This window comes from Oryctolagus cuniculus, chromosome 10, assembly GCF_051225735.1.
Source record: "Oryctolagus cuniculus isolate XC-2025 breed Fujian yellow rabbit chromosome 10, ASM5122573v1, whole genome shotgun sequence".
In the NCBI taxonomy this organism is placed as follows: domain Eukaryota; kingdom Metazoa; phylum Chordata; class Mammalia; order Lagomorpha; family Leporidae; genus Oryctolagus; species Oryctolagus cuniculus.
Genome location: NC_142876.1, coordinates 46,723,135 through 46,792,539, shown reverse-complemented (window position 1 = coordinate 46,792,539; position 69,405 = coordinate 46,723,135). Strand labels below are relative to the sequence as shown.

General features: G+C 40.9%; 1 protein-coding gene across 2 annotated transcripts; it reads right to left on the bottom strand.

Annotated features, from left to right (window-relative positions):
* Positions 1 to 19,122: 19,122 nt before the first annotated feature.
* DSC2 (desmocollin 2) lies at positions 19,123 to 62,320 on the bottom strand. Of its 2 annotated transcripts, XM_051851318.3 has the most exons (17): positions 61,827 to 62,320; positions 52,251 to 52,335; positions 50,315 to 50,514; positions 49,259 to 49,378; positions 46,506 to 46,661; positions 45,943 to 46,087; positions 44,557 to 44,723; positions 38,815 to 38,949; positions 38,383 to 38,568; positions 36,723 to 36,979; positions 36,454 to 36,596; positions 28,601 to 28,825; positions 25,098 to 25,334; positions 24,554 to 24,681; positions 21,997 to 22,251; positions 21,425 to 21,470; positions 19,123 to 21,337 (listed from the first exon to the last, which is right to left on the bottom strand). In XM_051851318.3, the coding sequence occupies exons 1-16, from the start codon at positions 61,893 to 61,895 to the stop codon at positions 21,435 to 21,437; spliced, it is 2,544 nt and encodes an 847-aa protein (XP_051707278.1). In that variant the 5' UTR covers positions 61,896 to 62,320; the 3' UTR covers positions 19,123 to 21,337; positions 21,425 to 21,434. The 2 variants fall into 2 exon arrangements, with proteins under 2 accessions (XP_051707278.1, XP_008259395.2); XM_008261173.5 differs by lacking the exon at positions 21,425 to 21,470.
* Between the last annotated feature and the right edge of the window lie 7,085 nt (positions 62,321 to 69,405).

Below are 69,405 nucleotides of genomic sequence, written 5' to 3'. Positions count from 1 at the left end.
TTAAAGCCATGCAAAATAATTCCGATCTGACCCTTTTATACACTCCTAATCGAGTGATTAACCCCAGAGCTGTATTTAATGCTGATTTGGTGGCATTACATAAGTCTTCCAAGAATTTGTTCCTGAATATAAATTAATTGGTTTAATACTCACATGGTAATTGTACTAAGATAATATTTCTCAATTTTTTTTAATTTATTTGACAGGTAGAGTCATAGACAGTGAGAGAGAGAGTGAGAAAGGTCTTCCTTCTGTTGGTTCACCCCCAAATGGCCGCTACGGCCGGCGCTATGCCGGTCAGAAGTCAGGAGCCAGGTGCTTCCTCCTGGTCTCCAATGCGGATGCAGGGCCCAAGCACTTGGGCCATCCTCCACTGCCCTCCTGGGCCAAAGCAGAGAGCTGGAATGGAAGAGGAGCAACCGGGACTAGAACTTGGTGCCACAGGTGGAGGATTAACCAAGTGAGCCACGGCGCTGGCCCCAATATTTCTCAATTTGTAGTCAAAGGAAAATCTGGCCGGCGCCGCGGCTCAATAGGCTAATCCTCCACCTAGCGGCGCCGGCACACTGGGTTCTAGTCCCGGTCGGTGCGCCGGATTCTATCCCGGTTACCCCTCTTCCAGGCCAGCTCTCTGCTGTGGCCAGGGAGTGCAATGGAGGATGGCCCAAGTCCTTGGGCCCTGCACCCCATGGGAGACTAGGAGAAGTACCTGGCTCCTGCCTTCGGATTAGCGCCGTGCGCCGGCCGCGCCGGCCATTGGAGGGTGAACCAATGGCAAAGGAAGACCTTTCTCTCTGTCTCTCTCTCTCACTGTCCACTCTGCCTGTCAAGTCTAACACTTGGGGCTTTCCTGAAGCTCGGCCTCAGTATCAGTGTTCAGATACTCTCAGCTTCCCAGTCCTACCTCTGAGATACCCAAGGTACCCCTTTGTGGAAGGCTGTGTGGAAGAGCCCTATGTTCTAGGAGAAAACTCTCCAGACTCCAAACTCTCCAGACTCCAAACCTTTGCACATGATCTCAGGGAAGGGGTCTCAGAGCATCCTCTCGGCCCTTGACAGCCTTCAGAAACAAAGTGGAATCTGCTTTCCTGGATCATGGATGAGGACTGGAGAAGCTAACACCTATCTCCCAATCTCTCTGAGCATAGGGTTGAAGAATCACAGTTAAGAGCTGAGTGTTAGGGCCAGCACTGTGGCACAGTTGTTTAAAGCCCTGGCCTAAAGTGCCAGCATCTCATATGGGCACTGGTTCCAGTCCCTGTTGCTCCACTTCTGATCCATCTCCCTGCTAGTGTGCCTGGGAAAGCAGCAAAAGATGGCCCAAGTCCCTGGGCCCCTGCACCTGCGTAGGAGACCCGGAAGAAGCTCTTGGCTCCTGACTTCGGATCGGCTCAGCTCCAGCTATTGTGGCCATTTTGAGAGTGAATCAGCAGATGGAAGACTTCACTCTGTCTCTCCCTCTGTCTGTAACTCTGTCTTTCAAATAAATAATACAAATATTTTTTAAAAAGAAGATTCTTGGTATCTTGACCATCTTATTAAAAAAAAAGAATTGAGTGTTAAGAAGTCCTAGAGGAGGGGCAGGCACTGTGGTGCAGCAGGTTAAAGCCCCAGCCTGTAGTGCCAGCACCTCTTATGGACATCGGTTGGAGTCCTGGTTGCTCCACTTCAGATCCAACTCCCTGCTAATGCTCCTGGGAAAGCAGCAGAGGATGACCCAAGTCCAGGTCCTTGGGCCCCTGCGCCCCTATGGGAGACCCAGAAGCTCCTGGCTCCTGGCTTCGGATTGGTTCAGCTCCAGCAGTTGCAGCCATCTGGGGAGTGAAACTGTGGATGGAAGACCTCTCTCTGTCTTTACCTCTCTCTGTAACTCTGTCTTTCAAATAAATAAAACAAGTCTTTAAAAAAAATAATAAAAGAAATCCTAGAAGAGAGGATCTATCTCCTGTGAAGAATCCAAGATGCTTGACCTAAGAATAGAGTAATGGGGAATGGTCAAGGCACAGGCAGCAACAAAAGGCCATGAACAGCTCTGGAGAGATTTTTGAGAATGCAACAGGTGTTGTGATGCAGCAGGTTAAGCCCCTGGCTGCAATGCTGGCATCCCATATGGGAATGCCAATTTGTGTGCCAGCTACTCAGCTTCTGATCCAGCTCCCTGATAGTGGACCTAGGAAGGCAGCATAAGATGGCCCAAGTAACTGGGCCCCTGCCACCCATGTGGGAGATTGGGACGGAGCTCCTGGTTCCTGGCTTTCTCAGGGACCAGACCCAGATTTTTCAAAAGTGACAAAGTGGCATGGGAAGCATTTTAAAACCATGCTGAGAAATAGACTTTCATCTTGAAATAATGAAGTCTCGTTCATTCCGTCTGTAAAAAGAATTACTTTCACATAAGTGTCACTTTGAGTAAGTTTGCAGTCATAAGAAACCTGTTCATGCCTTGATATGTCTTTTTCTTGATATTTAGAGAATGAATGGATCTGAATTATTTTTCTTTATTCTAAATATTCTATGATTTCAAATTTATCTTCAGATTAACTAGAGTATGACCTTATTAAAATTATTCTCCAAGTAACTGAGACTACAAACTCTCTCTTCTGGTTGTTTTGGCTGTGCTGCATAGGAAAAGATATTGTTAAGCCTATGGACTGTATGACAATTGCTCTGAGCTTCCATTTATAGCTACTACAAAATAAATGTTGTTTTAATCCATTTCATAAAGACTATAAAGAAAGCATACTGGAGATATTTCAATTCACAAAATTCTAGCTGCAATGTAAACATTAAATAATCACTTAATGTAGTGTTTAGTAACTACTTTGGAATTTCCTATTTTGTTATAGCATGTACTTATCCAACATCAATGCATTAGTCCAAGTCCTAATGAAAAGCAATGCATGTTTAAATTTAGAGAAGATTATTTTTAAGTTTTTTGTTTGTTTTATTTAAAAAGGAGGAGAGAGAGAGAGAGAGAGAGAGAGAGAGAGAGATGGACCCATCTGCTAATTCATTCCCCAAACATCCACAATAGCATAACAGCCAGGGCTAAGCCAAGCTAAAGCCAGGATCCCAACTTAACAGCTAGACCAAACATCCATCCCTAGAGAAGAATGTTTAGAGATTGTTGTAATCACTACATAAATGTGACTTGGAGATAAATTACCTACTATTTTATATGTAAATTATAATTTAAATGGAGTTTGGTAAAAATTTATTGAAAATATGAACTAGATACTTCCTATAATAAAATGAATTTGAAATTATCATGAGATCTCACAAAACATCAATGTCCTTTTTTAATAACCTATCCCTCAAACTGCAAGTTTGATTAGAAGTCACTGCTTAAAGAAAACCAGACAAAAATTGCAAAACAATTTAATATTTCCCTTAATTTATATTCTTGGATTGAAGGATAAGAGTAAGAATAAAAAAGGTTCAAAAAGAGAAGTGGTTTTACATGAAAGAACAAAACGTAAGAAAGCCACGTGAATTATAACATTTTTAGCAGTAGAAGGCAAACAAGATAATTAAGAAGAGTTCTCTGCCCCCAGGAAGGATCCTGGTCACAGGAAGGGGAGTTGATCCTAGGAACTGGGAGCTGACCCCTGGCTCACTGAGCCAGGCCACCTTACACAACCGGGCTCCAACAGGTGCAGGCCTAACACACCTACTCATCTCAGTGGATTATAGGGATAGTGGCATGCCAAGTGTGGGTCTCCTCAAGCCCATAAAACTTTGCAAGGCAACTCTGTGGTGTCAGACTTGTAAGCAAAACATGAGCAATTTGAAAAGAAAACTGAGAGATTTATTTGAAGAGTGCTTTATGTGATTCAATATGAATTCTGCCTTGGAATGTTAGCTCAGATGCACTTTCGGAATATTACTATTTAGGATAAATAGCAACCCTGTGACTAGAGACCCTCCACTAACTTCCCAGAGCAGCACCGAGAACAGCCTTTACTTAATTATTCACTGCCAAGGACTGTTGGAGGCTTGGAGATAACAGAAAGTTTCAATCAAGCATGATCTATAAATATCACATTGCTGTCCAGTATGGGAGCCCACCCAGAGGCCCTGTCTGTGCTCTTTCCATTTCCCATCGGGAGCACTCACCTCCAAGCTCTAATTCCACGCTTACAGAAATGCTCCAGATTAAAAAAAAAAAAAAAAAAGAGTACCTCACGTCTAGACCAGATGACCCCAAGCCTCCAAAGAAAGACGTTTCCCCTTCCCGCTATTCTGAAGTAAGACCTTACTTCTCATCCTAGGATTAATTTTTCCTCACAATGATTGACAGCGGGATTATCCAGTACTTTTTGGGGAAAACTTATTCCTATCCACAGAGAGGTGGCCTTTCACTACAAGTACAGCAACAAGCATACAAACGTCTGACCTTTCTATAGATTTATCCAGTCTAAGCAACACCGTGATAATAGTCCAATGCACACAGGGTATGTATGGCTCAGAAAGGTGTCTCTTTACTAGTTAGTGAGTCATGAACTATTACAATGGTTTTACTCTTCTTCCACTAAAATCGTCAGACTCCTTTACAAATATCCTCTTCTGCAAACAGTCCTTGTAAGCAGGGAGGGGCAGTCTCCTTGTGATTTCTCACTGGCCAGGAGGGAATGGTAATTTCCACACAGAAAACAAAACCCCATTGTGTGACTGATAACTTCTTATAGTAACTGAATAAAATCAGTGTAACAGAGCCTTGATGCAGGGTGAATTTTGAGCCCAGCTCATCTTGGAATCAGTCCCTCATTCTCCACTTAGGTTTCCTTCAGAATGAAAATCTCTTTCCACTGGGAGGGGCTGGAGTTCCTCCTGGACATTCCCATGTCCCCAGGAACTCAATGTGCAGAGAGAGCATTGTTCACGATGAAGGTTGCAGGTGTGAGTGGGCTGCTTTCCAGATCTCTTGTGTCATTTATCTCAGCGTCATTCCCTGATTCACTGCTCCATCAGCCTTCTCTTTTCCCAGTTTAGGAAGCCCTTCACTCCATATCAGCCCGAGGAAGTAAGCATATCCAGTTCCAGTGCCTGCCAACTAGCTCTGGAGTAGAGAAGCAGCTCTTCCGTCAGCTTTCAACTGACAGCAAATTATTTAACTCAACATTTGTTCATTTCTTGTTTTCTTCATTAATAGTTGTACGTTGATTGTGTATTCCTCTTGATTTGTCTATTCAGCCTGCTCCGTTTCCCAAGCCCTTATGTCAGTAGATAAGGCGTGGCCTTCCACCAATTAACTGTTTACTGTTCACTGAACACACCCAAAGCCACACAATTGGTTCTGTTCCTGCATTGCTTTCAAGTGTTATATTTGCATTTATTTTTCACTATTCTAATAAGCAGTACTCCACCCTAACAGATAAGCACTAGTCTTAACTTGTAAGCATTTATGTATCAGATTCCCGTTGCTCTAAACAATGTTAATACAGAGGTCCTAGCTGAACATTAAAAAAAAAAAAAAAAAAAAAAAAAAGAGTGTTCATCCTCCTCTAAGGCATGTGGAAGGTACCAGAAAGGTTATTTTATAGCATGTTTAATAAAAATGTACTGCTTCTCCCACTTTCCAAGTTCCGTGGATGATAATAAGGAAAAGCCCTGGACTTAGCTATAATACTTCACTTTTCAAATGAGAAGACTCTCTGGCCAAATCCTGTACCCAAGTCCCCAAAGTAATAGTCAAGTCTGAAAATAAATGATTCCAAACTCAAAGACTGACATCAACCAGAAGAACGTCTTTGTTTCTTACTCAAAATGGTATAAAATTGTGATTAGATATAATCTAGACAATTTCTCAACCTTCTAACTTATCTGATTTAAACTGCTGTACTACTGCAAATTACCAAGCAAAAATTAGGGATCCCTGGTTCCTAGGACAGGTGAACTAAAAGAAATTATGAATGGACAATCACCGTGGATATGATTATGAAACCATTTCTCCTTTATTGTGCCCTGCCTTTTCAAAATATCCCCAAGATAATTGACATCAGTGTTAATCAGTCTCAGCTTCTTCTTCCTCATTTGGTACATGGAAAGTCAAGCTTTCTCTAACCAACAGATATTGGAAAGTCATGTGAACAAGCAAACTGATACAAGTATGATATGAAATGAAGAAAATCTTATTTTTGCATATTTCATTATTATAATGTATGAGTTACTCTTTTTTAATGTTTAAGATTTAGTTTATTTATTTGAAAGACAGAGAGAGACAGAGAATTGCCATCTTTTGGTTCACTATCCAAATGTCCCCAGAGAGCCAAGACTGAGCCAAACCAAAGTTAAGAGTCGGGAACTCTATTTGGGTCTCCCATTTGGATGGAAAGGAGCCAAGTGTGTTAGCCATCACTTGTTGCCTCCCAGGATGTAAATTGTAAGGAAGCTAGAGTCAGGAGTGGAGCTGGGACTTGAATCCAGACATTCCAATATGGTAATTGGGCATCCCACGCAGTACCATAGCTGCTAGGCCAACTGCCAGCCCCTAAATTATTCCTGGAAAATAAGGAGATCTGAATCTTGATCTTCTAGGCTCTCTCAGGGACACTTTTCCCAATCCATCTATTTGCAGAATAAAGAAGCATTGTATTATGGCCATTGACCCAGAATATGATAGATTTTTCACCAAGATCGTTAAAGGGCCTCTGGTTTATTCCTTCCTTGGCTCTTAATTTTGAACAATTCAGGGGCAAGTTTCTTTAACTCAATAGAGTCTTTGTATTTGACTATTGTTGAGGCAAAGTAAAAGTGGCTCATTTTGGCAAGCACATAATATTAGTAAAATGAAGAGACTTGCTCCAAAAATGATAAGGATCCAAGTCTGCCAGATTTGGGTACTCTAACCTCATCTGCTTGGAGACTTTAATGAAGTTTTAAGATTTTAACTTGTTCAACATGATTGCCTCGGGCTAGGTCCAGGTATTTTTCAAATATCTTTTCATATCATAAAAGCAGACAATTTTGGAAAATAGTTTTCTTCTCTATTTGATCCAATCGCATGATCTATACACCTGAATAGGTCCAAATTTACTTCAGTCAGTTGGTCAAAAAATGGTACTCTTGGCCTTTATATTTTCTCTTTGAATCATAATTTATATACAGTAAAGTTCATACTCTATAAGTGTATAGTTTGATGACTTTTGACAAATATAAATGGCTGAGCTAAATCATTCAAAGCAAGATGTGGAAAATTTCTTTCAATTCAGTTAGTATCTACCCCTACCCTGGGGAGCCATTGTTTGCTGCTTCCTGATACTAAACAGTAGTTTTGGCTTCCCTAGAATTTCACATAAATGGAATCACACACTGAATTCATTATCTATTGCTGTATCACTTTTTACCTATTGCACATCATTTTTGCATTACTCCAAAATTTAATTACTTAAAGACTTCTTGTCTTGCAGTAACTGTGGTTTCCAAGCATGGCTTAGCTAACTGTTTCTGCATCGAAGGCTCTTATAAAGGCTGCAGTCAAAATATTTACCAGGTGATATCATTGTCTCAAAGCTCAGCTCTCGGAGAATTTATTTTTAAGCTCACTCATGTGCTGTTGGCAGGCCTGATGGCCTTGGTGACTGTTGGCTGGAGACATCAGTTTCTAATCACAGGGACTTCTCTTGGGCAGAAAACAACAGGGATTGCTGACATGCCCTCAGAACAAGCAAGTAAGATAGACTCCAAAACAGAAGCCACCATGTTTTTGTAACTCAGTATCAGCAGGTGAGTCCCCATCACCCTGCTGAATTCTATTGGCTAGAAGCAAGAGACCAAGAAGTAGGATTACATACGGGTGTGAATACTTGAAGGCAGAGATCACTGGACACCATCTTAAAGGCAAACTATCACATGGTATAGATACCTTTGTGTCTAGTTTCTACCATTCAGTGTATTATACGTTCGTTCAACATGGTTGAATGTATATCATGACCTCTTTCCTGTTGAGTAGCATTATATTGCATGAATTTATTGAAATACACTTAGCTATTCTCTTGTGTTATCAGCTTTTAGCCATAATGAATAAAGCTGCTATGAACATTCAGGTTCAAGTCATTTTATGGGCATAGGTTTTCATTTCTTTTTTTTGTATATCCCTAGTAGCAGAATTGTCCAGTCAGAAGACAGATGTTGTACTTTATTAGAAATTGCCAGGCCAGTTCCTTACCAGCAATATGTGTAAATTTCAACTGTTCAACATCATTGCCAATACATTTTTGTCAGTCTTAATAGATTTGGTCATTATGAAAAGTGTATTTTAAATTATTTATCTCAGGGCCGGCATTGTTGCATAGTGGATTAAGCCACCACTTGCAGCAATGGCATCCTGTATGGGTGCCAGTTCAAGTCCCAGCTTCTGAGCTTTAGATCCAGCTCCTCGCTAATGCACCTGGGAAAGCAGTGGAAGATGGTCCAAGTGCTTGGGCCCCTGCACCCACATGGGAGACCTAGATGAAGCTCCTGGCTCCTTGCTTTGGCCTGGCCTTGCCCTTATCACTGTGGCTATTTGGGGAGTAAAACAGCAGAGAGAGTGAACCTCACTGTCTCTCTCTCCCTTCTCTCTTTTTCTCTGTAATTCTGCCTTTCAAATAAATAAATCTTAAAAAAAAAGTATGTATCTCATTGTATTTGAATTTGCTTTTCTCTGGTAACTATTGATGGCTAGCCATTTTTCCACATGCTTATTTGACATTTTTAAGTATAATTTGGGTTATATTTATTTCATTATTGTTTTGTAACAATACTTACTAAATATTAGCACATATTTATTTTATATGTATGCATACTAAACAAAATACAGTTCTTTGACCAACATTATGTGCACCACTGGGTACTTGAAAGTCCCTTGCTTACTCTGAAACACAATGATCAGGAGAAAAAAAACTCATGAAATAATGAGACCAATTTTGGAAGAACTTGGACCTTTGGGGCTGTGTAGGTTCTTCATTAACTCTTTTTGCAAAATGGCTTTATTTTCATTTAGAAGTAATGTCTCCATTCCCCATTTTTAGCCCTCCTTGCAACATTTATGTAATCTCTTTAATCTATGTTTAACAAGAAAGGTTTAGGTCTACTTTTGTGTATCTCATCAAGTCCTTTCATGGTGGGAATGGCAAAATATACTGCAGTTTCTACCCATTTTGTTGATTTGACTGTTGTTGTGTGTGCTCTTAATTTACTTTCAAAGTCTCTCCTTTAAGTTACCCACTATACTGCAGTGTCGCTTCCCAAACTCATAGACTTAAAAGAGTTTAGGTTTTCTTTTCATCTTATCTTTTTGTAAGTAACCATTGAAGGATATTGAATGGGTAAGGTGAAATGAACTGAAATATACCTTTTTTAAAGACTTATTTTATTCATTTGAAAGACAGAATTACAGAGAGAGATAGAGACAGAGAGAGAGGTTTTCCATCTGCTGGTTCACTCCCTAAATGGTTGCAATGGCTGGAGTTGAGCCGATTCAAGGTCAGGAGCCAGGAGCTTCTTCTGGGTCTCCCACATGGGTGCAGGTGACCAAGGACTTGGGCCATTTTCTTCTGCTTTCCCAGGTGCATTAGCAGGGAGCTGAATTGGAAGTGGAGCAGCTGAGACTCAAACTGGTGCCTATATGGGATGCCGGTGCTTCAGGTCAGGGCTTTAACCTGATGTGCCACAGTGCCAGCCCCATGATACATTCATTTTTTTTTTCATTTTTTAAATTTATTTTTATTTATGAGAAAGACAGTAACAAAGAGAGAGAAGGAAGGAAGGAAGAAAGGAAGAAAAGAGAGAGAGAGAGAGAATGAAAGATCTGTATCTATTAGTTCACCTCTCAAATGCCTGCTACCATGTAGATGGCAGTTACCCAAGTATTTGAGCCATCACTTGTTACCTTGTCAGTGTGTGCATTAGAAGGAAGCTGGATCAGAAGCACAGCAGAAACTTAAATCCAGGCATTCTCACTGCTGCACCACACCAATTTATACATTTTTCAAATCACTTGTGGTTGCAAACAGCAGATGATAAAGGGATATCAGTGATAGTGTTCATAACGTAACGAAGTCAGAACCTCACAGGACTGATGTACAGATTGGCGATGACATGTGAGAAAGAGAGGACTCGAGAACACTCAGCCTGGCATCCAGTGTCTGTGGGTCAGAAGTCTGCAGGTCACACCAGGTTGCCATCGAGGTATTGGCTGGGCCGAATGTTCATCTAGAGACGCAACTGGGAAAGCATTCACTTTCAAGTTCACTCAGATTCTGGGAAGGATGCCTTTTGGCCGTGCAACTGGTGGTCTGCTTTTTGCTAGCTGTTGGCAGAAGGCTGCCTCCAAGTCCTATAGGACTCTAGGGGCTTCTAGAGGTCATTTCAGTTCTTTGTACAAGGGCTTCGTTACTAGGGCCATTACTTCAAGCTAGAGAGAACTTATTTATCCATTCTGCTAAAAATCCCATTACCTTTGCCATATTTAATTACGAGCAAGTCAAGGATCCCAGATCCCACTATATTCCAGGGGAGGAAATTATACCAAAAGCAGAAGTCATTAAAGCTTTGCCCAAACAAACAGGAAACCAGGATAAATATCCACTGACTCCTGTTCTCCTTTGGGTGAGGGTGGGTCCAAGGGAACAGGAGCTCCTCTGACCTTCTGGGCTATATTTACATACAGACTGAGAGACACACCAGCAGGTGCTCAGACAGATACTGGCAACACCCAAAGAGCTGGCAATCACAGCTCTGCTAAGACTGGAGAAAGAAGGTTGTGGCATGGGGCACAAAGGGCTTCTGCTACAGCATCATTTGAGTCTCTCTTATGTAGGATTAAAACAAAGATAAACAGGACTAGAGAAACAGATGAAGAGCAACTTAAAGTTAACAAGTTTTATTCCAGTGAGAGGAAAAAAAATGGTGATTAAGAATTCAGACTGCAAAGCCATAACATCTAACCCAAATACTGATTCTGCCAACCCTAGTGCTGCCACCCTGAGTTAGTTATATACCATCTCTGTGCCTCAGTTTTGCTCACTCATAAAATGGAATATTAATCAACCCTACCTTGTGGGGATGAGAAGAATTAACATATGTGAAGTTTTACAAGAGGATATGTCACAAGAAAACTACTTTATGCAGGATGGCTATTGTTTTTATTAAGCATTTGTTTATTATTTGAAATGATCAGGCAAAATAGATAATTGATAATATAAGATACAGAGCTCTGATTTCATCCTGGATGGTTCTGGTTTGTTAATGTCACCTCAAGGGATTTTTTTTTTATTAACAATATCCCCTTTTCACTCAAAAAAGGTGTTCTGCTTTGGAAGACAAATTATATAATCGCCCTATGTGAGGCATAGGGTTAAAGGTGATGGATAACCTGGGAACCTTAGACTTTGGTGGTGCGAGGCCTGGTGTGAGCAATCCTGAAGATCTCTCAGAGAGTTGGAGAACAACCTGTTCTAATTGCAGCCTTGTTCGTGAGATCAGCTGCATAGTCAGCTGGAAAGTGCTGATTGAGGTGTGTTCTCCCTGGTCCTTCTGTAAATCCTGCCCAAAAAGCATTGAAGCTGTAAGAAAAATACCTATAGGCTCTGTTCTATCTGTGATTCAGTGACCTTCTTCTTATACATTTCCTTTCTAGATACTGGCAATTAGAATATTGACTTGTTTCATCTGCCATATAAAAAGTTTCACATCACATGTTATAATTTTTAGCCTTTTTTTCTCTATCTTTGCTGGTTGCTGTTAACAGAATAAAAATGAGAATATGCATTTTTTTTTTAAAAAATGATTCATTGATTTGAAAGGAATAGCTTACAGAGAGAGAGAAGGGGAGAGAGAGAGAGAGCTCTTCCATCCACTGGTTCACTCCCCAAATGGCTGAAGCAGCCAGGGCTGGGCCAGGACAAAACCAGGAGCCTGGAACTTCTTCTAGGTCTCCCACATGGGTGCAGAAGCTCGAGTACTTGGGCCATCTCCTGCTGCTTTCCAAGCACATTAGAAGGTAGCTGGATCAGAAGTGGAATATCTGGGACTCTGATAGGCACCTATATGGGATGCCAGCTTTGCTGTGGATTACTTTACCTGCTATGCCACAACATCGGCCCCTAGATGCACATTTAACACCAATTAAATGCTTATGTGCATCTACTTCTGATATAAAAGAATTACTAAAATAATATAAAGCTGAACAAAAATTAAGTATCAGTAAAGCAACTGGAGGAATTCATTGGCACCATGGAATCCTGAATTTAACTTTATTTCCTGGATTTTTTGGCAAAATACCACTCTTTAAGTTTTAGAGTTATAGCTCTCCTAGTTTGATAGAAGGAAATATGAACATTCAACTATCCTTTTAAACTTTATGTTTAGTATGCAAAGAGGACCATGTATGTGGAATCTTTGCATTCTTCACTTCTTTCGTAGAAACACTGTTTTTTGCCTAAGAACTCTGTATGTTCACCCTCTGCACCTATCAATTCTGACTTTCTAAGCTTCTCCTTTCCCATGAGTTTAGTTGTTGGTTCTAACTGGTCCCTTTTCCATGGGAATACATTTATTTTCTATTTTTAAAATTTCTACTTATTTATTTGAGAGACAGATAGACGGAAAGAGACTTAGATAGACAAACCAGACAGAGTTCCTGTCTGCTAGTTCACTCCCCCAAGCCCCAAAACTGAGAGCCAGGAGCTTAATCTAGGTTTCCCAGGTGTGTGGCAGGGAGCCAATCACTTGAGCCCTCACTGCTGCCTACCAGAATCTGCATTAGCAGGCAGCTGGGATTAGAAGCTGGAGCTGGGTGTCAAACCCAAGTACTCCAAAATGGGGTGTGGGATCTTAAACACGAAGCTAAATGCCTGCCCCTAGCAATAGTTTTTAAGCTTTTAAGTCTTCACTCTTCCCGCATGTTTGTCCCTGTTTCTTTTGTCTCTCTGAAGCTGCTGGCCAAGGTTGACATCCAATGAGCATTAGTAGTCATTGTAACCTACACAGAGCCTTCCTACAACAGTATAGTATTGCTGAACAGCTGCCACCTCCTGGACAGTTACCTGTTTCGTCTTGTCCTGCTCTGCTTTCGGAATATATGCAACATAATTTGCATGCATCTTACTGGTTAGCAGCATATGTGGAAAATTACACTTTATTGAATATTTAGTACGTGGTGCAGGCCTGTGTTCCTGCCTTAAATTATGCCTCCAGTTCACAAGCATGTGGTGAATAGGAATCATGGAAAATGGTTTACATTCTAAAGTATTTAATTGACTGAGATTGTGGCATTTTTAATCAATGTACTTCAACTATTTGGTACCTATTTAGCATCTAGCAGAGTATCTTGTATGAGAGCTAATTTAAAATACGTAGGTTGAATAAAACTCTCTGAAAACTTAGTAAACAGCCGGTGCCGCGGCTCACTAGGCTAATCCTCCACCTTGTGGCGCCAGCACACCGGGTTCTAGTCCCGGTTGGGGCGCCAGATTCTGTCCCGGTTGCCTCTCTTCCAGGTCAGCTCTCTGCTGTGGCCAGGGAGTGCAGTGGAGGATGGCCCAAGTGCTTGGGCCCTGCACCCCATGGGAGACCAGGAGAAGCACCTGGCTCCTGCCTTCGGATCAGCGCGGTGCGCCAGCCGCAGAGCGCTGGCCGTGGCAGCCATTGGAGGGTGAACCAACGGCAAAGGAAGACCTTTCTGTCTCTCTCTCTCACTGTCCACTCTGCCTGTCAAAAAAAAAAAAAAAAGAAAACTTAGTAAACTTAATTGAATTCCCTTGTTCTTACCAATATAGCCTCTGTGAGTCTGATTCCATGCAGGATTTTAGTTTAATAAGCACCACAGGTGATTCTCATGCAGATCGCCTGTGAATCATGCTTTAAAAAAACTAATGCAAACCAATATTTCAGCAATTTCACCCTAACCAAAAGCAATGAATATTCTACTCTGTTTTCTCTCTTAAATCCTAACAAAATAAGTGAAAAGGAGGCATCTAGCAGAAATTCTGCAAGTCAAACCTTTTTACTATGTCCAGGTGTTCTGGATAGGGGAATAAGGGAATACTCACAGAGGCAATAAATGATGACACAAAACAGTCCTTGACCTACCCCATGCACCAGCTACTACTCCATGCTGCAGGGCATCCATGAAAATTTCTTCTTTAGTCTGAACATTAGGTTACACCAAATGACTTTAAAAGTAATGAATATGGCTAAAAGCCATGTCACAGTAAAATTCCTCCATAAAATAATATTTATGCTGTTTGAACATTTCAGTGGCTCCCTTGATTTTGCTGCAGTGGGAGGCTTAGAGACAGATGAGGAGAGATCTTCCTGAAAAGTAAGATTAGATCTCACTTTTAGGATTTCAGTCCTCTACCCAGAAGTACAAAACTAGAGGAGAGGAAATAACAAAGTATACAAATGATCCTCCCAACACACATACAAATGCAAAATTTTAAAAAAGCACACACATGTAGCTGACTTACTCTTTACTAAACTTTCCCATCATTAGCTGGACAGTTCGTCCCTTACACATTAAGGTGCCTGGCTCTGCATGTTATCTTCTCAGCAACACTATCAGCTCATGGTACCATTTAGTTTTTGCCTCCCAGGCTCACTGTTGAACATTTTATTTCCTTTCCTGTAATGTTTAGCTGAAGGTTTACTTCTCTCCCCTTGCACACAGAAATACTGTTGTTTCCTCTGTAGAATATTCACCTTGTCTAGTTCAGGAGGAGTACATGTATCTGTGCCACCCGCCTCGCCTTCTGGATTCGCAATACACTTGCTGATGGAGCAGACACTGTGGCATAGATACTGGCATCCCATACCAGAGTGCCTGACTTGAGTCCCAGCTACTCTGCTTCTGATCCAGCCTCTGATAATGCACCTGGGAAGGTAGCAGATGACAGCCAAAATACTTGGTCTCTCCCACCCATGTTAGAGACCCAGATGAAGTTCCTGACTCCTGGTTTCTGCTTGGCCAACCCCTGCATGTTGCAGCCATTTGGGAAGAGAACTGCAGATGTAAGATTTCTTTCTTTCTCAGTCTCTCTCTCCCCATGTCTGACTCTGACTTTCAAATTAATAAAGCTTAAAAACATACTTCATGAGTTGAGGCCTGACAGACACTTTATAAATAATTAATTTGGATTTAGCAAATACGTAAGAGTTACTTGTTGAATTCTAAGACGTAAGTGCTTCTAAGTTGGTTTTCTTCAGGGAGTTAGAGAGGAGCCCTGGGTAAAGGAGAAAAAAGCAGTACAGTGAACACAGTGACAATAATGATGGTCACAGATGATTTTCAGGGGCCAGTATTGTGGCACAGTGGATTATACTGCTGCTTTCAACTCCAGTATCCCATATTGGAGTGCAGTTCAAGTCCTGCCTATTTCACTTCCTAAATAGCTGCCTGATAATGCACCTGGGAAGACAGTCCAAGTGCTTGGGTCCCTGCTACCTATATATGAGACACAGATGGCGTTCCAGCTCCTGGATTCAACCTGGTCCAGCTCTGCCTGTTCCAGCCATTTGTGGAATGAACCGGGAAATGGAAATTCTTTCTGTCTTGTGATCACTGTGTTTTAGAAAGAGAAAAAGAAAGGAGCAAAGAAAGAAAGGAAAAAGAAGGAAGGAAGGAAGGAAGGAATAAATTATCTTTAAAAAATGATTCTCATATTGGCCAATGAGTTTAAAATTGAGAAAAAATTATTCCTCATCATATCCTGCAGTCTAATCTTGGTCAGGTAGGAACCTAGTACATATGTGAATTCATTCATCCAACATATGGAGTGTCTACCGTTCTACATCATTGTATATAGGGAAAGAAGTAGACTCTTAAGAATTATATTTTACCATGATACAGGGGCCAAAGCAGGTTTATGCAATTATTGGTGATGGGAAGAGCTAAGCACAAACGAAGATATTCAGACATTACCTCTACTGTCTCCTACCTGCACCACCCCAAGGAAGCAGTAGGATGATAAACTTTGCTTTTTTAAAATGCAAATATTTGCTATTCTTTTCATTCATGTTTCTACAGTGAAAAAATAATTAAATGTGTACTCTACATCAATCTACAATGGAGAATTTATGCCAAAGAGAAGGGATATAGTGTGCTATGAATCAAAATACGTAACTTGTGTAATATTTCCTTTTTCTATCTCTGCATGACCTGCCTAACACAATGTGAATTCATCCAAATGTATTGACTGCTAGATTTCTACAGTCATGCACATGTAATCCTCACTGATCTTCATACAAGGAGAAAAGAAACACACACTCACCTACACATGCATGTATACAAACATGTAAGTTCAAATTTTATAGCAATGTGCTTTCGACATACAGATGTCTTCTGGTTAGAGGAGATATCTTAACTAAATCTGTAGGAAAAGTTATGTTTTTAGAAAATGGGAAATGGGCAATGAGTGAGCCAGGGCATTGCAAAAGGAGGGCATCCACCATGGATGAAGCAGATAAAAAATCTGCAGGTACAGGGAGATCAGTATTAGAATGTGATTGTGTGTCCTTTAAAACCATAGAAAGTCCTTAGGTAGGAGAATGCCATAATCTTATCTGTTCTTTTATAGCAATTTGAAGGGCGGAAGTGGGAAGAAATTGGAGGCACAAACACCACTGGAGCTGAGTGTTGCTGAGAGTTTGAATTGGGATACTGGTGTGAAGGGAATGGGGAATAGCAGAGGTAGGGTACACCTGATTCCCATGAATTGGGGGGGGGGGGGGTAGAAGCACAAGTTCACTCAGCAGAGTTCTTTTGCATGATCTGGAATTTTTTTTTTTTTTTTTTTGCCTGTATTGAACACTTACCATGTGCCAGGAATCGTGTGACGTGTTTTATAAGCATTAACGCATTAATTACTCACATCCGCCATGTCTTGACCTGCAGTGGAATATGTAGGAGGGAAGACAAGATGATTCATCATGTACTTGCTCATTATATGCCCAGTGCCCAGCCTTTGTACTCTGTTAAGAAGGTAATACAAGACTGCCCTGGGAAGGCATTAAATGTAGTATGAATGAATTATTTTGTGACTGAGGTTTTGTTTAAACTTTTCAGGAAGTTTGGTGCATATCAGCAACAAACAGGATATACTATGCAAAGAAGAGAGAAGAATCAAGTATTCTCAGTTTCAAGCCTAAGTAATTAACAAGGAGAGAACCACCTACACAGGAAACTCAATAGGATGTGAGTAGACGTGGTAGCACAGTAAGTTTAACTTTTACACAGTAAGTTTAAAGTGTTAGATGGTTAAAAGAGTTCTCACAGAAGAGCTGAATAAGAGCTCTTGGTCAATGTATACCTCATGCAACCTTTCTGGGCTTCCATTATTTAAAGGGTTCTAAGCACTTAGGAAGAACAGCATATTATTCTCAGGATGTTACCACATGGAGTGACCAGAGCAATGTCGGCCTCAAGATTTTACACTGGAGCCCAGGGAAAGAGATTAAGACAGAGACAAAAGGAGAAGTCTAGTCAAACTCAAAACGATTACAATCAAGATTGATGGAGCTGGCCCTCTTCCAGGTAAAATTAATATGACCATGTGTCAAAAAGTTCATAGAAAATTGAATTAAAAGATACATTTATTTCAGTGCAAAAATATCTTGGAATACAAGCATAATATATTCATAAAACATATTTCCATGAATTTTTTAATGTCCACTTCTATGTCTGATTAGGAGTTTTAACTGGCTTTTTAGAGAAGTCTCGATATTCACACTGATTGATGGGCCTTGAATGAGTAAGCTTCCTGAATACCAACAATGACAGACCTGGAAACTATTAGGACATTCCCCAAAGGGTGTGGCAGGAAAAAGACTGGTCAAGTTTCTGGGAGAGATGGACAGAAACATCATGGAAAGATGTCAGCTGCAGAGTGAAACCAAATCCATGAGGATTCCCAACCGAGACAGTCTCCTCCCCGAACAATACTAACAGTCAAGATACAGTGAGTGCTACTTCTGTACTGACACTTCTCATGAATTAATTGTTTTAAAGATTTATTTATTTATTTGAAAGGCAGAGTTACAGAGAGGAAGAGGCAGAGAGAGAGAGAGAGAGAGAGAGAGAGAGAAAATCTTCCATCCACTGGTTCACACCCCAATTGGCAGCAAAGGCTGGAGCTGGGCCGATCTGAAGCCAGGAGACAGGAGCCAGGAGCTTCTGTGCTCCCATGTGGGTGCAGGGACCCAAGGACTTGGGCCATCTTCTATTGTTTTTCCAGGCCATAGCAGAGCTGGAAATGGAGCAGCTGGGACTCGAACTGGCGCCGATATGGGACGCTGGCACTGCAGACATTTGCTTTACCTGCTACACCACAGCGCTGGCCCCATGAATTAACTCTGTAAAAATGATTTATTTATTTGAAAGGCAGAGTGACAAAGAAAGGGAGAGACAGAGAGAAAAAGAACTTCAATGCCACAATAGCAGGGTTTCGGCCAGGCTAAAATGAGGAGTCAGGAACTTCATCTAGGTTTCCTATGTGGATGGAAAGTAACCCAAGTACTTGTCCCATCATCTGCTGCTCTCCAGGCACATTAACAGGAAGCAGGGTCAGCAATGGAGAAGCTGGTATGCTGGCCACTCTGATATGAGATGCAGGCATCCCAAGCAATGGTGGAACCTGCTGTCACCCCGAATCAACTCTTTCAATTTCAAGAACAGTTCAGTCAAGCAGAGTCCTCCCCTCTCCTCAATACAAAAAAGGAAATTAGGCAGAGAAAGCTTAAGTGACTTCTCAAATCCCACAGCTAGTAAGGGGAGAGCTGAGATATGTACCAGGACATCTTACTCTGGAATCTTTGCCCTTAAAGTTACTATGGCAAATACCAAAAAGCCATAGAGTCCTAGGCAAGGGATCGCTAGTGTCTGCAGGACAGCTGGGTGAACGGTTGCAGAAAGGCTTGAGGGAGTCATCTTACACATACGTAAGTAGAGATTCTGCTTTCCATCCGATCTGAACCTATTACTTTCACGGTATTTCAAACTAGGCAGTCACTCAGCTAAGAGGTAGTACAGCAATCTTCACACTGTCCATTCTGAACAACTGGCTCTATAAGAACCAGTCAGCAGGTGATCTTTGGGAAGAGACATACTGTCAACTGACAAATGTTCCAAGGCCAAAGAAAAAATTATTTTCAGTATCTGATTTTCTTAATTTATTTTTTTAACATGAAAGAGGCTGCAGATGTAACTTATTTAAAATTAGCTGTTATTATTAGGAATGCCTTTAAGGGGGACCACTCTGCATGACTCTCATGTTACAAACCAGTTTTTAATCAAACATCTTACAACCAGCCTCAGAAAGGAGTTCCAATATCAGCCCCCATTTGAAGATGACAAAAACAGACATGGAAAAAGTACACAGTTTAACCAATATGCCATAGCATCGCAGTTGTTAGAACATTTACATAAATGCAGCGGTAACAACACACCAAAGATAGTTGCAAATCAAATTCCAAATTCTTAAAAAAAAAATGTCCCAGGATTCCAGAAAAGGATTTGCTTCTCTAAATAAGAAAAACACAATCCCTTAAACTTACACCAGAGCCATTATTAACAAATTCACACTAATTTTAAAAAACTACTTAACTTACTTTGTCATAGTAAAATATAAGAATCTTCATAATTTATTAAAACTTTGGGAAATTATATTTTAGACTCAGCAGTAATGTAGTATTGAAAAGATAAGCAGGTTATCAAATAATTATCCAATGTTAACTCTGAAAATTAATTGTTATAAGCCAACCTTCTAAATTAAAGACAGCCACATTATTAACAATCAGAAATACTAGAACAACTTTTAAACGGTCCATATCATTAGTTTACAGAGAAATTCACTCACTGATATAAGCCATGATAGCTCACCTAAAATTTGGTTGGCTGCTAATTTAGTTTTTAAAAACTTAAATATTTGGCCCATTTTTATATTTGTTAAAAACAATTTTAAAATATTTTTCAAAGTAACTTTACAAACACATAGATATGAGTAGGCATCTCATCTATGAAGTTATAAAACATGTACCCTATATAGCTTTCAACTGTATTTCAAAGCTTATTTCAAAACCATCACTATTTTGCATTTGTGAACTATATCCTTGCATGAAATATACAAACTGTAAATGTGCTATCGTTACTACATACCAGTTCTAATTAAGCCATTGTTTTGGTAATATACAATGCTGCATCTAATAAAGTATGACATCATTCTATAATTTCGCTACAAAATTAAAGATTCTTTGTTGAGGAACAAAAGAGCAATCACCAAGATATTCACAACAATAAAGTTAACAGTACATTGCTTTTTTTTTTTTAAAGGATGTGCTAAAAATAACCTCCCAAAAAAGAATAATTCACTTCAAAAGAGAAAATAATAAAGTAGACAGCCCTTAAAAATACTTGAGTTTCCCAACTTAAGTATAAAATTTAAAGACATAGAAAAGAGAAATAAAGAGAATAGGAAGAGAAAGATGGAGAGAGACCATCTGGCATTTTAAAGACAAAAATTTTGCAAGAATAAAAATACATTCTGAAAGCATTTTTGAGACTTAAATTTCACTGACCAAGTAGGTAATCGAGTAAGTGTAGATTCAGTGTAGGATTTTACATAGACTAAAACCTAAAACTAAACTACACCACAAAGGAATTGCAATAACAGTCGATGACTAGGTAGAAATCCCTCTTTGCATCATGAAGAGAGGTTATTACAAGATAAAGGAATGGCAATAATGCAAACTTTAGAATATATAAGAAAATAGTTTCCAAACACAATTAGCTAACAATCTTCTATTGAGTTATACTTCAAGTAGTCTATAACATAGACATGAGTCAATTGCACTTCATTGCACTCTAAATTTGCTATTGTCATTATACCCAAATGTAAACAATAATGCAGACTTCACTAATTTTTCTAGTTGTAGCACTCCTTGATGAAAACAATTAAAGGCCTGGTAAAAACTGAAAGATGAATATACTTCTTTATAAAGTCTCTGTAAATGCACTTGGCCAAAGAGATTCTATCAGAATAAAAGGAGAAAAGTCCCAAAGATAACATCTTCTACTTTTGAAAAAGTCCTTGTTTGTAACTAAAATAAAAACAACAACAATGTAATATTGTTACTTGGCTTTTGTAGACTTTCTAGAACACATTCATCTCTTTATGCATGTTTCTGCTAGTGTCCTAAATTTGGGCTCCAAATGATCCAAAAACTCAAGCCCATCTTCTTCTTGTCGTTCACTGCAACAACCAATAGAACCCGCTGTGGACCCTCTTCCCTCGTAGGTATACGTGAGGACATAGTCTTCACCACGCTTCTGAGCATCCTCCTGATTACACAGATGTACTTTCTGCCAAGGGAAGAAACACCACAGAGTTTATTATTATTATTTTAAACACCATAACTTACTAACATAGAAATAATGGCTTTGATTTACCTTTCATTGTTTAATTTTTAATCAGAGTGTGTCCTCTAATGGATTCCTATATATAAAAAATGCACATGATTGGTCTGTATCATAAATCACACTATAAATTCAGTCTATCGCATGTTCAAAAATTCATACTTGTGTATAATTCACAATCATACAAGTGTTCACTTTAAGTGATCATTACTTTCCAGAAATGCATCCACTGAACTGAACCCTGCATTAACATGGGTTCTGATCTTTCCAGGTAGGATCAGACTGTGTACACGGCTGGGGTCTGCCCCACACTTTCGGTTTCTCACTCACGAGTTTTCAGATGAGAAATATTATCACAAAGTCATGAAGGAATGATTTAAATGTCATCACACCTTATTTCAGTATGAGTACTAAGGAAATATATGGAAAAGTAAATAACCACTTAAATATGAACATAACTAAATCAAAATAAAGGAGAAATAACTTTTCAATCACTATGTTAAAAACTACTTGAAAATAAAGGATTAAATATATCCTACATTGTAATCACTCATAAAGTTTAAAGCAAATAAAAAGAGATTGGTGGGACACTGGGGGCAACTCACTTCACTGAGTCGGGGCTGAGTGAAGCTGTGCCACTCCGAGTAGGTGTATCTGCAGTTGTCCATCTCCACGTGTCCTCCCCTGGAGGAATCCAGGGTGTGGTGATGCCCGGCCCCCCGGTAGGAGTCCAAGGTCTGCTGTCCTTTCACCATCTCAATGGTCTCCTGCCCTCCACTTCTGACTCCTGATCCCACGGCGCCACTAACTCCCTGAGCAGAAGTGCCCACGGCATGGGTTGTGAAGCCATTTGTGGAATACTGAAATGAAAAGAGTTTGGATGAGGAAACAGGGAACAAAACATTATGAAAAAGAACAGCATCATTCTGATGATGCCAAGATTGTGTGTGTGTGTGTGTGTGTGTGCGCGTTAGAAGGTAAACTTTCAGAAGCTGGAAAACAAATCTGTCTTGTCAATGCTGAGTATCTAACCACCACAACCCCAGTATTTAATATAGCATCTGACACAAAAAAATACAAAATGCAGAAGTCAAGTGATTGGTATCTGGAGAGAAGTTAGAAAGCTTGATAAACTGTACTTCTTTAAAAGCTTCTTAAAATCCAGTGCAACTTCAGTTGTTACATCCTTCTAGCATCTCACACTTCAAAATTAGCACTTACTGTCTCACATATATTTATCCTGCTCAGTTAAAACTCATTAACCATTATTGTCTGGAGCAGAAACAGAAATCATGAATGGCTAGTTCAGTTCTCCTTCAACTCAAATAAAAAGAATAGAAACAAAGTTGCCATGAAAATCTTAGCTAGAATAACAAATCCTTGCAAGCTGAATAAATGGAAGTTACACAAGGAAAATAGGAAGAGACTGAAACTGATTTGATAGGTTGTGTTTTTGGAAACAATAGCACAGTTCAAGTTTTGTTTTGCCAAACTCTTCCTAGGCACAGTCATGCCATGGTTTACTAAACTTGTCCTGCCCTAAACATCCATGACACTTTATAGGGAACTGACCTGCTCCTCTGCCACATACTGGGCTAGAAAACAAAGGCAGAGCAACGCAGCCACTGCTGGAGTTGCTTTTCTAGATAGTCAGCCTCAGGCTTTCTCTAACCCACATCACAGCCAGAAAGAGCCCATTAAAGTTTTTCCCACAATGATCAAAGCTGGTGGTGATTTTATTGCTGTTACTGGAAAAAATTTTTAACGATTATGCTGGTGATCTGTGACTAATTAAATGCAACATTTTACAGCACAAACAGCAGTTTAAATATATGTGAAAGAACAGGCTTAAAGTCAAAATCATGAAACAGCTGAAGTAGAACATAATAAGGACACACTAAACAATTTTCACTATTAAGTAGCTCTCAGTGCTACTTAATACCCTATATCACAAAGGGAATCAAAGTAATTTTATCACTTGCCTGAGACTGATGACATTTTATGGTAAATTACCTGATATCAGAAATAACTTTGCAAAGAAAAGGTAATTTTCAAAGAAATAAAGAAATATACAATAAAGGCTAATACATCCTCTGTTATTTTATTTAATTTTTTAAAGATTTTATTTATTTATTTGAGATGCAGAGTTACAGACAGAAAGAGGGAAAGACAGAGAGGAAAGTCTTCCATCTGCTGGTTCAAAGCCTTAATGGCTGCAACGGCCCAAAGCTAGGCCTATCTGCAGGCAGGGACCAAGAGCTTCTTCCAGGTCTACCACATGGGTGCAGGGGTCTAAGCACTTGGGCCACTTTCCACTGCTTTCCCAGACAGAGAGCTGGATTGGAAGAGGAGCAACCGAGACTTGAACTGGCACCCATATTGGATGCAAGCACCTCTGATGTAGGCTTAGCCTACTAGGCCACAGTTCCAGCCCTTTTATTTTATTTTATTCCAGTTTAGTTTATTATTTTGAAAGGCAGAGAGACAGAGCCAGAGAAAGAGAACTCTCATTCAGTTGTTCACTCCCTAAATTTTCTTCAATGGTCTTGGCTGGGTCAGGTCAAAGCCAGAAGCCAAGGATCAATCCAGTTCTCCTACTTGGCTGGCAGAGGTCCAACGACATAAGCCAAAACTTGCTACATCCCAGGAAATAGATTAGCAGGAAGCTGTTACTGAGGGTGGAGCTGGAACTCAAGCTCAGTACTCGGATATGAGTAGTGAGCACCTTTTTTTTTTTATTTTTTTTTTTTATTTTTTGACAGGCAGAGTGGACAGTGAGAGAGAGAGACAGAGAGAAAGGTCTTCCTTTGCCGTTGGTTCACCCTCCAATGGCCGCCGCGGCCGGCGCGCTGCAGCCGGCGCACCGCGCTGATCCGATGGCAGGAGCCAGGAGCCAGGTGCTTTTCCTGGTCTCCCATGGGGTGCAGGGCCCAAGCACCTGGGCCATCCTCCACTGCACTCCCGGGCCACAGCAGAGAGCTGGCCTGGAAGAGGGGCAACCGGGACAGAATCCGGCGCCCCAACTGGGACTAGAACCCAGTGTGCCGGCGCCGCTAGGTAGAGGATTAGCCTATTGAGCCGCGGCGCCAGCCCTAGTAATGAGCACCTTAACCACTGGGCCACATGCCCACTCCCTTCTGTGTTATTTTAAAGACTACTTACCACCACTTTGTCATCTCCAGGGGCTTCAGTGTTTGATACGATTAGGTTCTGCTGGGTTAAATCATCAGGTAGTACTTTTGGTTGCTTGGTTGCCACAGAAGCCCCACAAACTAATGTAAATAGGACACCTGGAGGAAGAAGACAGTTCCTTAAGTTTATCATAAAATAATTTAAAGTATGAATTGATAACATTACACAAATAATCATAAATTATAAATTAATAAATTAAATAAATAAATTAAATCATAATGGCTTTGTAGAGCACACAAATATAATTGCATGCATCAAGGCAGTATACAACAGAAAACATTGCCCTAAACAACTATGTCACAAATACATGCTGCTTGCTGCATTGAACTTTCTGTGCTGAGACGACCCTAGAACTATACATAAAAGCACCTAAACTATAAAAATTAACCATATTTGCATGTTAAATAGAAATACGGAAGTACAAATAAATCAATTCAAAATAACAGTGCTGATTCTTAGAATGTGTCTTGAAAATTACTTTAAAGACTTTATTTGAATTCAAGAAATGACTTACAAAATAGCAATGCTATGCCCAGCAATATTGCAAGGATGGCCCACTTTCCAAGTTTTACTTCCCCATTGCCAGTCCTTGCACCTGTGCGAAGTGTGCAATCATTTTCAGTAATGCAGTCACATAGCAAAACATTCAATGAAGTGACTTGAGACAGGCCCAGTCTATCTGTAACTCTAATGGGTACTACATATGGCCCAAATGGAGGATCATTCTGATAGGAAAGCCGCACTGCTGTGTCTGAAAGAAAATAAAAGCAGGCATTACACAGTGAAATTAGCTTCTCCTGAAAATAAATAACTGTTGGGTAGTTATCAACCTTCTCTACAACTGGACATTCCTGATGGGTTGGCACGATCACTAGTAGAAGGCAAATGCAAACTGACTGAGCAGGTCTCATCCACAGCTGTTGCAAATACATTGCACCCTGAAGTTTGTATATGCTGCCCCTTATATGGAGGTGTTTGTTCTCTTGTAAACATATATTTTATCTGTCCATAATTAAATCCTTCCTATTATAATCAGTAACTTTTAAAATTATTTGCCTATACATTAAAATATTTATTAAAATAGTCAATGTAGTTCCTTTTATATAATACTCATCAGAGAACAATAATTCTTTATGTTTTCCAATGCTTAAGAAACAAAAATAGTTGCATTGTCAAAGACTGATTCTGACAATGTGGAAGACGCCTGGACTTGCCCATACTGGCAGGTCTTGGGTCATGCTGCCCTAAGGGACACTGGACCCAGTGCATATTTTTTTTTCTCTTATGATGCATTTTTCTGATCAAGGACAGAAAATATCCAGACCAAAAGCCAACGCAATGTTAGGTTTAAAACCAGCGATATTAATGGTACTCTGCATGCAGATGCCACATATTAGAGAACAACCCTCTCTCACTTACCTACCTGGTGTGACACTCTCAATTTTTTGTATAACTCTGAATATACAAGTGAATTCCTGGACAAAGTAATCACTGAATTCATTCCATTTAAAGAGAAAACATGGTTAACCTGTTAAGTGTACTGTGTAAGAAATAATAATAATGAGACTAACAAACCAAAAACTTATGATTCATAATGTGTCATGGTCTATTTCATTATCTCACTTACTCTCCTCCCCCAAGAGACTCCATTTTACACATCAGTAAATTGATGTTCAAAGAGAAAAACCAGTATGGTCAGATTTGCATAACCAGTAAATGGTAGAGCCAGTGTTTAAGGCTGAGCCTATCTGACTTCAAAGTCTCTTGAAGCTAAATTCTTTTTTACTTGTTTCCCAAACTCTTGAATGATTAAACAGAACAATAAATCTTTTAAAATTAAATTTGTGACCAACATCTTAGTGCCACAGTTTTATTTTCCTAAGTAAGGCTATTAAAAAGAAATTACCACCCCCTGTCAATATTACTTAAAAAGAAATGATATTATGACACAAAATAGTAGCAAGGGCAAACATGTAAGAATAAGATTTGTATTTCTCAAGAAAGATCAATTAATCACACATATACACACAGTCATTAAAAACCCAGTTAAAGTCTTGTATATTCACAAAGCAGATTCAAGCCACAGTACTTCTTTTTCTGCCTAAAGGCCCTTGTTTTTCTTTCCCCATCCCATGCTCCCTTTCACAACCTCTCTTTTCTAATGTGTCACAATAGGACATGGAGGCAGATTCACTGAATCAGAGGATTGAAAAACATACAAGGGCGTTGAAAAGCGCTCTAGTCATGAAAACTGGTACTAGGCCTTGATGGTCCATGGGTAGTGTGAGCAGGAGGTGGAGAACGCTCCTCGAGTCAAGAGCTGTAGGGAGTGATGCAGTGATGGTGATGGAGAGAGGTCACCTTCACTTTTCACTACTGTCATCACCGTGCATCCTCTTGAGCGAAAGTCAAAAGTTCAGACTGGGAACCAAGCTGGGGGAGAACCCCAAAGAAACTATCACAGGCACGAAATGGTCAGAAGTTAACACTGTGGCAAGGAGGACGACATGGCAGACACTGGGGTATACACGAGATTCCCACCCCAGGAAAGAATTTCTTGTCCCAGCTGTTTGGGAGGCTCTCTGCAGTTTTAGTGGTTATGCTTTTTTGCCCTTATTCATGTTCCTGGGGGCTGCTGCAACCATGAACTGAAATGAGATGAGATAAAATAAGGGGACCAACCAACAGGGAACTACTTTCAAAGGTCATTTAGCTCAGATTCCATGCTCAGCAGAGACTGTCACTGGTCTGCACTTGTCCAATCCCTTCTAATCTTTTCATAGCTATTGATCCCAAGTAAATTCCTTAATAATATTTGCTTAAGATATTCTGTCCCGGGGCTGGCGCTGTGGCACAGTGGATTGAGGCCCTGGCCTGGAGCGCTGGCATCCCATGTGGGCGCTGGTTAAGAGTTTCGGCTGCTCCACTTCCCACCCAGCTCTCTGCTATGGCCTGGGAAAGTAGAAGATGGTCCAAGTCGTTGGGCCCCTGCACCTGCATGGGAGACTGGGAAGAAGCTCCTGGCTCCTGGCTTCAGATAGGTGCAGCTCTGACCATTGCAGCCACTTGGGGAGTGAAACATTGGATGGAAGACCTCCCTCTCTCTCTCTCTGCCTCTCCTTCTCTCACTGTGTAACTCTGACTTTCAAAAAAAAAAAAAAAAAAAAAAAAAAAAAAAAAAAAGATATTCTGTCCCAGGGCCAGTGCTGTGGCATGTAGAAGGTAAAGCCATCACCTATGATGCCAGCATCCCATATGGGCACTGGTTTGAGTCACAGCTGCTCCTTTTCCGATCCAGCTGCCTGCTAAAATGCCCAGGAATGCAGCAGTGGATGGCCCAAGTGCTTGAGCCCTTGCATCCACATGGGAGGCCTGGAAGAAGCTCCTCACTCCTGGCTATGGATTGGCCCAACTCAGGCCTTTGTGGCCATTTGGGGAGGGAACCAGCAGATGAAAGATCTCTCGCTATGTGTCTCCTCTTCTCCCCTCTCTCTCTCTGTATCTATGCTTTTCAAATAAATAAAATAATCTTAAATAAAAAAAAGAGTCCAACAACACAGGCAATAAAGGCAAAAATAGATATCAATTTTAGAAGCTTCTACACAACAAAGGAAAAAAAAATAAAGAGGCAAGAAAACAAAAAAAGATATTCTGTTCAGAGCCTTCTCCCTTGGGGAAGTAATCATGACAAATGGAAATTCCCTATGATCTATGAAACTATTAACATGGAAAGAATCTATGTAAGTGGAAGGCTGGAAGTGATCACATTAGATCTAGTCCACGAGAGTATGTGTGTTCAGAGTGGGAATCAGAATCCACTAAATGCCTTTAGGAAGCCTGGCTCACGATTGGTGACGGAGCCTACGGAGGCCAACGGCTCACAACACCAAAACTGAGAAATGTGTGTCCTTTTATGGATGATTCCTACAGTGACCTAGTCTTCTACTACATCAAGAACAAAATATTTTTCGGCATCCTGATGTTGAAGAGGACAAAGCGATATCTAAAAATGCACACCATTAATTTTTGCCAGTCTCCACATTCTCTGTACTTCTGAATCAGAACTTGCCAGACTGAAGTCAAAGGGCGGGCCGTTTATGGGCTCATCAGGATCAACAGCAACGATCTCTGCAGAGGACATGGTGGTTTTGCAGATCGTCACTGTCCTTCTAGGTATGAACGGGCCATTATCATTCACATCTTCAAGAATAATTCCCAAAGTCCCAGTACATGTTCTTCCGCCTAAGAAAATCAGGGTGAAAAATACATTTTTTATGTTTTGCGTTTTCTCCAGAAAGCATTCATTAAAAAACCTTAACATATTTACCAATGCCTGTAAGCTACAGTAACAAGCACAATCAGAAGTTATGTTCTTAGAGAATGTTAAATGAAAAATATTACTTTCAAAGGGGTTTTAAAGACAATAACTGTTATTTAGATGTGCTTATTCAATAAATCGCAGTAATAAATATGGAAGATATTAAGGAATTTTGACTGATTTTTAAGAAATAACAAGAGTCTGGTGTATTAAAAAAGAGATATCCCAGGAGGTGCATGTTGCACACAAGCGTGACTGGGAGACAGTGAAGGGGAAGGCAGAAAGGTGCCGACTGACGGTGGAGAGAAGGGGTAGTTTTTAAAAGCCAGACTTATATCCTTAATGTGCCCAAGGCTTTGCAGCCAGGAAACTGACTAGTAAAAGACACCTATTAGGAAGATTAGAAAAGGTACATAGAAAAGTTCAAAGGGTGGGAGACTGCAAAAGTAAAAAAAAAAAAAGTCACTTGCAAACTAAAATAATCACTGTGGGTATGGTCTAAGTAATTCATCTATCTATACAATTAATAAAAACTTACTGGATAACTACTCTATATGAAGCACTGCACTGCAAGATCTGAATCATTCAAAGACAAAACAGCCACGGATCCAGGCCACAACGTAATGCAGTTTTGAAGGCTGATTCTGAACAAAATCCAAAAATTCTGTCCCTGAATTGTTTTTTCCTTCCTGCTTAATAAGGAGATGTGGGACATTAGACGTAGGGAAGAGGAGGAAAACCTGTGTCACTTCCCAGGTCTATGACTTATGTGAAGCTGCCAACCCAGGGAAGCTGAAAGACCAGGCACAGTCCTGAAGTCACCACCTGGATTAGGGCATTTGTGCCACAGGGCTTGGACCTGTGATAGCGCATTGTCATTATGGATCAGGAGCACAGGACACCAGCTGGTTCTGAACCACTGGCCACAGAGAAGGAACAGTGAGATGGGATACAGTGTGGGGACCAACGTTAACGGCACTGCAGGTAACATCGCCATCTGCAGTGCCAGCAGCTGCTATCAAAATGCCCTTTCCAGGCCCAGTTTGAGTTCCAGCTACTCCATATTTCCAATCCACTTTCCTGGTAATGTATCTGAGAAGGCAGCAGATGATGGCCAAAGTACTTTGGACTCTGTCACCCATGTGGGAGGCCAAGATGGAGCTCCTGGCTTCGGCTTTGGCCTGGCCCTGACCCAGCCGTTGCAGCTAGTGGGAAGAGTGAACCAGTGGATAGAAAATCTTTCTATCTGTATACATGTGTTTATCTTTCCATTTCTCTGTCACTGCCTCGCAAATAAATAAATATCTTTATTTTAAAGGATGAGAGAAAGTGTGTGAGAGAAAGAAACAAAGGCATAAAACAAACAAACACCTCTTACTTGCCATAAACCTGCAAATTAAAATGTCTAAGGAGCAAGATTAAGGAAAGCCAACAAAATTATTATTCGGAAAATTCACTATATGCAACACATCCTTGAAATAGATATATTTTGAATTTTCAAAGACACAGAGATGGACAGCCAATTAAACAAAAATGAAATTATAACTCAGATTCCCATAGAAATAAAGCAGCAACATTCATCTAATAAGAGTTATTGAAGAGAACAGACACCATTATAAGGAAGTAAAACTTAAGAGTAATTGCCAAGAATATTCCAGAAAATATGGCTTTCGTGATCAAAAGTGTATTCTGACTCCAGTATTAGATAAACTCACAGAATACATGTTATGTTAAAACCACAGACAGCAAACTTAGAGACTGTAGGAGTTACAGTGAAGCTGTTACCTACAAAAGGGTTACAATTACATTGACAGTGGAACAACTGTACAGTGGTGTGGAAAAGAAACTAGTGGCTGAATTTTAAACCAAGTAGAAGTATTAATTAAGAATTACAGAAATATGAGAATATTTTTCAAAACAACAAAACAGAATATTTGAAATCCACACTCGAACACTGCAAGTATCAACAAAGGAGGTACTTCAGCAACAACAGAAGAGAACTAGGGGCCGGCACCGCGGCTCACTAGGCTAATCCTCCACCTAGCGGCGCTGGCACACCGGGTTCTAGTCCTGGTCGGGGCGCCGGATTCTGTCCTGGTTGCCCCTCTTCCAGGCCAGCTCTCTGCTGTGGCCAGGGAGTGCAGTGGAGGATGGCCCAAGTCCTTGGGCCCTGCACCCCGTGGGAGACCAGGATAAGTACCTGGCTCCTGCCATTAGATCAGTGCTGTGCACTGGCCGCAGCGCGCCAGCCGCGGCGGCCATTGGAGGGTGAACCAACGGCAAAGGTAGACCATTCTCTCTGTCTCTCTCTTACTATCCACTCTGCCTGTCAAGAAAAAAAAAAAAAAAGGAGAGAACTAGGGGGAAGAAATGAGAATTAATATAGCTATCTTCCACTTTATAAATTCAGAAAATATTATTTTATTAGACAAAAGGAGCAAGGAGATATGTATTTTATCAACCTGGCCAGCTTTTCCATTAGTGCAGTATAACCCTTGTTTCTCAGTCTCTCTTGTTCAAATAGTAGGTGGTGTTTTCTTGCTCTCTCTGAATACTGCAATTGCTGTGTGTCTAAACATTTCTTTCCCTTTGGCTCCAGTTGAAAGCACATGCCTGACTGACTGACTGGATATGGTTAATTGTGTTGTCTTTAAAAACTGACCTCAATTTTCCTTCCATTTAGAGGCACTCACTCATTAACTTCCAATATATTTTTTGAACATTGTGATTAGAACACTAAGACCTGAGGCATCTAACTCATTATTCCACAGTTGCTTCTGATCTGTCAATGAACTAAATATTCCCTTTTTTTTTTTTTTTTTAAGATTTATTTGAAAGACAGAGTTAACGGGAGGCAGAGGGAGAGAGATCTTCCATCTGCTGGTTCACTTCCCAAATGGCCACAATAGCTGGACTGGGCTGATCCAAAGCCAGGTGCCAGGAGCTTCTTCTAGGTCTCCAATGTGGGTGCAGGGACCCAAGCACTTGGGCCATCTTCTGCTTTCCCAGACCATAGCGGAGAATTGGATTGGAAATGCAGCAACCAGGTCTCGAACCAGCACCCACATGGGATACCGGCACTGTAAGCAGTGGCTTCACACTTTATGCCACAGTGCCAGGCCCCTAAATATTCTTTTATTCATTGATGTCTAGGCATAAAATGCTCATCTTCTAATATTGATATAATGGCAATTCTATATGGGTAAATGCTAATTACAAATCAACTCATAAGGCACTCGATATGAAAGCATGGTTCCATGCTTGATGTGCATAGCCTTCTTCTGTCAAATGTTTAAAAATATTTAAAGGTACTCTCCTCTTAAACACTAGAATAATATGATAAAACTAGAAATCCAAAATTCTACCAGAAAAAGGAGATACCTAGGTAAAATTGCCAATGAAATTTAGATGAAGAAGGAAAGAGAGGGGCCAGCGCTGTGGTATAATGGGTAAAGCCGCTGTCTGCAGTGCTGGCATCTCATATGGGTGCCGGTTCGAGACCCGGCTGCTCCACTTTCCAACCAGCTCTCTGCTATGGCCTGGGAAAGCAGTAGAAGATGGCCCAAGTCCTTGGGCCCCTACACCCTCGTGGGAGACCTGGAAGAAGCTCCTGGCTCCTGGCTTCAGATAGGGGCAACGCCGGCTATAGCGCCCAATTGGGGAGTGAACCAGTGGATGGAAGACTTCTCTCTCTCTCTCTGCTTCTCCTGTGTAACTCTGACTTTCAAACTAAATAAATAAATCTTAAAAAAAAAAGAAGAAGAAAAGAGAAATTGAAGTTAAAGCTTAGAATTTACCTATGTTGAGGAGAGGGAAAGATAGGGTTAGGGTTAGGGTTAGGAATGTGAGGAAAAGGTAGACATGGAGGTCATGAGAGAGAGGTTTATCAAGAGGAAACAAGTGCTGTGGAGAAGCAGGAGGGTGTGGGGTGAGCACAGACCCACAACATCAGGGCTTATGGGTAAAGAGCATTTTGCATTAGGAAACAGCAGAGGGCCCTGATGAAATTAGCCAGTATCAGAATCTGATCTGAATTCCATGAAAGTATTTAATCTCTCAATTATTCCATTTCCTCTACAACAGAGGAAGATGTAAAATAAGAATTACAGTCCAAATATCTAATTTCAGACAGTAATTTTTATCTCATCTATCAATAAATCATTTTCCAAGTGCTGTTAAAAATGTAAAAATAATGGATTTAATTTTCATATTATGTTTCTTCCTTTCACTTGCTTTTGACCAAAATCATTTCTTGGCAAAGTGATCAGAAAAGCTGAGGCCTTACAAGACAGTCCGTAGAAAGCATAACTGCTCTTCTACAACTCATGCAGACCATTCGAATGAAATAACTATGGGGTCTTCTTTGTGGTAACGCTTCTCTTTTCACAGTTCCTAAGTCATGTTCTGTCTGGCCTTTGCTCCACAGGTGGAACAGTACCCCTTCTCATCTCTCCAGTGGCAGCCCTATACATTCTATACGTGCGAGACCAGCACTCCCCTCAGACTGTGATGACTCCTGAATGCTGTACACTTTAACTGAGGCACTGACAGCAGCTGTTTTCAATATACAAACTCCTGGACTAGCTGCACAGACACATAACGAGATTAATGAATTGGCTTGTATATTAGGAAAGACAGCAAACACCACTGTTCCTGCCTTAACATATCTCAATGACGAACTGAGCCAGGTTCAAAAAGGCATCTTGCAAAATCACACAGCCATTGATTATTTACTGCTAAAAAACCAAATCGGGTATGAGCAATTGCCAGGAATATGCTGTTTTAACCTAACTGATAACTCAAAGGGAGATTGACAAATTGCATAAGGAAGTAAATAAAATACATATGTCGACAGGAAATTTCTGTGGAAACTGTGTTCTTCAAAAACTGGAAGTGGCTATCTTGGTTACTGCCCTTCCTAGGACCACTATGTATCATCTTTCTCACACTCTTGCTAGGACCATGCATATTAAACTGTCTTGTATGCTTTGAGTTATCTAGGCTTAAGCAACCACAGGCCATCAGACTCCAAGCAGTACTTCAGACAATGCCTCTGAAGAAACCCACATTCTACCAGGTTCCTTTAGATCGACCTCTAGAAAAATATCCTGCTTCTGCTTCCCCAACAACGTCCCCTGTCAGCAGGAAGCAGCCAGAGTGGTTGTCACCCAGTTCCCCTAACAGAAGGTAGGGACCATTCTTCTGGGGGAGGCAATGTGAGAAGTCAGACAGGTTGTTAGGCAGTCAGGTTGGTCCTGGTGGAAATTTAAGGTGAGAAATGCTTGCTTTTCCAAAAAGCTACCTTTAGCAAAGTCAAAAGTACCTGCCTCAGTTCTTAGGAATTTCCGATTTTTATCATGAGAATAGCAAGGGAGTGGCAATTCCACCCCTCTGAGCTCACAGTTTACTGTACAAACGTGTTACCCATCCTGCCTCATTACAGATCAGGTCTTCTGATGGGTTTTGTCCTTGTCATGTAGCTGAAAGTCAAGCTAACGGCTAAGTTTTTCCCCCATGATTATGTTTAAAAACCCTACTACCACCAGCCCTTCAGGTCTTCCTTTCTTGGAACACCCTCCAGGCCACTTTGGCAGGAGGTTTCCAACTTGAATAAATCCAGCTTTCTCACAGAAAAAAAGAAAAAAAGTCTTTAATTGGCTGAATGTAATCAATAATAATCACAACTTTACCAGTTCAGTCAACGGATAGGAGCCATTTCTCATTACTTCAAAGAGAGAGAAGTGAAAGAGCTAAATCATATTCAAAGATCACCTCTAAATTCTAATTTTAGCATATTTATTTTTCAAAGACCCAGAATTCAAATGTCTATTATAGTAAAATTATGTTTATGTTCTAAATGAGTCTCAAAGAATCACTGTGAAATCGGACAAGACCCCCTAAAATCTACACTAAATTGTAGCCCCTTAAAGTTCCATAGAAATACCATCCGGGGTGCCGCATGTGCTACCTGAATTTGGAATGCCTTACGATTTCACCATGGGCTTATTACTAAATCCCCAATATTAATAAGCCCAAGAGGGTTCTTGCCTAATATTTAGAGAAGAATTCTAAATACCGGCACAGATAAACAAGGCAGCATGTCGCTCCCCCTCTTCGTGGAGGAACGACACAGGACCCTGCGCTGTTCTTTCGTCTGCTCGGCCCTTCCCGGGTTTGCTGCTGGTTCTTCCCGGGTTGGCTACCGTCCCTTCCACCTCCGTGGAAGGGCGGTTCCCCCTGCCACTTTCCCCACTTCCGCGGGGGAGCGGCACACCGCCGGCCGGCTCTCTCGGGGGTTGCTCAGATGTTCCTCAGGTGTTCCTGGTGCATGTTGTCTCTCTCCTCCTTTATAGTCCTCTTCCACCAATCCCAACTCCACACGCCGAGTACGCTGCTCTCCTCCAATCAGGAGTGGGATCAGCTCCTGCAGGTTACTGGTTGAACTGGAGGCAGCTGTGTAGAAGCTGTTTACTCCTCTCTCAGCGCCATATTGTGGGAGAGCAGATGCATAGAATAAGTCTTAATTCCAGTAACTTAGTCTAGTCTGAGTTGCTCCCCACAGCAGCATGGTACGTTTTAAGCTTTTATTTAGTAAGAAAGATGCATAGGAGAGTGAGAGCTTTATTTAAGAGAGAGAAGTGAATGGGGGTTCATACCAAGCACCAGGAACCAGCCACATGGTTGAGCATCAAGGCCAGGAAGCCTAGAGCACATGGCCCGAAGGCCATGCGCCCTGGAGGGGCAGGGCTACAGCAAGCCCTCTCCTGGCAAGAGGCCAGGGAAGAAGAGCAGGCCGGGCCACACCATGTCCCAGCTTTTAACCCACTCCAAAGGGGAGTGGTTAATTAACCTGATTGGCTGGTAGGCACCCAGGTGTGGCCAGGTAGGGGGATGAGGACACACAGGGGCGTGGTGAAGGCGTGGTCTTCCAGCTCACAAACCTAATCGATTTTAACCTATATGCCTGCCCACTTCAACTGTACTCATATTTCTCTTAATTTTATATGAAACACAGAACATAAGTTTACACGCTATATGCTTACATAAATTCATAGTATTATCTAATTTAATCATATACTAATAATCATGACAGTGTTTATGTAATGTCCTGAATCAGCATTCCAGCCCCAAGTAAATGGTTATATTTCCTGTACAGAGTTATAGCTGTTTTCTAGAAGTGAAGTATTTCTCCTTTGAGTGAGCTCTCTTGACAAGGTGAATGTTTTACGAGAAGTACACAGATAAACTGGAGCTAATTTTACTGAAGTAATTTTCTCAATTTTTAATGATTGCCTTACTCTAATAAATTATGATTTCAAGTTCTATGACCAAATTATTTTGTAATTATGTCTAATACCAATGCTGCTATTAGAAAAAAAGACATGTGTTAATAAATTATAGCAGACCTCTCAATTACTCTTTAGGTGATTCTAGGGAGAAATGAAAACAGAGAATATATAAATTTCATTTTTAAAATGTATATTATATTTTTCCAACTCAGGCTGTTCACTGCGGAAGATGTATGTTTCTCGTTTAAAAACAAATTGCTTACTTTGATCTGATGCTAGGATTGTAATATTATAGATTCCATCTTTGATGCTCTCTGCTTCTCTATCCAGGTTTCTGATAATCGTGATAGAGCCTGAGTTTTCATCAACAGTGACCCACCCTTTGGGGTCATTTGATTTCCTATACCTGTTAAAAATGATAAATTAAAATAACATGAAGGATTGTAAGTCAGATTATAATATTAATTCAAAATAAGTTTAAATTTGAAAATTACAGTAAACTTGAAGCTAAATGTAGTAGAATTGTAAATACCTTATGCCACTGCTACTTCTTGTTTCTGGGTCATATGCTTGATATCCATTGCTTCTTGTATCCACTGCTACATTTTCTTTAATTCGAACAGTTTGCATTGGAGGGATACACTCAGGGCCCTCATCTTGATTTTGTACATTAACGGTAACTACTGCTGTGCTCATGGCTGATCTTGAACTACCCTCTAGTGAATATGGGGCTTCATTAACTACGCCAATTTGCAGGGTCACCTGTTGTGTTTCTTCATAATTCAGGGGCTACAAAAGCAAATGTGTCAAAAAATCAGATCAAATCATTTAACATTTGGCAACGTGACCTAATGTATCTAACTGGTTACCTATGGAAATACGTAGGTGCTGTGTTGAGAACAATCGTGGGAATATTAACACATGCCTAAAAACAGGGCAGTGGAAGAGAAAGGGGAATCCTTCAACTGATTCAGGAGTTGGGTAGAAAGGGCAAAAATGAAAACAAAAATTCTTCCTCAGACCTTTCTCTCTGTCTCTCTCTCTCTCACTGTCCACTCTGTGAAAAAAAAAAAAAATTCTTCCTCAATTCCAAATTTAATACAATTAATGAAGGTGCTTGTATGTTAACACAAGAGATGCTCCTTTTGGGGGGAGGGGGGTTCATATCATAAGTATCATAAGAAATAGGTATTTACTGTGCCATTAATTTTAGGACAGCTTTTCTTACATTCCTGAGATGAACAAAATTATTTGTCCTTGGTTTGGGTTGAAAATGTGGGTCAAATTTTGTGAAATGCTTTAAGACAACAGAGATGAGAAAATAAAAAGTTTATGGTCATTATACTTTCCTTTTAAAAAAATGTATGTATGTATGTATTTAAAAGGTAAAGTGACGGGGAGGGGGAGGGAGAGAGGAAGAGAGAGAAAGAGAGAGAGAGAGAGAGAATCTTCCATATGCAGTTCAGTCCCAAATGCCTGTAGCAGCAGGGGCTGGATCTGGATGAACCAAGGAGCCTAGAACTCTCCATAAAGGTTTCCCATTTGTGGGCAGGGACACAAGTACTTGAACCATCATCTGTTGCCTCTTTGGTGCATAAGCTGGAATCTAGGCCAAAAGTGCATTAGCTGGTACTTGAACCAAGCACTTCAATATGGGATGCCAGTGTCCTTGGGATAGCAGCCAAGTTCTTTACAGATGTTGTAGAATAGTATTAGAAAGAAATTTTAGACATATTCACATTTTTAAATGTTTGAGGATTCCCATTTTGAACTTGGATGCTAAGAATATACTGAACATGGATGAACAAACCTACAAACAGCCTCGTATGGGTTTGAGTCATCATTTGAGAAAGTCAATAAGATACCCAGATACAGAAAAAATAGTCTAGGAAAGTTTGCACTGCCCCCCCAGCATCAAATCTTTTTTAATTAAGAGAAATTGGTTACAAAATGGATAAAATATGTTAACTGAATACATACTAGCATATATATTTTTAAAATCACACCTATATAAAAAGTTACAAAAATAAATATTCTCTAACATAGATCCTCAACATAGCATTTACATTCACCTATATACATTAATCTAACATTTACCAGAATTTCCTTCTTCCTATTAAAATCTAGTATCCTATTCTATGATATTATAAACTTTATACACTACAAATATGAATTTAATGACTTAATCTTACCTTAACTACACACAGGACTCCTTCATTAGTTTTGGGATCTGTTGTGATTTTAAAATTTCCATTTTCATTGCCCTTTAAAATGGTATAATTAGCTCTCCAGTTGGGAGTGTTAACTAAGTCCTTATCTTCAACAGTAACACGCAAAATTTCCACATCAACTGTATTTTCCTCCACTGATGCAGCATACTAAAAGAACACAAACAAACAAAAAAGCTTAGTTAGCACTCACAAAAATAAAACATCCTCTAAAGGAAGCCCTGTTCATCTAATCTCCTAAATACATAATTTACATAATTTCAAACTCTGACTCCAAACCACTGTTATGTTATTGGGGTTACTTCATTTGAAATTATGTGTCATGATCAGAGATGTGCCTACTTAATAATTAACACTAGATTATACATCTTTCTCTTATTAATTTCATATACTTACAGAAGGATGGGTAAATGTTGGCATATTGTCATTCACATCTCCAATATTAATGATACAAGTTGCAGTTGTCTGCAAACCAAAATATTGACCATCCATATCTTGTACTTTTATTTTCAACTGATATTTATCAATTAACTGAAAACAAAAAGAATTTAATTACTGAAGGAAATCAACAGCATTACAAATGAAATCAACATTTAAACTGTATAATTTTCCTTGTCTTAATAATTTAAGGGGCACAGGATTAAATTTCATAGCCCTCATATTCTAGAAAAATTTCTTCACACTCGTAATTTTCATTTAATTTATGAAAAACAGTGTCATTTCTTAACGTGCCATCAACTCAAAAACTATAGAATTGGTTGGCTTTATCTTTTTTTTTTTTTTTTTTTTTGACAGGCAGAGTTAGACAAAGAGAGAGAGAGACAGAGAGAAAGGTCTTCCTTTTCCATTGGTTCACCCCTCAAATGGCCACTACGGCCGGCGTGCTGCGCCGATCCAAAGCCAGGAGCCAGGTGCTTCCTCCTGGTCTCCCATGCGGGTGCAGGGAGACCAGGCACTTGAGCCATCCTCCACTGTCCTCCCGGGCCACAGCAGAGAGCTGGACTGGAAGAGGAGCAACCAGCACAGAATCCGGCACCTTAACCAGGACCAGAACCCAGGATGCCAGAGCAGCAGGCGGAGAATTAGCCAAGTGAGCCACGGCGCCAGCCTTGGTTTTATCTTTATTCAACACAAATAGAAGAGCTATAGCCGTAAGTACATTTTAAACTGCCTGTTAATTACTAAGAATCTTTATCTTCTATTAAAATCATATTCTAATATTTTTACTTTTTTATTTATATAAAAGGAACAAATTTCATGTATTTCATACATACAGTTTTAAGAGCATAATGATATTTCTCACACACCCCTGCCTCCCGCCCTCTCTCACTCCCACCCTCCTTTCTCCTTCTTTTTTTTTAAATTTTAATTTGTACTATGGCATACTTTCAATTTACTTTATAAACATAAATTTAACATTCAAAAATATATAGCAGTAAATCAGAGCTGGCATCGTGGCACAGCAGGTTAGGCTACCACCTGCAACTCTAGCATCCCATATGGACACCAGTTCAAGCCCCAGCTGTTCCACTTCCAGTCCCACTCCCTGGCAATGCACCTGGGAAAGCAGTAGAAGATGGCAAGTGCTTGGGGCCCCTGCTATCCATGTGGAAGACCTGGATGGAGTTCCAGGCTCCTAGCTTTGGCCTGTCCAAGTCCTGCATGTTTCAGCTATTTGGGGTGGTGAACCAGCAGAAGCAAGATCTCTCGCTATGTAATTGCCTTTAAAATAAATAAATGTCTTTAAAACAATAATGTAAAATATTCCCCTGTAGAAAAAAAGATTTTAAAGATTTACTTTATACTTTTAAAAAGATCGATAAATGAGGATGAAAATAAAGTTCTGGGTCTAAGTAATTTCTCCTTTCTATGGAAAACAGAATATGGTTTTAGATATTGCCTAAGGCATGCTGCTACTTTAAAAAATGTTTCTCTTCATGCATTTATTAGAAGAGATTGAGTTACAGAGGATTAAAAACATCATAATAATGCCTTCCAGTCTTAGTATTAAGAAACTTAGGTTCTGTAGGCCAAGGTTGTGGTGCAGTGGGTTAAGACGCAACTACTGATGCTGGTTTCTCATATCGGAGTGCAGGTTCAAGTCCTGGCTACTTTAGCTTCTAATTCAACTTCCTACTAATACACCTGGGAAGGAATTGAATGATGGCCCAACTACTAGGGCCCCTGCCACCATATGGGAGACCTGGATCATGTTATTGGCTCCTGGCTTTGACCTGCTCTTGCCCTGGCTATTGAAGTCATGCGGGGAGTGAACCAACAGATGGAAGATCTCGCTTTCTTGCTCTCATTCTCTTTTTCTCTCTTCCCCACTCCATGTGTTTGTGTGTGTGTCTCTCTCTCATTCTTTCAAGTAAACCAATTAATTAAATGTTAAATAAACTAAAATAAATAAATAAACCTTTTTCAAAAAAGAAACAGATCCTCTTTTCAGGCCCAAAAATAACAAATGCAATGTTGGCCGGCTGGAAAATCCTCTTTGCCTAGGTTTCTTGTTCTATGAAATGTTTATTATGATCATCCTTTCTACCTAACTCACTTTTCTTCATAAAACAAAACATGTGAAAATCTCTCTTCACCTTCTACCTAGAACGCTCACCTTAGTTAAACAAGGCCACCTTCTTTCTTTTCTTTTTTATTTTACCTTCTTTTCTTAATTCAATGACCTCTTAAACTTTCTTGTCCTCATACATTACCTAAAACAAAACTAAAGTTTCTCTTCATCTCTGTTTTGTATGAACATAATTTCATTGACTTACCCTTCCCTAATCACATTTCACACTTGAAAAATAATGGCCTCATTTCAATGGAAAACATTCAAGGCCGGCGCCGTGGCTCAATAGGCTAATCCTCTACCTGCGGCGCCAGCACACTGGGTTCTAGTCCCGGTCAGAGCGCCAGATTCTGTCCTGGTTGCCCCTCTTCCAGGCCAGCTTTCTGCTATGGCCCAGGTCCTTGGGCTCTGCACCCGCATGGGAGACCAGGAGAAGCACCTGGCTCCAGGCTTTGGATCAGCGTGATGCGCCAGCCACAGCGGTCATTGGGAGGTGAACCCACGGAAAAAGGAAGACCTGTCTCTCTCTCTCACTGTCCACTCTGCCTGTCAAAAATAAAAAAAATTCAAAACTTCATGCTAGAATAATTTTAGGAGGAATTACCTGTTTTGTTTGTAATGAGCTAATGTTTATTGGCTATAATCAACTGGCTGATAAAACAATGAAATGAAGTTTTGAGACCCTAAAGCTTTATTTGTGGCATCTTCAGATGGAAGAGAAATTACGATGGTTTAAGGGCTTACGTGGTTGCAGGCAACAGACGATAACTGGAACTCTACGGCAAAAAAATTACTATAGAGCAATCCTAGGATAACTCCTCCAATGATTAAATGTCTTTCATTGATTCTACCAAAAGGAGCTATTTTTTTATAATTTTTTAATTAATTAATTTTTTTGACAGACAGTTAGTGAGAGAGAGAGAGACAGAGAGAAAGGTCTTCCTTTTTTTGTTGTTTCCACCATGCAACTGGCTGCTACGGCTGGTGTGTTGCGGCCGGCACACTGCGCCGATCCAAAGCCAGGAGCCAGGTGCTTCCTCCTGGTCTCCGATGTGGGTACAGGGTCCAAGGACCTGGGCCATCCTCCACTGCCCTCCCATGCCACAGCAGAGAGCTAGACTGGAAGAGGAGCAAGCAGGACAGAATCTGGCGCCCCAACTGGGACTAGAACCCAGGGTGCCGGCGCCACAGGCGAATTAGTCTAGTGAGCTGCGGCGCCGGCCCCAAAAGGAGCTATTTAAGGAAAATTACTTGTGTACTTTAATTTGTGAGCTGAACGAGGTGTTGTTTTTTTTATAGAACACAGTTTTTACGTGAAAGATATCTATGGTTATTCAGACTGGAGTATTCGGAAGGCATTTTGTCAAACATAAACTAAATTTGTCACTTCAAAGATAACTTTGCTGTCTATGATAAAATGTCATTTTCAAGAAAAATGACACAATCCCATCAAGGTGGCATGTACCAATGCCATCTCACTAGTCCAAGTGATCAACTTCAGTTCACAATTGATCACACTGATAGGTCTAAGAGTCAAAGGGATCACACAAACAAAACTAGTGTCTGCTAATACTAACTGATAGAATCAAAAAGGGAGAGAACGATCCAACATGGGAAGCGAGATACACAGTAGACTCATAGAATGGCAGATGTCCTAAATAGCACTCTGGCCTCAGAATCAGCCCTTAAGGCATTCAGATCTGGCTGAAGAGCCCATGAGAGTATTTTAGGCATGGAAAGCCAAGACACCCTGGGGAAAAAAAAAAAGAAGAAGAAGAAGACCTAAATGAAAGATCTCTGTGAGTGAGATCCCAGTGGAAAAAACAGGGCCATCAAAGAAGGAGGTACCTTTCTCTGAAGGGAGGAGAGAACTTCCACTTTGACTATGACCCTGTGGGAATAAGATCGAAGTCGGCGAACCCAAAAGGCAACTCATGACTAGAGCCTAGGGAGATTACTGATGCCATAAACAAGAGTGTCAAATTGTTAAGTCAACAACAGGAGTCACTGTGTACTTACTTCTCATGTGGGATCTGTCCTTAATGTGTTGTCCAATGTGAAGTAATGCTATAACTAGTACTGAAACAATATTTTTATACTTTGTGTTTCTGTGTGGGTGCAAACTGATGAAATCTTTACTTAATATATATTGAATCGATCTTCTGTATATAAAGATAATTGAAAATGAATCTTGATGTGAATGGAATGGGAGAGGGAGCGGGAGATGGGAGGGGTGCAAGTGGGAGGGAATTTATGGGGGGGGAGCCAATGTAATCCATAAACTGTACTTTGGAAATTTATATTTACTAAATAAAAAAAAAGAAAAATGACAAGTTTGGTATTAATGGAAGTGAGGAAGAGAGAAGGAGATTTTTCTAAGACTCCCTCATGAAATGTGTCAATATTTAGAAAATCTACATAACTCGGTGGGCCAATATTTTCCAAATGACTGATGCATGGCTTTAGAAAATTTCAGATTGGTGCAATATTCATTCACAATCAAGAAAAACCAATGGATTTTCATGTAACAAAATACGAAAGTTCATTGATAGGACTTGAGAGTCTACATTGCAAACACCTTTAAGAAACTACTTACTACTTCTCAAAGAAGAACATCCACTGTGATTTGAAATGACTATTACAATATTCTTTTCTAACTTCATCTCAGATTTTCTATATATACTTAAGCAAAAGCCACTTGGAAAATAAGGTTTGGGGGAATATATAACAATGTCACTGTTCTCATTTAGTTATTTATTACTTTGGGAAACTACTTAATTTTTGGATTTCCAGTCTATTGAAAAGAGGAAACCAGATATTGGAGATATAATATGGACTCTATTTTCATTTGTGTAAGGAAAAAAATAGATGATATTGTTGAAAAAAAGTGATACAGACACAAAAGAGAAGCATTCCTGTCTCCGTAGATGACAAATTTCTGCACATTCCCAAAAGGCAAACTTTCTGTATTGAACACTTCCCATTACCATAATATTCAGGAGAATAAATTATTATTTCAGAATTAACACACTGCAAGTTTATTTAATGACCTCTAGTAAATACTTAAAATAATATTATCAGTAAATAGCTTCTAAAATTTTCATTTGATTTGAAACACACAGAGAGAGAAAGAGAGAGAGAAAGATCTTTCATCTACTGGTTCTCTCTCCAAATGCCTGAAAGAGCTGGGACTGAGCCAGACTGAAATCAGGAGCCAGGAGCTCACTCTGGGTCTCCCACAGTGGGTGGCAGGAACTCAACTGCTTGAGCCATCATTGCTGCCTCCCTCGTGGATATTAGCAAGAAGCTGGAATTGGGAGTGGAGCTGGGACTCCATTCTGGCCATTTCCATACAGGATACAGGAATCCTCAAGCAGTGTCTCAAATCATTGCACCAAATGCCCACTCCAGTCAATAAGTATTAAAATATTAATAAAATAATTTTTCTAAAATAAAGTTTACAACATGCTTTTCAAAAACACATCTCTGGCTGATAAGCAGAGACATAAAGGTACTACTACATAGCTATAATATAATCAAGTTTTATGTATTAATATTTGAGTTACCTCTCTGTCTAACTGAGATGACGATGTGGTGATCACACCCGTGTGTGGATGCATGGAGAACAAGGTGGGTGACCTCGGCAGCTGCTCAAGGATAGAGTACTTGAGGCGTGTGTGCATCGTGTCAGGCTCATCTTTGTCAGTTGCACATACCTGTCCCACAGTAGAACCTGCATACAGAAAAATCCTCTTTAATTTCCAAAACTTCCACATTTTCAACTTCTTCTTTGCGTCACTCATCTCCCCTGATCTCAGAAAAGTTCCACATCACATTTTATATAGTAGAGTCAAGGCTTTTGTGTGTGACCCCTACACAAGCTACCCCATCCTTTAAATATCCTAGCACCCTACCATTTTGAATTTGGTAATCATATCTATATTTACTTAATGCATGATTTTTTAAAAAATATTAATACTACCCCTCTATGACATTTGTATTTTGTAAGTAAAGAATTCTAAATATTTTTTAGCTTTTTCTGTCAGTCTGCAATTAGTTGGCCATACGAATCTGTTTTGTCTAGGAAGCCCTGCTTCCATTATGTCATTGGACAGGAAGTCTGAAAAACTGCATCCAGGCTTCCAGTTAAGATGGATCATTTCACAAGATTGACAAAACATTTGTATTACTCTCAATGACTTCTATGGTCATGCCCACGATATTGTAAACCATTCAATCACTAGAGAACGTAAGTAGATACATTCAAGTCTGTGTCTCCAATTGCTCAAAGACTTATTATGTTCTCTTAGAAGTATTTATTTGGGGCCAGCATTGTGGCTTAGTGGATGAAGCCACCACCTGTGATGCCAGCATCTCATATGGACATCAGTTTTTGTCCCAGCTGCTCCACTTCCAATCCAGTTCCCTGCTAATGCGCCTGGGAAAGCAGCGGAAGATGGCCCAAGCACTTGGATCCCCACACCCATGTGGGAGACCTGGAAAAACTCCTGGCTCCTGGCTTTGGTTGTTGCAGCCATTCTGGGAGTAAACCAGTGGATGGAAGATCTTTCACTCTCTAACTCTTTCTCTGTAACTCTGCCTTTCAATTTTTTTTAAAAAAGTATTTGTTTTATTTCACACAGGAAGCAAAGTAACATTTATTAACTGATTTTTGAAGTGCTGTGCTAGGTATTCCATGTGTATTCTGCTTCATTTAATCTTCATAAAAATCTGGCATAGCGATGACCCATTTTACTGATGAGGAAACTCCGGCTTGTGAAGATTAGAAAACTTGCTCAGGGTCTCACAGGTATTTCAAGGCTGAGCAAAATCTTACCCATACTCCCTTGTTCATGCCCCTAGGCTGTGGTGCTTCCTGACAGCCATAATGAAGCTCATTTTGTGAGTTAATCACATTCAAGTTGTCACATATTGCTAAAGTAGATACTCACCCACTCTGCAGTTTTCAAAAACTGTAAAAACATAAGTTGTTTCTGTAAAAATTGGGTAGTTATCATTCTCATCCTCTATTTTGATTGGTAAGGGCAGTGGAAGTTCTGGTGTGTACCCATCTGGAGTTGATGCAAAAGCAATGAGCTGTGAAGAGAGTAAAATAAAGAGAAAAGTGAAAATAACTTTTAAAACAAGATACGGTTCAAACTAGCTTTGGCTTTGACTTGGAGACTCTTCAGCACCGTGATGAGTCTCACTGTCTGTTACTGTTTGGGTGTGGTCATAGCTTCATTGCCAAGAGGTAGCTGATTTTGTGGTGTGACAGCATTTTGTGTTTAAATTTATCTAATATAATAACTTAGATCATGTTAATTTCCATTTAATTGCTCTGTATTTTCATGAGTGTAATGGTTTTTATTACTAATTTTTCCAAAGCAGACTTGTCTATTCTGTGCTATCAGCTATAGCCAGAACACTGACTACAAAGAAAACAGAAAAGGGCAAATGAAATGAAAAGGCCAATGTTAATAAATGCTAATACAATATAAATGCTAGACTTTACCTCAAAAGACTCGTATTGCTCACGATCCACAGGACGAGTACAATACAGGTTTCCAGTATCTCTCTCCACATAAAATAAATTCAGAGGTTCTTGGTCAACTCCCGGTCCTCTTATGGAATAGTATATAGTGTAGTTCTGTGCTGTGTCAGATTGAATCTACAGTAGACATAATAAGCATGAGACAAATTTTTATTTCAGCACAACTTTCATCTGTGTATTTATGTAATGACATGGTGCTGCTATTTTTATTACAAAATATTTGCTGCTTTAATTTATTATTACGCATAAAGGAAAGACAGCAATAGAGTTAGGACACCTAATAATTGAGAAATTGCAAAAATCAGCCATGAGCAAAAGTATGTAATGCCATCTTAGTTTTCTTTATTTACTTGAGAGGCAGAGATAGAGAGAAAGGTCTTCTGTCCTCTGGTTTACTCCCCAAATGGCCACAAAAACTGGAGCTGCGCCGATCTGAAGCCAGGAGCCAGGAGCTTCTTCTGGTCTCCCACGCAGGTGCAGGGGCCCAAGCACTTAGGCCATCTTCTACTGCTTCCCGGGCCACAGCAGAGAGCTAGACTGAAAGAGGAGCAGCTGGGACTAGAATCAGTGCTTATATGGGATGCCGCTGCCGCAGGCAGAAGATTAACCCACTACGCCACATTGCCAGCCCCTGCCACCTCAGTTTTCTTGAATAAGTAAAGAATACATACAGGCTGAATGTACCTATGTGGACCAAGTATTTAAGACTTTTCTTGTCTTAGAAAATGAAGTATTTTGAGCATAAAAATATTATTCTGTTGTCCAGTTTTTTAGATTGAATTTTAATTATATGCACATAATATTTAAGACACTGAGTTTAAAGTATATTAGCTGCAGGGTCAAAACTTAGAGTAGAAGCTGGCATTGTGGTATAGCGGGTAAAGCTGCTGCCAGCATCCCATATGGGCACCACTTGGAGTCCCAGCTGCTCCACTTCTAATCCAGCTCCCTGTTAATGTGCCTGGGAAAGCAGTAGAAGATGGTCCAAGTGATTGGGCCCCTGTACTCACATGGGAGACCCAAATGAAGCACCTGACTCCTGGCTTTGGCTTGGACCAGCCCCAGCAAATGCAGCTATCTAGGGAGTGAGCGAACCATCAGATAGAAGATCTTTATCTGTCTCTCCTTCTCTATCTGTAACTCTATCACATTAAAAAAAAAATCTTTAAAATTAGAATATGTTTTCCTTATGAATTTTTATTACTTCTCAGCATCTTCACTCATAAGAGCCGAGTGAAAAAATATATATATATATGAGAAAATAAAAAACTGAATAATACCCCAGCCAGGATGATATTCTGGTCCTTGATTCAAAAAGCAATTTTTTTCCCAAGCTGTTTTCACTCTCTCAGTAAGATCTTTTTTATATAACAGAATTTTATGTAGTTACTTATTTGTTTGAAGGAAGAGTAACAAGTGGAGAAATCGAGAGGAGAGAGCTCCTATCCAGTGGTACATTTCCCAGATGTCCACAACAGCAGAGGCTGGTCCAGGCCAAAGTCAGGAGCCAGGAATTCTACTGGGGTTTCCCACATGGGTGACAGAAACCCAAACACTGTGGCTACATTCTGCTACCTCCCGGGTGCATTAGCAAGAAGGTGGATTGGAAGTAGAGGTAGGACCTGATCTCAGACATTCCAATATAGGATACAGGTGTTGGGGGGCTGCTGTTCCATGACGCCTGCCACAGTAAGATCTTGACCCTCTTCAAACCAATATTAATAGAATAATTACCAAACAATTCTTTCTCAACTTTAACATGATCTTCTCTGAACTGTATTACAATTGTTGGTAGGGTATAAAGGAGAATTCTACAACCATTTCAGGAACTGAGGGAAAAGAAAGTCAAGTCATAGATTAAATGGCCGTAGCCACTCACAATGGAAGGAGACAAGGAGGTTTAACAGGATTGCCTCTAAAACTTCCAAAAAAAGGAGAAAGAGAAAAGGTGGGTGCAGTGTGATGTACGAAGTGGACTCAGTGGGTCAACGCTGTGGCATAGTAGGCTAAGCCTCTGCCTCAGTGCTGGCATCCCACATGAGCACCGGTCGGTGTCCCAGCTGCTCCTCTTCTGATCCAGCTCTCGGCTATTGGCCTAGGAAAGTGCAGAAGATGCCCCAAGTCCTCGGACCCCTGCATCCACGTGGGAGACTCGGAAGAAGCTCCTAGCTCCAGGCTTCAGATTGGTCCAGCTCTGTCCGTTGAGACCATTTGGGGAGTGAACCAGCAGATGGAAGACCTCTCAGTCTCTGTCTTTCCCTCTCTTGTTCTGTAACTCTACTTCTCAAATAAATAAATAAAATCTTAAAAAAAAAGAAGTGGACTCAGGAATAAGCAATAGAGGTGTATGTGCCTTTCTCTCTGTGGCACTTGGCCTTTTATCTGTGTTTTTATCCATTATTACGGGAGATATTTTGGGATTCCTCAGGCTATGTGCAGACTGTAATACTCCTGTTAATAGAAAGATTCATTAAGGAAATGCATTTGAGAATGCCGGATAAGTTTTACAGTTGTATAAATGGCCTTTGTATGAATAAAGCAGCACAAAAAACAGTGTTATGCAGATATAAAGATATATATACATATATTTACATGAAAATATTGAAACATAGACATGCCCATTCACTCATATATTCATAAACAACTATGTTTCAAAAACTGCATATTCAGTACCAAAATTCTGAAGATAAAAACAGAGGGAAAGTAAACTGTACCTGCTGAAGGAACAGGGGGAAAGGACCCAAAGAATTCTCTTGCATTGAACAAGGGATGGGAGCCCATCTTCTCTTGGTACGTCGCAGAACTTTCTCTTTAGAAAGCGTTTGGTTAGGTACCTCAATTTAGAAGACAGAAGATAAAATTAAAATCAATGACTATTTTATTCTCAAACAGTGAACTCTGATACATCTTTCTCCCTGCGTGAGGCTTGGCAGGGGGCCATATAACACCATGGAAGTGCTTGATACCAAAGTAAACATCAACATGGCAAAAAGGATGATGCAGAAACAGCCCCTGTAACTGTCATCGTAACATCCTCTTGAGAAAGTAACTTGGTGGAAATATGGAAGAAAGAGAGATGGAATGAGAAGCTGAGAAGCAAAACTTAACGAAGAAAATCAGAGCTGCCCATTGCCATGCAAAAGCATGGGAGGAGAGATACGGCAAGACAATAACCTTCTAAACTTAGCACAAGCATCTTCCACTCACCAGCTAGGCAGAGCCAGGGAACCAACAGAGAGATCTGTGCCAGAATGAGGAGAGAAACATAGTGATAACTCTCAAACTACTACAGTGAGGAATGGCCACTGGTTGACCAGAAATCATATTGGTCTTAGGTGTTATAATACAATAAGCATGCGCATGATCTAAACCTCCACCTACAATACAATCATCTATTTTCTAAAACTACAAAGCATACTAAAAGGCATGAGAATAAAGTCTTTGTCCAAAGAGACAGTTTCAAAACTTGGTTGTTGGAAATCCATTCTATGGTAAAGAACAACAGATGCTTTTGCATGTCTAATCTCAAATTCTTATGCTGTAGTTTATCCCAGCTTTTCCTTTATTGTCTCAAATGAAAAAGAATGATAAAGCTTAATAACCTATGTTGCACAACTCTCTTCTATTTAAATACTATGAAGTTGTCTCATGAGTTTCATTCTTCTTCAAACCAACTCTACTATACCCCTCTGATTCCACATCTTCCCTGGTAATGCTACTTACACCTGAAGAAAACATTATTATACTTTCTTTTATATAGTTGTGTATACCTCTGTTTGATCCTCCAAAAGGACAAATATTTCCTTCTCTTCCTGGTTTTCAGTGTTGGAAAGCAATATGGTAAAACTTCTCTTCTCCGGGGACAAAATAATAGCATTTGTTGTAAAGACTGAACCATCTTTTAAAACTTGGAAATCAGGATCACTTGAATGAATTAGACTTGGAAATTTAACACACTCCTTCAGGTTAACTGTAAAAAATATACACAGCAAGACATAGTAAAACAGCATTCACTAGAAAAAAACCAATCTATATATATAGGGAGAACTGAAAATTAATTACAATTACACTTGTAAATTTCACCTTTTAAAAGGACAAGTAAGACTATATGATTAATTAAGTTGTGCTTAAACACAAATATTATTTCTAATGCATAATTCACATCCTTTTAAATTTATATTTCTTTATTTATTTGAAAGGCACAGTGACAGAGAAAGGGAGAGAGGAAGGAGGGATGGGGGGAGGAAGAGAGAGAGAGAGAGAAAGAGATCTTCCATTTGCTAGTTCATTCACCCAAATGCTCACAACAGTCAGGACTAGGCCAGACTGTAATCAGGAGCCAGGAACTCCACCCAGGTCTTCCATGTATGCAGATGAGACCCAAAGACTTGAGCTATCACCTGCTGCCTCCTAGGGTATGCATTAGCTGGAAGCTGGATGGGAAGTAGAGGCAGGACTAGATCCCAGACACTCTAATGTGGGATGCAAGTTTCCCAAGCAGCGACCTAACCAGCTGTGCCACAGCACCCACCCTCCATTCCACATGATTTTAAAGGAGACATTTGTCCTGAAATAAAGGCATGTGAACTACAGTGTTTGAATATTTAGACCAACATGGAAACATTTCCTTATCAAATGAACTCATACTGCAGTAACACATAAGAACATCTGAAATAAGGTGAACAGAATCTATCAAATCAAAAGAGGCAGCTATTAAATTAAAAAATTACAAAACATTTTATGTCATAAAATAGTCACCCTATGAAGATACTTCAAGAAGTTCGTGGAAAAGCATATTATGAAAAAGCTATGCATAAATTTCAAAACAAAATTTGCACCAAAATTAACTTATCTTTTAATTTTCCTCAAAGCTTTTGAATTACCCTCATATTCTGTGTTTTCATTGGTTTCATATTCTCTTACACATTTAAGTTATGTAAAACCAATTAACTGCTTAAAAACAATGTTTAAAGGGTGTGCAGAGCATTGTGGTGCAGTGGGTTAAGCCGCTTCTTGGAACGTCCATAGTCTATATGTGAGTGCCTAGCTTGAGTTCCAGCTACTCTGCTTTTGATCCAGCTTCTAGCTAATGCGTGTCAGAAGGGAGCAGCAGATGACTCAGTTACGAGTGTCCCTGTCACCCATGTGGCAGACCTGGAGGAATGCTGGCTCCTGGCTTTGGCCTTGTCTAGCCCTCTCTGTTGCAGGCATTTGGGAAGAGAACCAGTGGGTGGAAAATGGAAGCCACCCCCCCACACCTCTCACTCCTCTCTCCCTCCCTTTCTCTCTTTCTCTCTCTCCCTGTCACTCTGCCTTTCAAATAAATGAATAAATAATTCTTTTAATAATTAAAAAAAATAAGCAGTAAGATGCCAAATGTTTTAGGATGAACATTCCAAAACAATATCTTTAAAATTCAAGAAGCAATTTTAATATTATTTCTCAATTTTGTAGAAACATGTACACTTATATCACATATATTTTATTCTTCATCTAACATAAATGCTAATAATTATTCAAGTTAAATTGTCTTATCATTGGGGTTTTTCAAGAACAATATTTATTTCATTGTGATGACACAGTACAATTGATACATACTGTATTAATTTTAACTATTAGTCCCAATACAGTTACCATTTTTTAAAAAAGCTAATTTTAATAGATCATACCAAAGTAGGATGTATTACATATTGTGTAGTTTCTCACCTCTACCAATAAATTTTTCAGCATCTAGTTTAGAGGGAACATGTAGGGTCACTTTTTTGCATGCATCACAGGCAAGTGTTAATACCTAGAAAAAAGTCAAATGAATACTATGAATTAAAAGGTCCTTTTAATGTTGCTCTAGCATATATAAATTATAAATGTTAATATAACATATAATGTAAATATGATACAGGATATAATATTTATACAGATACTAATTGTATATTAAGTAAATATAGTTGATTGGTTAATAAAATGTTAATAAAAATATAAGCCAAAACATGTAATTAATGATAACGGATAACAAATACATTTACATAATAACCAACATAAAAGGCATACTGGAGTAAGAAATTAGAAAAATATTACATCGAGAAGAAGAATAAAATGATAAACGAAGAGTCATAGCTCTCTACTTCACAAAGAGTGTACATTCAGAGAATGACATGTTTTGTGAGGCTTTGTTTGCTATAATGAAAAATGGATCTGGTGCCGGCATGTGGTATATTGGGTAAAGCCGCAGCCTGAAGTGCCGGCATCCCATATGGGTGCCAGTTCGAGTCCCAGCTGCTCCACTTCTGATCCAGCTCTATGCTATAGCCTGGAAAGTAGTGGAAGATAGTCCAAGTCCTTGGGTCCCTGCACCCACGTGGGAGACCCGGAAGAAGCTCCTGGCTCCTGGCTTCGGATCAGCACAGCTCCAGCAGTTGTGCCCAATTGGGGATGGAAGACATTTCTCCCTCTCTCTCTCTCTGCCTCTCCTTCTCTCTCTATGTAACTCTGACTTTCAAATAAATAAATAAGTCTTCAAAAAAAACAAAAAAAATTGATTTAGGAGTAACCTCCCTGACTAAATGAATATAGCGAGGATCCAACACCAACCTCTGTGAGACAGTGCTAAAAACTATGAAGGAGGCAGCACAGGTAAGAAAATAAGAAAAGAGAAACAAAAACAAGTTTTTCTGAGGCAGTAATTGTTTCAATCAACTTTTTTTTTTTAATTTATTTGACAAGTAAGTTATAGACAGTGAGAGAGAGAGAGACAGAGAGAAAGGTCTTCCTTCCGTTGGTTCACTCCCCAAATGGCCGCTGTAGCCGGCACTGTGCAGATCCGAAGCCAGGAGCCAGGTGCTTCCTCCTGGTCTCCCATGCGGGTGCAGGGCCCAAGCACTTGGGCCATCCTCCACTGCCTTCCTGGGCCACAGCAGAGAGCTGGACTGGAAGAGGAGCAACCGGGACTAGAACCCAGCACCCATATTGGATGCCAGTGCCGCAGGCAGAGGATTAACCAAGTGAGCCAGGAGCCGGCCCCTCAATCAACTTTTAATTGACTATAAACTATAGTTACCACATCAAAAATATCTTTAAAAAACTCAATGCATTTAAATGGAAGCATTAACGTATTGCCATGAATTTGGAGAGTATGTATGTATTATGCCCCACAAACAAGCCCATAATTTGAACGATAAACTTACTTTAGAAAAACTTTCATAAATGAAAATCACAGTCATTTTAGAAAAGTTTGCTTAAACTTTTTACATGAGTTCATGATTTATAGTAAACCAATCCAATGCCATGTACTTAAGCATTAAAATTTAATTCTGTTCCATCTGAAACTTCTCAATGGATGCTTCTAAAAGATTCACATTCTTTTTTCTATAATTTTGCAAATGTGTTTCGTCAAAAGCAAGATAACTAACTACCATTACAGTGCTATAAAGTTCCATAAACATAAATTAAAATCATTTAAGTTTGGATGAGTATTTTTATTTCCTAGTATATTAAGGCAAGTTGAGTTCTGCAATTTAAATTATATGTGAAGGATAAAGTAAGAAAGAGACTGTGTTCCATTTGGAAGTTAGAGACAGATACAATGAAGATGGCCGGCACCACAGCTCACTAGGCTAATCCTCCGCCTGCGGTGCCGGCACACCGGGTTCTAGTCCCGGTTGGGGCGCCGGATTCTGTCCTGGTTGCCCCTCTTCCAGGCCCAGGAGCGCAGTGGAGGATGGCCCAAGTCCTTGGGCCCTGCACCCGCATGGGAGACCAGGAGGAAGCACCTGGCTCATGGCTTCGGATCGGCACAGCGCGCCAGCCATAGCGGCCATTTTGGGGGTGAACCAGCGGAAAAGGAAGACCTTTCTCTCTGTCTCTCTCTCACTGTCAAACTCTGTCTGTCCAAAAAAAAAAAAAAAAAAGAAAGAAAAGAAACAACAAAGAGACTGTGTTTGAACTGGAAATTAAAAGATAAGAGGAATTTTCACTAGTTGCAGAGTCGAGAGAGAATAAGAGTAGAATCAAGATGATCTTGAGAATTCCAGCTCAAGGTAAAAGAACAAATCCAATTATTCCTTCAGCAAATTCAAAGCTACAGCAGTGATCAGAGTGAAGTCCTTGCCCTCATGAAGACTGCATTATGAGAGACAAAAAATAAACAAAGTCACAGTGCCAAGGCAGAGAGAGATAACTACTATGAGAAAAAAGCAGAGAGGGTGACAAAGGAATACCAGAAACCCAAATGATGTGAATAAGCAAACCACTCAATTCCCTAACAGGCAAAAAAAACCTCGCCCTTGGAAGGGGGCTTCCCCTGGTATGCTGCAGGAAGGACAAGAAGGGACCATGGTAGTGAGTACAGGGAGGGGAGAGTAACAGAAGATGAGGAATACAAATGCCGTATCCGTTAGGGTCTAAAAGGTCATGGCAAGGAGTCCATGTTTGTTGTGCAGGCAGAGAAGCAATGGCAGGTTCAGAGGCAGTGAAGTGGCATAACCTGATATGGTATTTTCTGCAAGCTGTGCGAAAAACAGGCTACAAAGAAGCAAGAGTGGAAGCCAGCAGACTACTTGGGAGTTTACAGTAGGAACCTAAAAAAGGGGTGATGATGATTTAGACTAAGGAAATAATGGGGGGAGGATGAGAAATATCCACATTAAGACAATTCTTCAGATAACAGCATCTTGGGCATCCATTCATTTGTGTACTCAACAAATAGTTTTAGAATTTCTACTGTGTACAGATACAGAGCAGTAAACATAATCCTTATGAAACACTCAATCCAAGGGTAAGATACATTTATAATTTCAATGTAGTAAGACAAATGCAATGATTGGCAAGTATGGGGAGCTATGAGATAGCAGGAGGAACTAAGCTCATCTGTGAGCCAGGTGACGTCATCTAAGTATGACAATAATTTAACCACGATAAGAGGAGTCAGAGCTTAAATTCCAAGCATAGGAACAACACATGTGACAACCCAGGGATGATGCAGACCTGAAAAAAGAAACCTGGAATGGGTGGCATGGGTAGCTTGAGAAAGAAGAGGTTTAAAATGGACTCAGATAAGTAAGTGTGGGACAGATTCCAAATGACATCAACAAAGTATGTGGGTTTCTTTCCGTAAAGACAGTAAGAAACCAGTGATTGGTTTTAAGTAAATAAATTACATAGGCAACTTCATATTTGAATATGATAAGTTTGAGTGATGTGGAGAATGGATCAGGGAAACAACTTTCCTTTCCAGTAATGACCACCAGGGAAATTCAGAAAATCCCATGCCACAGTTAACTGAAAATGACAAATAACATATATTTTAAACATCCTACACCATCAAAGAGCTATCAAAATAGCAAAGAAGTGCCAGAGAAAAACTCAAGCTAAGGCTGGAACACAGAGTAGTAAGAGGATCTCAGAAATGATTTCTCACTTGTAAAGATTTGACTCTGATCTTTAACCTCCATAGAGAAAAGGAGTGAAATCAAAGTATGTGGCCCACCTAAAATCTAAGATCCTTTCCACATTAATCTGGAACCCTAATGTTACACCCCCATAACAGGGTTAAGCCAGAGGTGAATTTGTGGTTCACAATCCCATCATTTTCTTAGCCTAGAAGCATTAAGCATGAATTAAAGCAGATCTGGCATGCCATTACCACCACAGATACCAAAAGGCACCTGACCAAATTCAATAGCCTCCCGTATTACTTAAGGTTCAAAAATCCTATTAATGAGTACTTCTGCAATATGACTTTTTTTTTTTTTGACAGGCAGAGTTAGACAATGAGAGAGAGAGGCAGAGAGAAAGGTCTTCCTTTTCCATTGGTTCACCCCCAAAGTGGCCACTACGGCCGGCGTGCTGCGCCCATCCGAAGCCAGGAGCCAGGTGCTTCCTCCTGGTCTCCCATGCGGGTGCAGGGCCCAAGGACTTGGGCCATCCTCCATTGTCCTTCTGGGCCACATCAGAGAGCTGGACTGGAAGAGGAGCAACCGGGACAGAATCCGGCGCCCAGACCGGGACTAGAACCCAGGGGACCCCAGCACCACAGGTGGAGGATCAGCCTAGTGAGCCAAGGCGCCGGCCAATTTGACTTTTGTATACCATAATCACAACATCAAAGGGAAAGCACTAGAAGCAGCTCCTCTAACTTAAAATACAAGATGTGTTGGGGCTAGTGCTGTGGCACAGTGGGTTAACCCCCTGGCCTGTAGTGCCTGTATCCCATATGGGCACCGGTTCTAGTCTGGGCTGCTCCACTTCCAATCCAGCTCTTTGCTATGGCCTGGGAAAGCAGTAGAAGATGGCCCTAGTCCTTGGGCCCCTACACCTGCATGGGAGACTCAGAAGAAGCTCCTGGCTCCTGGCTTTGGATCGGCACAGCTCTAGCCGTTGCGGCCAATTGGGGAGTGAACCAACGAATGGAAGATCTCTCTCTCTCTCTCTGCCTCTCCTCTCTCTCTCTGTGTAACTCTGACTTTCAAAAAAAAACAACAACAACAACAACAAGATGTGTTTTCCAAGGTCACCATATGTAGTTTACATTAGGTAAGAGGAAGATATTAAATGCATATCAATTGCAAAGGAAAAGGCAAAAAAAAAAAACCTATATTTACCTAGAAACCCCAAGCAAATTACCATAAAACAGTAAGAGAGTTCAATAAAGTAGAAATAATAATATATAAAAATCACTAGTCTTCATATCAATGAACAAAACCAGTTAGATAAGAAACCATTTTCAAAACAATAAAAAGAATGCCAAATTTAAGAGGAACTATGCCAAACCTATTGAAGAAAAACCTGAAAACATTTCTCAAGGACATTTCTCTTCCAGTCCAGCATGAAAGAGAAGGGGAAAATAGACTTGTACCAAAAAAGAGAAGAAAAAGTACACTATTTTGGATATTTCAGAATATTCATAAAATTCATTACAATAAGAGGAATTGATTTCAGCGATAGTGGAGCAATTTACAAAGTGACATACATATGTCAATTCTAAATTACATTAAAATTTTTATGAGCCAAATAAAAATCCCAACAAAATGTTTTCTAGCATTAAGCAAGTTGATTCAAAAGGCTATGAGAAGAAATTTTAAAAAGAATATACAGCCGGCGCCGCGGCTCACTAGGCTAATCCTCCGCCTAGCGGCGCCGGCACACCGGGTTCTAGTCCCGGTCGGGGCGCCGGATTCTGTCCCGGTTGCCCCTCTTCCAGGCCAGCTCTCTGCTGTGGCCAGGGAGTGCAATGGAGGATGGCCCAGGTGCTTGGGCCCTGCACCCCATGGGAGACCAGGAAAAGCACCTGGCTCCTGGCTCCTGCCATCGGATCAGCGCGGTGCGCCGGCCGCACTGTTCTGGCGCGGCGGCCATTGGAGGGTGAACCAACGGCAAAGGAAGACCTTTCTCTCTGTCTCTCTCTCTCACTGTCCACTCTGTCTGTTAAAAAAAAAAAAAAAAAAGAATATACAGAAAAGGTATGAAAAAGAGAAATGAAGGGTTATTAGTCTTAGCAGGTTTTAAAATCTCCTATAAAGTCTCAATAATTAAAACAATATAGCATCAATATATAAATAGGCTAGATGCATTAATTGGAAAGGAAGAAGTAAAACTATTTCTATTTCCATTTAATATGATGCCATATAGTCCATAAAGATTTTTGTTCCACCCATCAATTATTTATGAACATTTCTGTTTATCCACATTCTTGCCTACTCAGCATGGTGTCCAACCATTGGATGTTTGCCATCCCCACAGGCTGAAATGACATTTCAATGTGGTTTTTAATGCATCTTTCCTTCTGATGAGTGAAGATAACTTATTCCTTATATTGTAAAAGGCATTTTATGACTTTATGGGAGTTTTTCATGGCCATAATCCCAGTGAACTTTTCTTTCTTGATTTATACGAAGTCTTTACATATTACATTAGCCTTTTAAAATATAATCTGTAAACATTTTTATCAACTACATTTTGATACTGCTTTTTATGTTTTTGCTTGGCTTGTTTTGTTACCACGGACAACTACGTACATGTACATTTATATAATTTATTTTTTATAAATTGTCCATTGAAATCTGACTCATAAATAGGCTTTCTTGATTCCTAATCTAGTAATAATCCATCAAGTTTTCCTCTATTATATATATGGTATCACATTTTACACTTAGATCTTATATCTACTTAGAGCTTTCTATGGTATTCTGCATGAAGTATAGATTGAATATTATATTTTGGCAAAATACTGCCTAGTTCAAGGTCATTACTATATAATGTCTTACACTAATAAATATGTGTATCTTTAATGATGTGATAGGTCACCTGCCATACCTATCTAGTCATATACAACCTTTATGGAAGGAGGGGCACTACCTACCAAAACTACCCAGCCATTCACACATTTATTTGTCAATTCCACTTCCGGTTATAAATTCTACTGATATACCTGTCCGTATAAGAAATTATATATATTTATGCTTACTGACTATGACAGTATTTGTGACACACGTAAAATGATCTACCAGGTATCTTTTAATGCAGACTCAATGGCATTTAATGGTGTACTGGGGAGGAGAGCAGTGAGGGAAGAAACGTAAGCTACCAGACTTTGTATTTGAGGGACAGGTGTATAGTCGTGTCAAGTACTGAAATACAAGACACTAAAAGAAAAAATCTTTAGAACATAATAAATGTTGTGCCGCACACATAGTAGGTACCGACATAAAAGGACCTACTGAGGGAAGTTATGGGGGGGGCCATTGTAATCCATAAACTGTACTTTGGAAATTTATATTTCCTAAATAAAAGTTAAAAAAATACTGTTCAATAATTGCATCTCAACTCACATTAGAAATTGAGGATTTGTTGCATCTGTGTAGTAGTTTAAGTAATGAAAGGGATGAAACGGCCTGAGTAATGGTTATACATTGCAAGGGTCAAGACTTAGAAAAAAGTCCCAAGGAAAACCAGCATTAAAGAGAAAGAAAAATCAATCAAATTCATAGAAGCAGAAAAAAGCACAGTGTTTGCCAGATATGCTGGGGGAGGGAGAAAACAGGAGCTGCTGTCCAACAGGTATAAAGCTTCAGCAATGCAAGATGAAAAAAGCTCCGGAGATAGGCTACACAACACAGTGCTTACAGTGAACAGGCTGTACTAAACACTTAGAAATGTGCTAGGAGGATAGAGCTCACACTTTGAATACCATTTGTATCACAATGGGAAAAAAAGCTGGAGAAAAAGAAAACTAGATGGGGAATCAAATTCAGAATATTCAGAAAGTTCATAACAACAAGAGGAACTGATTTCAGGAATAATGGTGCAATTTACAAAGTGCCATTGTACAAAGAATGAAAAATGGCATTGGGATTTGGTAAAGGAAATCCTTGGTGACCAGAGGGAGACACAAGTCATTAGGGGTTCCGGGAGAAGGCAGCACTCAGGTGCCGAAGACCTGTAATGAGGTGAGGCAATATTAGGAAGCAGGAAGAAGCTGATTTATGGGATAATGAAGGATCCCTTGGGTGTATGGGAAAGAGGTAAGGTAAAGGCTGCCCCACCCTCAGAGTCATCCTTAGTTAATATAATACACTTGGATAGTCTTTGCACATTTCTCACACTGAGGCTCACAACCACAACCACCACCAGCGGCTGGCTGCACAGGCTTTGCACAGGCCAGAGCCACACAGCAACTGGGGACATTCAGTTTCCTGTTAGCAAGGTGCATGCACAGATACAGACTAGAGCCACAGAGCAACTGGGGGCTTGCCACCAAGTCTCCGGCTAGCCAGGCCCAGCGCGCCTCGGCTCTCTACCTGCCTCCCGGACTCTCAAACCCTGAGGCCCAGGAAGTCTAAGAAATCACTCGCATTTGCCTTTCTGGGAGGATACGCAGCGCGTATACACAGATCAATGAGATTCACGCCCTTTCCTTCCAAGAATATGGGCCAATGATTTAGAAAGAGAAGGCAGCTTTCTAAGAACCTAACCATAATTCTTAGTCACCCCAACATATTTGTGGCCGTTATTTGCTCCGTTCTCAGTTTCCTCCACAATAAAATGTTAACTGCCCCGTACTTGGCTGGCGCCTTGCCTGCTATGAATCTGACCTGAAAATTAACGGCTTGGGAAGGGCGCGCTAATAATGGTGACGACGGCAATGTCGTGACTTTAGAAAGGTAGGAGAGGGGACAGTCTGGAGTGTTCCGACCCCGGGTCCCCCACCGGCTCCAGGGCTCCTCCGGCTGCCGTTCGCGAGTTCCTCCCCTCGTCCTCCGGAGCTGAACCCGCGCCCAGCACCGGAGGCTCCGCGGACATGGGCGCCGTGGGGCTGAACACCCATTTCTCTTTTCCCAGAAGACCTGGGAAATCCGATCTGGGCCACCTTTGATCCCCACGCCCGCCCCACCCCCAGGCTTTCCCCCACAATGGAGTCCCGCGCCTACTGCCTTTCCCAGCGAGATCCGACCTTTTCCCCTCGGGAGGGGGCTGCCTCGCCCGGAAGACCACCCATTTGGTTCCCAGATCCTGGGAGGGGCCGTCGCTGTGGAGCTCCTTAAAGTGGGAAAGAAGCTGGGGCAGGGGACAGCGTAGGGGCTGGGGGTCGCAGAAAAATCCAGAAACCTCCAGGGGCGGGCAAGAAGTCAGGACCGGGACGACCCCTCCCATCCAAATTTATCGGGGACGGAAGCCCCACACCCCAACAATGGAAACTACTCAGAGGGTCACCTACGGCCCGCCCACCTCCGGACTTCAGAAGCAGAGTCGAATTCCCATCCCCCATTCCTTGAACCTCCTCACCCCAAGATCAATCAATCAAGGCACACCAAGATAAATCCTACAAAAGCTTGTGCCCAAGGACCCCCGCTTTCGGTCCTGTCCGCCCCGCGGCGCCCCCTTCCCGTACCCGGAGCCCAGCAGAGGCAGAGGTGGGCGAAAGTTGTTCGCCAGCACCAGCGAGGGGCGCGGAGGAGCAGCCGGGCGCACCCAGCTCCCCGGCGCGTACCCAGAGGCCACGGTTTTGGAGGCGCGTCCACCGCCCGCGCCTCTACCTCAGTCCGCCCGCGCAAAGTTGTATCTGCGGAGACACCCGCCAAGCTCCCGCCTCGGGATCTCGACCGTCTTCCAAGGCGCCCCCACCCCACCCCCACAACTTCATCCTCGGCCACCCCGAGGCTCCAGAACCCCGGGCTTGGCCCGCCACTGCCCCCACCCCCAAGCCTGCTCCCTCAGCTGCTCCCCTCTCCCCCCACCCCGCGATCGGGTGCACTCGGTGCCCGGAGCAGGTGGCCCCACGGCGGCGCTCACCGTGAGGGTCAGCAGGAGCTGCCGGCAGAGGACTCCGCTCCGGGAGCCCGCGGGTCGTGCTGCCGCCATGGAGCCGGTTCGGGAGCAGGTCGCCGGCCGGGGCACCTGGAGGCCAGCCGGGGTGGAAGGGCGCGGCGGGGCGAAAGGCCGCGCGGCCGGGGAGCAGGCTGGGCCCGCGGCGCCGCAGGAGTGCGAGGCCGAGGAGGTGGAGCGCGCGGAGAGGCGCTTTTCTTCTCCGTTTCTCTGAAGCGCCTGCCGCTCACCCAAGGGGCTTTTCCTCTGGCCGAGGGTGGGGCTCAGGCGCGTCCAAAGACACCGACGAGCCCCTCCTAGCTGTTTTCTTAAGACTCCATTTCTTCACAGGGCGACAGGTGGGAACTCCCTCTCGCCGCCACCCTTCTCCCCGCGCTAGGTGTTTCTCACCGGCGGACGCCACCTATATGCCCCATCTCCCCCGCCCCGGTGTCCGCCTGGCAGGCCCAGCCGCTGGCCCTGCCCCGCAGAAGCCCTGACTGTACTAAGACTCACCCCGGAGCGCCGGCCGCCGGCCCCGCCCAGGCCGCAACCCTACGCAGGCTGAGGTCCCTGCCCTGCGGGCAGTGACAGACCTGGGACTACCCGCCCAGAGCTGTGGAGGCTGCGTTTTCTGTCCCAGCTGCCTAGGGTCCACTCGGTAGAAGGTTGATTTTACACACTCTCCACTGGGTAATGTGTCCCAGAGACATCTAAATACAGTTCGCACAACTTTTTTTTATTATTTTCTTTAAAGTCTTCTCTTTTTTAGGAATGCCTTGGTCGGTATGAAAAGGATCAAGAAAATAATCGTAATTTAGGGGCAGAAATGAAAAGAAATTGGAGACTCTCATCTAAGGGAAATAACAAAACCAAGGGTGCGTTGCTACGTAGAATGCACCCGATCCATGGCCCAACCTCAGCTACCGATTCTCTCCAAGAAGCTTCCTTGTCACAAACAAGGCCAACCACAGGCCGCCTTGCAACTTGTCTCTTAGTTGGGCCCCTGAACCTCTCCTGATAGAGGTTTTTCTTTCTTGACTTCCAGTGAAATCAGAGTGAGAAGGGAAAAGAATGGGATAGTTTACATTTTGATTACAAGTGCACTTGGAACTGGACAAATGACTACAGCACGGAGCCTGGATTTCTAAAATGCAAAAGCTGTGTGTCCAGAAAGCAATGACATGGCATTCTGACTCATCCTCCTGCACTTCTTCTCAATTACTGACTTAAAGCAGGCATGCCTGACCACAAAGGAGAAACTCGTCTCTTCCACTTTGTTTGGCTTAAGCCTCTTCAGGGATGTTTGGAGAAACCCGTTTGGGAAAACCAACCATGACATTCACATCACTTCATTTCTTGAAAACATTTACAATCTTCACCATTACACACAGAGCCATATTTAAGCATATATTTAAATTCAAAACTAATGTCCAACAGCGAAGGGCTTACGTTCTCTGTATTACTCCTAGGTTCTGTTGGATTAGCGAATGCCATAGTGAGCTGTTCTATTGTCTCCATGCCCATAAAATTATCACTGAGCCTTCTGCTAGTAAAATGGGCCTGGGTCATCATCATGAGACTAATGTTGACATCCTTCCATTTCCATTTTTTTTTAACTGTCATGTTTTTCCACTAATGGTTTCAATAAGCACACTTCATCCTGTTAATGATGGCATCGTGATTTCTAATGTGAAGCTTTTCAGAGAACAGAGAAGCAAGCTGGTTTCAGATTCCAGAAATCTACTCAGACTGTCATCATAGCCTTGGACAATAGGATGTTTCCAAACTCTTGTCTACCCTTATAACATCTAATGCCTTTAGGGTGGCTCATGCTTTTCCTCATTCCAGAATGAGACAGAAGTGAAATTTGACAAGAATTCAGTTTAGATGTTGTCATCTTTCACACTAGTCAACCAATTGAAACTAGCAAAATGATGATTTTTGTTTGTTTACCTAAGAAATATAAGCCCTTACCCTAAATATATGGTTCCATTTATTTAATCTAGTTACACTACAAGTGTACTTCAAAAAGTTTGTAGAAAATGGAATTTTATTTAAAATAAAAGAAGTTTATTTTTGGTATAAAAATGTGAAATTTCTGCAGATTTTTTTATAATATGAATTTTCATGAGTTTTTTAAATACTCCTGAATATCTCTGAAGTGGATTTCTCAATAAAATAGGTTTGAAGCAATAGGCTATGTCTAAAGAGACAATGAACTGTGGGTAGATGTGAATATGATTTCCTTGGCTTGACCTGATTCTCCACTGTGCCAACATAAAAGGTGCACAAGGCCAAATGCAAATAGCAACTTTACGTCTTGTGTTGCTCCAGTATTTATTTTATGATAAAATGGTACTGGATGCTATCTATTATACCTTCCGCATCTAACATCAAACTATTCAGACTTCTTATGATAATTTTTTTAGAAACTTGGCTAGTAATTGGTCTTCATTTCAGAGTTATCATAGAAGACTGAAACATAATGGTCCTTAGAGATAAATACAAAACACCCCCAGCCCATGGACCCAATCTAGCCAGCCCAGCTTCACAATTTTCTAATTTCAGAGGCCAGAAGCTAATCACATTAAAGGCAACACACACAAAAAATCCCCCATACTGATACACACATGGAGATGGGCTTCCCTGAGCTGGGGTATTCCTGCCTAATCTTCCCTCTGCCAGGGGGTGAGGAGGAGGGACCCCCATGGACAGAGGTGATCTTGTAGAGAAATCCATCTTGGAGTCAGGTATGGCAGAAAGGAACTCAAAAACAAGGGCAACCCAGGCTTCATGGGGAAAAACAAAAAAGAGATGAAAGGACATTGTCTGGTTACTTTATAAGTGGGAGTAGGGAGAAAAATATCTCTTAAACACAATAAAATGGGTACAATTAGAATGTTTACTGCTCCAGGCCAGCAGGTCAAGCCACAACCTGCAATGCCAACCCCTCATATGGGCACTGGTTCAAGTCCTGGCATCTCTACTTCTGATCCAACTGCCTGCTAATGTGCCTTGGAAAGCAGGAGAGGATGGACAATGTCTTGGGCCCCTGAACACCCATGTGGAGTTCCAGACTTCTGGCTTCAGCTTGACCCAGCTCTAAGCCATTGTGGCTATTTGGGGAGTGACTCAGTAAATGGAAGATCTCTCTCTAAAAAAAAAAAAAAAAAAAAAAAAAAAAAGTGTTTACTGCTCAGAGTTATGGCATTGAGTAATGAGGTGATGCATGGAAGATATGCAAGCTGGACACATTCGAAGTGCTCAGATATTGTTAACATCCCTCTTCCCCACACTGTACACACTATTCCACATGTCTGTGACCCATGCGTATCACCTACTTCACCTCAGTCCTTTTTTGTTTCTTTTTTTATTAAAATATTTTATTGACATACATACCAAGAGATGCACATAAATGTGCAGATAAATGAGTGTTTGTCTTCTGAGCATACTCATAATCAACACCCAAATTAAACAAAACATTACTAGTACACCAAGAGTCCTGCTCCATTCCCCTTCACTTCTTTGGTTTTCAGTGTGGGGAAAGAAGAGTGTATTGTCATTTACATGATAGGATTCAGCAAAGCAGAGTCTATAACTAAATACCAAAAGATATGACATCCACACAATATTTATACTCTTTCTAAATATTAATTTTTGAAATAGAAAACATATTTGTCTTTCTTAGTCTGGCTTATTTCACTTAGCATAATGATCTCCAGTTTCATCCATTTGGTTGCAAATATCAAGATTTCATTGTTTTCTTTTTAGACCTTTATTTATTTAGTTAAAAGGCAGAGTTACAGAAAGAGAAGGAGAGGCAGAGAAATTTATCTTCCATCCACTGGTTCACTCCCCAAATGGCAGCAACACCCAGGGTTGGGCCAGGACAAAGTCAGGAACCTGGAATTCCATCCAGGGTTCCTACATCTATGGCAGGAGCCCGAGGGCCTGGGCCATGCTCCACTGCTTTCTCAGGCACATTAGCAAGGAGCTGGATCAGAAGGGGAGCATCTAGGACCTGAACTTATAGTCTGTGGCTTAACCTGCTGCACCACAACACTGGCCCCAGGATTTCATTCTGCTTTAGGCTGAGTAATATTCCATTGTGTACACATACCACAATTTCCTTATCCAATCATCAGTTGATGGACATCTAGCTTGACTCCGTATCTTGGCTATTTTGAATTGAACTGCTAGAAGCATGAGAGTGTAGGTATCTCTTTCATATGTTGATCTCATTCCTTTGGATATATTCCTAGTACTGGGAAAACTGTGTCATATGGTAGATCTAATTTTAGTTTTCTGAGAAACCTCCATACTATTTTCCATAATGGTTGCTACCAGTTTGCATTCCTACCAACAGTGCATTGGGGTACCTTTTTCTCCACAACCCTACCCGCATTTGTTATTCTTTTCATTTTTGGATGAGAGCCATTCTAACTGGAGTGAGTTGATACCACATTGTGGTTTTTATTTGCATTTTCTTGAATGGAGGAGTGCATGGGTACATACTATTTATATAAGCTATAGTTTCAGCTTCTCTTATTATTCCTCTTAGTTCTGCTCATTTTCTCTTGAATATACAGACTCTGCCTCTACAGTATCTCTAAGCTTGAGGGAAATTGATATGTCCAGCTCTTCACTTTATTTCTAAAAGGTCATAAACATTCATCTAACCATACCTTCTCGATGGATTGGGCAACCGTCTCCTCCCATTTTGACTGATTGTTTGGTCTTTGAAGTAAAAGCTGTATCTAGAACATGTATGGCTCCAGGACTTTTTTGTTCCTTTCCACAATTTTACCTTTTGGAGGTATCTCATTTCCTAGGAAGTGATGTATAAATTCCCAGTCTACTTCTTAATGTGGAGTTAACAGTTAGTGAAGAGTTGTAGTAGGATAAAGAGTATTAGTATTGGGTAAAAGGTAATAAGAGTTTTACTGATCTGATCAATATTTTCTCAGTGGCTTGCAAGAATAAACCATTTCTTCTTCTCTCACAATGGAGATAACAATAAACTGCTTCCAGCAATTTTAGTGGGTCTTAATTTTAATTCAATGTAGTTCAGTGAAGTCCTTATCAGACTTGTAACATACAAAACTATAAGATAGTAAATATGTGTAATTTAAGCCACTAGCTGTTTAATAATTTGTTACAGCAGCAATAGAAAACTAACATGTAGATAATCATCCTGAAAACTCTAGTCGTAGACTGGTCATTTGACCTAGTGGCTAAGACACAGATTAGGACATCTGCATCCCATATCTGAGTACCCGGCTTAGAGTCCCGGCTCCACTCCCGATTTCAGCTTCCTGCTAATGTGAACCCCGGGAAGCAGCAGTGATAGTTCAAGTAGTTGGGTCCTGACACCCATGTGGGAAACTGGATTAGGTTCCCAGCTCCGGGCTTAGTCTTGGCCCATCCCTGACCATTGCAGGCATTTAGGGAATGAAACAGCAGAAGGGTACACTGTCTTGCTGTCATAATCTGAAACAAACAAACATTAGTTCCTCAGGCCCATGGGTTCCTTTCATTCGGTGTTTAATCCTCTTCCACGCCATGGTCCTGTTCTAGACTCTACCATTACAAAACATTGAAACAAGTGGGAGCATCCTCTCTGGGATCATCACCTTTTACTTTCACATCTTCTGTTCTCTGTTGTTTCAACTCCAACAAATCTAAGACTGCACTCGTGTCTAAATCTGTACATTCTACATTTTGACTTTCTCTCACTACTTTAATGGCCCCTTTTCCTCTTCACTCAGCTTAAGTTTCTTGATAATCATTACACTCCTTATAATTATCCTTTGTATATATGTCTACTTTATTATTATCCCTTATAATAAGCTTCATTATTCTCTCTTGTCAAAACTGCTCCCTGATTAAATCTAACTCTCCACTTAACTAGCCGCTGCACACTCACAGCTGAATGTAGCTAGAGATAAGCTCAGGTCCAGGCTCAAGAGTTTCACTTTAAGCTCCTGATCACTATCAAGCAGGCCTTCATAACTGCCCTGCAGTCCCCGTGAATTTGCCAAGTCCACTCATTTCCCCATTCCCCTTGGAAACATCTTCATACCTCCCTCTGTCTGCTCCAGTTGACTATGTATTCCACTTCTACCTGCACTTCCCATTACTGACTTTGCTTTCTGTTTCCCAGAGCAAATAGAAATCAGAAGGCATTTCAACAGGCCTCTCTACATCAACCCACTTGCTTCATTTGTGCAAAATGACCTTTTCTTCTATACTATAGATGGACTGCCTCTGTTTCTGGTTAAGGTCAAATCCTCTGTATATTCATTCCTACGAGGTTCCACCTACTGGAGGACATTGCTCTAGCGATTCTGCTCCTTCTCCCCTACATCATCAATTTAAACCATATAGGTATCTTATAATAAATGAATGAAACCAACAAAAACCTCTGCCTCTTTATAGCCCATTTTTTCCTTCTAGCTACCACACTCCCTTTCTCTGTTCTCCTTTACAAAAACAAAAACCAAAAAGAAAACCTCTGGGAAAAGCTGTTCTATATTTATTATGTTCTATATTATATTTGTGTCTTTGATTTCTTTCCTCTCCAGGTCTGGTTTTTTCCAAAGAAAGTTAATTGATTATTTATGCATTTATTTATTTATTTATTTAAAAGGCAGAGAGAGAGAGAGAGAGTGCTTCCATCCATGGGTTGACTCCAGATGGCCACAACAGGCAGGGTTGGGCCAGACATAAGCTTGGAGCCCAGAAACCAATCCAGTTCTTTCAAGTGGGTGACAGGAACCAAATTAGTTGAGCCATCACCTTTGCTTCCCAGGGTGTGCATTTGCATGAAGATCCAGTCTGTAGCCAGAACCAGGCACTGAAATGCAGGTGTCTCGACTGGCATCTTAATGCTAGGTTGAACGTTTGCCTATGTCAGTTTGGCTAAATTCAAACATTTTGCAGGGTTTTGTTTTGTTTGGGGTTTTTGTGGGTTTTATTTAATTTTTGTGTGCCTTTTCTCCACACTTGATCTTAGCCAAAAGATCAAAAAGCTATTGGAGCCTCCTCTCTCTCTCTCCCTCTCTCTCTCTCTCGGCCAGAATCTCAGTTTTTAATCAGTGGAGAGCTTCACCTCCCACTTCAGATTTTGTTGAAAGCAGATTCTCTAAATACAATTTACAACTGAATCCTAAACAATATTTGAAATGTCCCTCATTTTGGCTATGTTCACCAACACCATGCCGATCCAAACTATTATCCTTTGCAGTTTGCTGTTGCTTCTGGAAAACGAAAACGAATTTTTTTTCTACTTGCCACTCTACACCTCTTAACACTACCACCACCATACAAAAGAAATAAGTCATCTCAGTTTGCTTGGGTTAGGAATGGAGGAGAGAAGTAGTATGCAGGAATATTTTTAGTATCACAAAGGAGAACTCATTCCAGCACCAATGATCTTACCCCTGAGCCATGGTGACAGCAAGCTGGCATTCAGCAAACTGAAAAGACTCTGAAAAGAACAACCATTGTTTGGTGGGAGAAAGAGAATCTGTAGGAAGCCGGCGCCGTGGCTCACTAGGCTAAT

Excerpts from the sequence above, each read along its gene's own strand:
- DSC2 (XM_008261173.5), bottom strand. The coding sequence starts at position 61,895 with ATGGCGGCAGCACGACCCGCGGGCTCCCGGAGCGGAGTCCTCTGCCGG. Across the intron at positions 44,724-45,942 it reads TTTTGAAAACTGCAGAGTGG|GTTCTACTGTGGGACAGGTA; the intron begins GTGAGTATCTAC and ends TTCTGTATGCAG. Across the intron at positions 21,338-21,996 it reads CTCAGCCCCGACTCAGTGAA|AAAGTACATCTGTGTAATCA; the intron begins GTGAGTTGCCCC and ends TTCCCTTGGCAG.